Source organism: Nicotiana tomentosiformis, chromosome 4 (genome assembly GCF_000390325.3).
Source record: "Nicotiana tomentosiformis chromosome 4, ASM39032v3, whole genome shotgun sequence".
Classification (NCBI taxonomy): domain Eukaryota; kingdom Viridiplantae; phylum Streptophyta; class Magnoliopsida; order Solanales; family Solanaceae; genus Nicotiana; species Nicotiana tomentosiformis.
In genome coordinates, this window is record NC_090815.1 from 114248263 (window position 1) to 114320351 (window position 72089).

At 36.9% G+C, this 72089-nt stretch overlaps 2 protein-coding genes and 2 long non-coding RNA genes across 9 annotated transcripts; all 4 read left to right on the forward strand.

The window, feature by feature from the left end:
* The first annotated feature begins 6667 nt into the window (after positions 1 to 6667).
* On the forward strand, positions 6668 to 13948 carry LOC104114883 (uncharacterized). The gene is made up of 2 exons (XR_690487.4): positions 6668 to 7191; positions 13585 to 13948. It is a non-coding gene; the product is annotated as an uncharacterized lncRNA (long non-coding RNA).
* Positions 13949 to 27793: 13845 nt separating this feature from the next.
* On the forward strand, positions 27794 to 31540 carry LOC104114884 (uncharacterized). Of its 4 annotated transcripts, none has more exons than XR_690489.4 (5): positions 27794 to 27908; positions 28009 to 28322; positions 28488 to 28553; positions 29162 to 31007; positions 31323 to 31540. It is a non-coding gene; the product is annotated as an uncharacterized lncRNA (long non-coding RNA). The 4 variants fall into 4 exon arrangements; XR_690490.3 differs by lacking the exon at positions 27794 to 27908 and having other exon boundaries at positions 27915 to 28322; positions 29162 to 29835; positions 30814 to 31007; XR_690491.4 differs by lacking the exon at positions 27794 to 27908 and having other exon boundaries at positions 27915 to 28322; positions 29162 to 29256; positions 29776 to 31007.
* Positions 31541 to 48160: 16620 nt separating this feature from the next.
* Positions 48161 to 51932, forward strand: LOC104114885 (protein NPGR1). 2 transcript variants are annotated; one of them, XM_009625430.4, is made up of 6 exons: positions 48161 to 48316; positions 48672 to 48988; positions 49152 to 49410; positions 49620 to 50824; positions 51012 to 51159; positions 51260 to 51932. In XM_009625430.4, exons 2-6 carry the CDS (start codon positions 48788 to 48790, stop codon positions 51568 to 51570), a joined length of 2124 nt encoding a protein of 707 aa, XP_009623725.1. In that variant the 5' UTR covers positions 48161 to 48316; positions 48672 to 48787; the 3' UTR covers positions 51571 to 51932. The 2 variants fall into 2 exon arrangements, with proteins under 2 accessions (XP_009623725.1, XP_009623724.1); XM_009625429.4 differs by lacking the exon at positions 48161 to 48316 and having other exon boundaries at positions 48323 to 48988.
* Positions 51933 to 52693: 761 nt separating this feature from the next.
* Positions 52694 to 60460, forward strand: LOC104114886 (uncharacterized). 2 transcript variants are annotated; one of them, XR_001972978.3, is made up of 6 exons: positions 52694 to 53295; positions 54149 to 54290; positions 54974 to 55127; positions 55902 to 56093; positions 56274 to 56410; positions 60317 to 60460. XR_001972978.3 is itself a non-coding variant. In XM_009625431.4 (5 exons), exons 1-5 carry the CDS (start codon positions 52791 to 52793, stop codon positions 56277 to 56279), a joined length of 999 nt encoding a protein of 332 aa, XP_009623726.1. In that variant the 5' UTR covers positions 52694 to 52790; the 3' UTR covers positions 56280 to 56451. The 2 variants fall into 2 exon arrangements, 1 of the variants encoding a protein (XP_009623726.1); XM_009625431.4 differs by lacking the exon at positions 60317 to 60460 and having other exon boundaries at positions 56274 to 56451.
* The last annotated feature ends 11629 nt before the right edge of the window (positions 60461 to 72089 follow it).

Below are 72089 nucleotides of genomic sequence, written 5' to 3' on the forward strand. Positions count from 1 at the left end.
TGTCAGGTTCGCATTTGCGAAGAGATTGATCGCATTTGCAATGGGGTACCGGGGGAAGCTGGTTCGCAGTTGCAATCAAAGTGGTCGAATTTGCGGAATGTCCCACGTTCGCATTTGCGGACAAAGCGTCGCATTTGCAATGCCAACAGAGGTTTGAGGATTTTTTTTTTGCTAGAAATCTTTGCATTTGCGAACCCCAGGTCGCATTTGCGATATCTGCACCTGGACAAAAAGCTGAGAAAGCGGGACTTAACTCATTTCTCACATTTTCTCAACCCAAAACAATCTAGAGGCGATTTTTTCAAGAGATTTTCTTCCTAAATTCATTGGTAAGTTACTTTAATCTATTTCTTTTCAATTACACATTACATTCCAAGTATTTTCACCATTAAATCTAGGGTTTTTATGGTAAAAATTAGGAATTTAGGTAGAATTGAAATTTTTTATAAAATTGAGATTTAGACCTCAAATTGAGGTCGAATTTCGAAACTAATCACATAATCGGGCTTGGGGTGAATGGATAATTCGGGGTTTTGACCAAGAGGGCCCGAGGTTGACTTTTGTTGACTTTTTGGGAAAAGTATAATGATCTTAGTTTTATCTATTGTAATTGATTTCCCTAGCGTTGTTTGATGATATTAAGTCGATTTTGGTTAGATTAGATTGATTTGGAGCCAGATTTTAGAGGAAAGGCCCCTGTTTCTCTTTGATTTGATTGCGGAGCGAGGTAAGTATTGGGTCTAACTTTGATTTGAGAGGATTAAAAACCCTTGAACTATATGTTATGTGAATTATGTGTGTAACGGAGTATATACGAGGTGACAGGTGTATATAAGCCGTCAAAATAGTTGTTTCCATGCTTTCCCGTATTTTATGAATTATCTTATTTCATGTCTTAACTGTTACATGCTTTAATTGCTTTTTAGGTCATAACTTGTTACTTGTCATTAATTGTTCTTGTATTGAAATGTTCGTTCCTTCCATAACTCCATGATTAATTGCTACTTGCCTGAATTGTCTTACTTATACACTTTAACTATCATATATTTGGCTTGTCTTGTTGCTTTCGTATTAATTATAGTATTCCTTGATTTGGTAAGGGGTTTCTTTATTGCTTTGCTTTCATATTCTTAATCGTAGAGATTCTTGTGAATTGAGTTGTTGGATTGATTACATTTGTTGAATTTGTTTATGGATCGGGTTGCGCGCCGCAACGGTTGTGATATGGTGGAATAAGGGAGGATTTAATATTGATGTAGTGGGATCGGGTTGCGCGCTGCAACTGATTTTATATGCGATTCTTGATATTGATATGGTAAAATAAGGGAGGATTATATATTGTACGGTGGAATCGGGTTGCGCGCCGCAACAGATTGTGTGTGTTGTATTTATTATTGTTGTTGTGTTGATTTCCGGTGTTGTTACATGAAATTATGAGATAGGTTATTCATGGTTCTCTGATACAATGATTGGGTCCTTTTTCATAAGTTTACTACCTTATTCTTCATGTTTTCCTTTCCTATTATTATTATTATATTGCGTGCAGGTTATTACAAGTAACCCGCCTTAGCCTCGTCACTATTTCAAAGAGGTTAGGCTCGGCACTTACAGAGTACATGGGGTCGGTTGTACTCATACTACACTATGCACTTCTTATGCAGAATTTGGAGTCGGTCCCAGCGACGATCAGTAGATTGCTCGGATCCGGTACTTGACGGAGACTTGTGATGCAACTACACGGTGTTCGCAGCCCTGAAGTCCCCATTTACATTACTCTAGCTATTTATTTCATTTCAGATAGCTATGCTTTCATTCAGTCTATTATTTGTAGTACTCTAGTCGCTCGTGCACTTGTGATACCAGTTCTGGGAATTTATCTAGATATCGTCATTATTTTTGCTAATTCTTTATTTCAGCTTATTGGGCTTCATTTAATTTGAATTGTTAAAAATGGCTAATAACTCTATCTAACGTTGGCTTGCCTAACAAGTGAAATATTAGCCACAATTACGGTCCCGAGGGTGGGAATTCCGGGTCATGACAAGTTGGTATCAGAGCACTAGATTGCCTAGGTCTCACAAGTCACGAGAAACCTTAGTAGAGTCTGGAGAATCGGTACGGAGACGTCTATACTTATCTTCCAAAGGCTATAGAATTTAGGAAAAAATTCACTTCTTTCCTTCTCTATCGTGCAATTTTATTCTATCATTGATGATTGAACCATTTTATTCTTGTTCTCTTGCAGATGGCGAGAGCACGCACAACATCTGTAGCCGGACAGAAGCCGGATCCCCCAATGGCAGCTACTACCAGGGGAAGAGAGCGAGGCCGAGGTCAAGCTAGAGGCTGAGGCAGAGGCAGAGCTCAGCCTAGAGCTCGAGCAACATCACCCATAGTGGAGCCTCAAATTGATCATGAGGAGGAGGTTCCAACTCAAACCGTACCCGCCAGACCAGCTCAGATCCCGGAGGGGTTCATATCAACTCCAGTACTTCTGGACGTTCTAGTCCGCTTGGTGGGCCTTATGGGAAATGTGGCCCAGACTGATGCATTCCCGGTGGCACCGGCTATCACTCAGGATAGGGGAGGAGCACACACTCCCGCTACTCATACCCCTAATCAGGTGGCTCCCTTATATCAGACTCCAGTAGCCCCGTCAGTTGGGGTGGTTCAGCCGGTCGTCACGGCACAGGCCGGTAATAGACCCGCTATGTCTTCTGAGTAGGGGTGGGCGTTCTGTATTTTGGTTCGGTATTTAGGAATTACGGTTCGGTATTTCAATATTCGATTTATCAATTGTGTATAGCAAATACCGTACCAATGTAGTTCGATATTTCTTGTTTGGTTCGGTACGATTTCGGTACTGTTTCGATTTATCAATTTGCATAACAAATTTGCATGATAAAGGTCTATAAGATAATAAGAAATGCAACAACAATCATGCATTAAAGAGTGATGTACAGCTTTACTAGAGCATTTCTTGTAGCTGCCTTATTTGCATATAAGACTGAGGCAGCCAAGATTATTGAAAATTTTGAAAGAGAAGTATTTGGCCATTACATCCATTGAACAATAAAATATAAAATAGACCAAATTTTAATAGAGAAAATATATGAAACGAAAGGGTAAAAACAAAAAAGAGTTGGATGGAAAAGCACGATAATTTCTTAGGTAGGAACATATTCCCTATTGCTTAACTTTTTTTTTAATTTCAACTCTGGCTTATCTAGTTTTCCTTCTTTGAGAAACAAATGTTCTATTAATAGATTCCAGAGGCACTTTCATGCCATAGAATCAGTAAAGATGCAAGCAACAAAGTCTAATAGTGGAACGTAATTTCTGCACTTCTGTTGTGAGCTCAAAATTGTACACACAATGGTTATGAGCTTTGGCTAATGCCGATTTTCCATGACAAGTGTTGGAATCCTACAAAGTGCATGCCTTTTCAGAACTATGGCTTGTTCAACCAAATCAGATTATAATTCTCCTGACGATAACATGCAAATTAAGCTTAATAGCATATTACTCTAGCGCTAAGAAAACGGATGACACAGAAATAAAAGAAGTGGGGCATATAAATACTGGCACATCTCTCAAGATTAGGGCACCTGGCCGGTACCATTGCTTAATTAAAACTAGACTACACATTGTATTTGACATATGCTATATAACATTTAGTAAAAGAAATTGGTATTTCGGTTAAACTGAAATACCGAAATACCAATATCCTAATACCGAGGATCGTACCGAAGTATCGAACTTTTAAAAATTCTGTACCGAATTAATTTGGTACGGTACAATTTTTTAATTTTTCAGATTTTAAACCCACCCCTACTTCTGAGGCCTTCTTGAGGTTGGATAAGTTTACCAAGCTCTTTCCTGTTCATTTCAGCGGTGCATATTCTGAGGACCCATAGGATTACCTGGATCGTTGTCACGAGGCGTTGCGCAATATGGGTATTGTTGAGACCAATGGGGTCGACTTTGCAGTGTTTCAGCTGACTGGTTCTGCAAAGAGATGGTGGAGAGATTATGTATTGACTAGACCACCTGGTTCGCCTGCACCTACCTATGATCAGTTTTCATAGCTATTTCTAGAGAAGTTCATCCATGTCACTCTGAGAGGGGATTCCCACTTGCAGTTTGAGAGTCTTCAACATGGTAGTATGATTGTTACCCAGTATGAGACTCGATTTATGGACCCAGCTCGCCACGCCATTATCTTTCTCCCCACTAAAAGGGAGAGAGTGAGGAGATTTATTGATGGGCTCACTTTCACTATCATGCTACATATGGCCAATGAGACTGGAGATGATATTACTTTCCAGAGGGCCATAGATATTGCTAGACAGATCGAGATGGTTCGTGGTCAGAAGAGGGGGCCGGTGTCTGCTAAGAGTCATAGTCATTCCGGTAGTTTCAGTGGCGCCTCATCTGGAGGTAGGGGTACTTTTGGTAGAGGCCATCCTCCCAAGCCATTTCAGTCAGCGCTTCAAGTATCTCACAGTGCTTTAAGGAGTCGTGGTCTTTATGTATCTCATCTGGGGCAAACAGCCTACAGTGCACCATCAGCTCCAATTAGTGCGCCTCTGATCCAGATCTATGCCCGTGGTTATCCAGCCTGTTTGGGTTAGCTTCAGCAGCCACAGCACCAGGATGGGTGTTTTGAGTATGGAGGTACTAGTCACATCAGGAGGTTCTGTGTGAGATTGTTGAGCGGCATGCCACAACAGAGTTCTCGTGCCATGATCCCGGTACCAAATGCTCCACCGCCTACTCAGCCAGCTAAAGAAAGGGGGCAGGCAGCCAGAGGTGGAGGTCTGGCTATTATAGGTGGAGGTCAGGCCATTAGAGGTGGAGGTCAGCCAGCTAGAGACCATCCCAGAGACGTAGGTCATAGTGGTGGGGGCCAGCCTCAATTTTATGCTTTCCCGACTAGACCTAAGTCAGAGTCATTTGACGTCGTTATCACGGGTATTGTTCTAGTTTGCGATAGAGATGCTTCAGTTCTATTTAGTCTGGGCTCTACTTATTCCTACGTGTCATCCTATTTTGCTTCATATCTGGTTGTGCCTCATGATTCTTTGAGTACGTTTGTGTATGTGTTCACACCTGTGGGAGATTCTATTAATATAGATCATGTATATCGTTCGTGTGCGATTATTATTGTGAGTCTTGAGACTCGTGTAGATCTCCTACTTCTTGATATGGTAGACTTTAATATTATTTTGGGCATGGATTAGTTGTCACCGTATCATGTTATATTGTATTGTCATGCCAAGACAGTGACTTTAGCCTTGCCGAGGTTACCTCTATTAGAGTGGAGATGGACTCTTGGTCATTCTACCAGCATGGTTATTTCTTATGTCAAGGCTCAACGTATGGTCGAGAAGGGGTGTCTAACTTATTTGGCCTATATTCGGGATTCTAGTGCGGAGGTTCCTTCCATAGATTCAGTACCTGTTGTACGTGAGTTTCTAGAGGTGTTTTCTGTAGATCTGTCGGGGATGCCACCCGACAGAGATATTGACTTCTGTATTAATTTAGCTCCAGGCACTCAGTCCATTTCTATTCCACCATACCGTATGGCCCCGCCGGAGTTGAAGGAATTGAAGGAGCAGTTGTAAGATTTACTTGATAAAGAATTCATTAGACCTAGTGTCTCACCCTAGGGTAAGCCCGTATTGTTCGTGAAGAATAAAAATGGATCGATGAGGATATGTATAGACTATCAGCAGTTGAAAAAAGTCACTATCAAGACCAACTATTCGTTGCCGAGGATTGATGACTTACTTGATCAGCTTCAGGGTGCCAAGGTATTTTCGAAGATCGATTTGAGGTATGGATACCATCAGTTGAAGATTAGGCATTTGATGTCCCTAAGATGGCTTTTCGGACTCGGTATGGGCAATATGAGTTCCTAATGATGTCATTTGGGTTGACAAGTGCCCCAGCAGCATTTATGAGTTTGATGAACCCTGTATACAAGCCCTATTTGGATTCTTTATTGATCGTATTCATTGATGATATCTTGATCTACTCTTGAAATCGAGAGGAGCATGAGCAACATCTTCGGATTGTACTTAGGACTCTGAGAGATATATGCCAAGTTTTCAAAGTGTGAGTTTTAGTTGGACTCAATCGCCTTTTTGGGACATGTTGTATCTGCAGAGAGCATCAAAGTGGATCTAAGAAGATTGAGGTAGTTCAAAACTGGCCTAGACCTACTTCAGCTACAAAGATTCGGAGCTTCCTTGGTTTGGCGGTTTATTATCGCCAGTTCCCGGAGGAATTTTCATCCATAGAGTAAGCACCTAATTTTTTACCATACTTGTGATTTTTCAACACTTTTTAGTATGTAAATAATTTTAAGTTTAATCTACATATTTTAACCTTAACTTCATTTTTAGTAGGTTTAAGAAAATTAAAAATCACAAAAATTATATGTTCTTGATTTTAAAATATTTAGCTAGTATTTTTATTTTACACTCTTAAAAAAAATATATTAATTAAAACAAGTGTCAATAAGTCATTTCCATGTGGCAAGATTCTTCCTTATCTTTTGTAACAAACTCACATACTTTCTCTCAAAAAATGCACATGTCCATGTCACCAATTAATCCCTGTACCTAAACCTATATATTTTTCACTCACCCAACACACAAAAGGGAGATAGATCTGAAAATAGAGAGAAGGGGGAGGGGGAAAAACAGAGACAAAAAGAAAGAGAGATAGACGGAACAGACCCCTCTTCTACAGAGAACCCTAGCGCCGCCCCTATCTCACTCTCATTCTTTCACTCCCACACCCTCCTCTCATCACACACGCGAAAAGGCACTCAATATAGGCTAGAAACAAAACTTTCAAAAGCTCAGAATTCTTAAAGTGCTATTTGAAGTTTCGAAAAAAAGGAAATTAGCTAAAAAATACATAGAAAAGCTTCAACAAAGGATTGAGATCTGAAATTAAAAAAAAACAGTAATGAAAGGGAATTTCAAAATAATTCTATCTCCTACTGTTCACTCTGCATCTCCTGGGCTATCAACACCTCGAGAGTTGTTGTGGGTTTTTTGAGCTTTTCCGATCTTAGTCGTCGGTTCGAGTTCTTGTCGCAGTTCGACTTGCCGTTTCTGAAATTTTAAAGCTCCGGTGGAACTTCTAATATTATTGAAGAGAATTGTTCAATAAAAGGTTCGTTTCTTAGTTTTTTTTTATTTTTCTTTTTGGATATTGATTCATATAATGTTTCGCTGTATTTTTTTTTTCTTTCCGAATTTTCTTCTTTGTTATCTATTAATTTTGGTTGATGTTTGTCTTATGCGTATTGGTGTACTGCTTTCATTTGGTTAATTATAAAGGTTATAATGGTTACCGTTTCATCTTTCTTTATGTCGGCTATTTTCTTTCATTGATTTGGATTATGTGTGAGAATATCTCTACTTGCTTTTTTTTTAGTTCAGAATGTATAATGTTTTGAGTCTTCCAATTTTGATTAGAATTTTTATTGCTCATTTGTGAAAGATTTAATGGCAGTAGGTTGTGTTTTAGTTTGTGCTATAACAAATTGAGTTATGGGTTTTAGCTTAATTATTCATAGGTTGTTCGGAAAATATTTGAGAAAGCCATAGGATTTGTTTGAGAATTAATTTGGGCATGTGAGGTTTTAATTTGATGTAATAGACCTAATGGTTTATTTTTGTTTGGTCCAATTTAATAAGGGTAAAATTGTTGTTAACTTACTTATTAAGGATGTGTTGAACTCATATACCTTTCCACAATAATACTTTATCATAAATCACGATCTCAAAACAATCTCAAATGTAGTAATTAATCATGAACATCGTAGCTTGCTTTAGACGCAAATAATAAATCATCGTGACCATGGGTACGGTTCCCGTGGCATGGTCACGATACGTAAATCCCAATTCGAGTGTGCGTTTCACGTGAATCGATCAGAACTTCAAACAATAATAATAAAAGTAAACATGTTGTAAATCGCGGGTGCATTTCATGTGGTGCGGTTTGCAATGTGTATCAAAACGACAAGTGTACGACATCGTGACTTGTTCCAGAAATAAATTTCATAAATATTAAAAGCGATATAAAAGCGGTAATGCACAAAAGGTTTCAAATATGTATAAATCAGATAACTAGGCCAATTATTACTAGTTAAGCGACCGTGCTAAAACCACGGAACTCGGGAGTGCCTCACACCTTCTCCCGGGTTAACAGAATTCCTTACCCGGTCTTCTGTATTCGCAGACCATAAATAGAGTCAAACTTCCTCGATTTGGGATTTAAAATAAACCGGTGACTTGGGACACCATAAATTATTCCAAGTGGCGACTCTGATAAATAAATAATCCCATTTCGATTAATGTCACTTAATTTGGAAAAATTCCCTTATCCCATATCCTCTTCGGTAAAAAGGAGCTGTGACACATAGCAGTCCCATTGACTAGATTGACCCAAAAGGGGTGCTCCATTTAGGTGGTCGGATGAGTGTGAGTTGAGCTTTCAGAAGCTCAAGACTGCTTTGACTATAGCGCCAGTGTTGGTGTTGCCCACAGGTTTAGGATCCTACATTGTGTATTGTGACACATTGTGTATTGGGCTCGATGCAATATTGATGCAGGATGGCAGGTGATTCTATACATGTCACGGTAGTTCAAGTTTCATGAGAAGAATTATCTTGTTCATGACGTAGAGTTAGCATCCATTGTTCTTGCACTAAAGATTTGGAGGCACTATCTTTATCGCGTGTCGTGTGAGGTATTCACGGATCATTGGAGTCTACAGTATTTGTTCAAGCTAAAGGATCTCAACTTGAGGAAAAGGAGGTGGTTAGAGCTGTTGAAAGATTATGATATCACCATTTTGTATCATACCGGGAAGGTCAATGTGGTGGCCGATGCCTTGAGTAGAAAGGTTATGAGTATGGGTAACCTGACGTTTATTCCAGTTGGAGAGAGGCCGCTAGTATTAGATGTTCAGGCTTTGGCCAATCAATTCGTGAGGTTAGATATTTCAGAGCCCAGTTATGTTCTAGCTTGCACGGTCTCTCGGTCTTCTTTATATGAACACATCAGAGAGTGTCAGTATGATGACCCCCATTTGCTTGTTCTTAAGGACATGGTGTGGCACGGTACTGCAAAGCAGGTTAATATTAGATATGATGGGGTGTTGAAGATGCAGGGTCGGATTTGTGTGCCTAATGTGGATGGGCTTCATGAGTTGATTCTTGAGGAGGCCCATAGTTCCCGGTATTCCATTCATCTGCGTGCCGCAAGGATGTATCAAGACTTGCGGCAGCATTATTGGTAGAGGAGAATGAAGAAGTATATAGTTGCATATGTGGCTTGGTGTCTGAATTGTAAGCAAGTAAAGTACGAGCATCAGAGGCCTGATGGTTTGCTTCAGAGGCTAGAGATCCCCGAGTGGAAGTAGAAGCATTAGGGTTGTTCAAAATCAAACCATAACTGTTAACCGAATCGATGGTTTATTAGCTTATTGGTATCGGATTATCGGGATAATGGATGGCGAACGGATTGAGATTTTATAATTAACGGCTTAACAGTTTGGGGGCGGATTACTCAATTTTTTTATCGGATAAATCGTTAACCCGTTAAGAATTTTTATATTTACACTTTTACCTTTATTGAGTATTCAAAAAATTTGTTCCAGAGTAATAGATCCCACAGTATACTATGTACATGTTGGATATGAGAACAACATATACATTAAAACAGAGAAAGTGCAGCAAGATGCTATGATAAAAAAAATAGCCAATGAGAAGTGATAATTAAGGTTGCTGCTTCATTTGGGTGCAGTGATTGAGATAGTCTCATATCCAACATGTACATAATATACTATGGGATTTATTGTCATGTGCACATAAAATGCCTCGAATATACATTAGAAAAACATATGACCGAGTTGTGAAGCTAGAGCAGCAAGATTCTATGATAAAAAATTTATTTGGTTTAGCCAATAAACCGTCCGATAACCTTCCGATAATCGTTAATCTGATACCAATCCGCCCGTTATCTTATTGGATGGTTAGCGTATCACTATATTTATAATCCGATAAGCCGAACTGTTAAGCGTAATTATCTGCTCGATAAGAACCCCTAGGGAGCATATTACCATGGATTTTATTGTTGGGCTCCCACAGACTTAGAAGAAGTTTGACGCAGTATGGGTCATTGTGGATAAGTTGACCAAGTCGGCACATTTTATTCCAGTGGCAATTACCATTCTTCATAGCGGTTGGCTGAGATCTATAACCGCGAGATCGTACGTCTTCACGGTGTGCCCATGTCTATCATTTATGATTGAGGTACGCAGTTCACTTTGCATTTCTGGAGGGTCGTACATCGTGAGTTAGGAACACGGGTTAAGTTGAGTACAATATTTTACCCCCAGACGGATGGACAGTCTAAGCGCACCATTCAGATATTGGAAGATATGCTTCGCACTTCCTTTATGGATTTCGGGGGTTCTTGGGATCAGTTCTTGCCACTTGCGGAGTTTGCCTACAACAACATCTACAAGTTGAGTATTCATACGGATCCCTATGAGGCATTGTACTGGAGGCGGTGCCGTTCGCCAGTTGATTGGTTTGAGCCGGGAAAAGCTCAGTTGTTGGGTATCAATTTGGTTCAGTATGCCTTGGAAAAGGTCAAAATGATTCAGGATCGACTTCGCACAGCTCAGTCTAGGTAGAAGAGTTACACCGACCGTAGAGTTCGTGATGTTGCATTCATGGTTGGGAAGAGGGTATTTCTTCGGGTTTTCCCCATGAAGGGTGTGATGAGTTTCGAAAAGAAGGGCAAGTTGAGCCCTAGTTATATCTCACCTTTTGAGATTCTTGAGTGAGTGGGTGAGGTGGCCTACAAGCTTGCATTGCCACCAAGTTTATCAGTAGTCCATCCGGTATTCCATAAGTGCATGCTCTGAAAGTATCACGGTGATACGTCCCATATGTTAGATTTCAGTTCAGTCTAGTTGGACAAGGATTTGACTTATGGGGAGGAGCCGGTGGCTATTCTAGTCCGACAAGTCCGGAAGTTGAGGTCTAAGAGTTATCCTTCAGTTGAAGTATAGTGGAGAGGTCAGCCGATCGATACAACCACGTGGGAGTCCGAGTTTGACATGCGGAGTAGATATTCACAATTTTTCACCAATCCAGGTACCTTTCTATGTTCGTTTGAAGACGAACGTTTGTTTAGAGGTGGAGAATGTGATGACCCGATAGGTCATTTATAGTTTTTGCCTTCATTTCTATGCTCCGATACTTTGATTAGCTCCATTTTACGTATCTCGATTTGCGTGCGTAGTCTATGTCTTATTTCAGAAAATTTTTATGTGAAAATTTTAAAAAAATGCGAATTTTAACCTTTAAAATGATTTGAGTTGACTACGGTCAACATTTTGCATAAACGGACCCAGATCAGTATTTTGACGGTCCCGGTGGGTCTGCATCGTGATTTGGGACTTAGTCATATGCCCAAAATTTAATTCGGAAGTCCCTAACTTGTTTTGAATCATTTTACCGAAATCTAGCATTTTTGAAAGTTCAAGAATTTCAAGGTTTAACAGGTTCAGATTTTGATGTTAAAATTTGGAATAGTTCCGTATTGCTATTTGACACTCAAAATTTGGTGCAAAACGAAGTTGATTTGACGTGATTTGGAAGTCCGGTGGTAAATTTGCATGTTCTTGAGTTTCTTTGAAAATATCATTCATTTTGATGTTTGATCCATAACTCTAGGTGGTATTTTGTGTTTTGATCGTGCGAGCGAGTTCGTATGATGTTTTTGAACTTGTGTGCATGTTCAGTTTGGAGCTCGAGGGGCTTGGGTGAGTTTCGAACGCATAGCGGAGTGTTTGATAGAGTTAGGAGTCTGCCGGTGTTTTTTGCACATGCTTAAGTTCTCGCATTTGCGATAGTAGGATGAGCTATGTCAGGTTCGCATCTGCGAAAAAATTGTTATAATTTGCGATGGCGTTCTGGAGGAGCTGGTTTGCATTTGTGATCAAAGTGGTCGCACTTGCGGAATGTCCCACGTTCGTATTTGCGAACAAAGTATCATATTTCCAATGCCAACAGAGGTGTGGGGAGTTCTCTTTTGCGAGGACTTATTCGCATTTGCGGGGTTTGCATTTGTGAACCCCAGGTCGCATTTGCGATATCTGCGCCTCGACAAAAAGATGAGAAAACGGGACTTAGCTCATTTCTCACATTTTCTCAACCCTAAACACCCAAGAGGTAATTTTTCCAAGAGATGTTCTTCCTAAATTCATTGGTAAGTGACTTTAATCTATTCCTTTTCAATTACTCATTACATTCCAAATATTTTCAATATTAAATCTAGGGTTTTCATGGTAGAAATTAGGGATCTGGGTAGAATTGGGATTTTTGTAAAATTGAGATTTAGACCTCAAATTGAGGTCGGATTTCAAACCTAATCACATAATCACGCATGGGGGTGAATGGGTAATTGGGTTTTGGTCCGAATCTCGGGTTTTGCACGAAGCGAGCCCGGGGTTAACTTTTGTTGACTTTTTGGGAAAAGGGTAAAGATCTTTGCTTTATCTATTGTAAGTGATTTCTCTAGCGTTGTTTGATGATATTAAGTTGATTTTGGTTAGATTCGATTGGTTTGGAGGCGAATTTTAGAGGAAAGGCCCCGGTTTCGCTTTGATTTGATTGCAAAGCGAGGTAAGCATTGGGTCTAACTTTGATTTGAGGGAATTAGGAACCCTTGAACTATATGTTATGTGAATTGTGTGTGTAACAGTGTATATGCGAGGTGACAGGTATATATATGCCGTCAAAAAAGTTATTTCCATGCTTTCCTGTATTTTATGAATTTTCTTATTCTATGCCTTAACTGTTACATGCTTTAATTGCTTTCTATGCCATAACTTGTTACTTGTCATTAATTGTTCTTGTATTGAAATGTTCGTTCCTTCTATGACTCTATGATTAATTTCTACTTGCCTTAATTGTCTTACTTGTACACTTTAACTATCATATATTTGGCTGGTCTTGTTGCTTTCGTATTAATTGTAGTATTTCTTGATTTAGTACGGGGTTTCTTTACTACTTTGCTTTCATATTCTTTAATCGTAGAGATTCTTGTGAATTGAGTTGTTGAATTGATTACATTTGTTGAATTTGTTTATGGATCGGGTTGCACGCCGTAATGATTGTGATATGGTGGAATAAGGGAGGATTTTATATGTGATTTGATATTGTGAAATATGGGAGGATTATGATATTAATTATGATGATATTGTGGATAGGGTTGCGCGCCGCAACATATTTTATATGTGATTCTTGATATTGATATGGTACAATAAGGGAAGATTGCGTATTGTACGGTAGGATCGGATTGCGCGCCGCAACAGATTGTGTGTGTTGTATTCATTGTTGTTGTTGTGTTGATTTTTGGTGTTGTTACATGAAATTATGAGATCGGTTATTCTGGGTTCTCTGATACAAGGATTGCGCCCTTTTTCATAAGTTAATTATCTTATTCTTCCTGTTTTCCTTACCTTTTTATTATTATTATACAGCATGCAGGTTCTTGTAAGTGACCCTCCTTAGCCTCGTCACTACTTCGTCGAGGTTAGGCTCGGCACTTACAGAGTACATGGGGTCAGTTGTACTCATACTACACTCTGCACTTCTTGTGCAGATTTTAGAGTCGGTCACATCGGTGGTCAGCAGATTGCTTGGATATGGTGCTTGACGGAGACTTGAGGTACAACTGTACGGTGTTCGCAAGCCTGAAGTCCCCTTCTACATTATTCTAGCAATTTATTTCATTGCAGATAGTTATGCTTTTATTTAGACTGTTATTTGTAATACTCTAGTCACTCGTGCACTTATGACACCAGTTTTGATATTGTATCTCGATATCGCTGTTATTTTAGCTTATTCACTCTATTTCAATTTATTTCATCTTATTGGGTTTCATTTAATTTGAATTGTTAAAAATGGCTAATAACTCTTTCTAACATTGGCTTGCCTATAAAATGTTAGGCGCCATCATGGTCCCGTGAGAATTCGGGGTCGTGACACTTTTCCCCTATAAAAGCCTCAACTTTTTTCACTTCTTCCACTTTTCAATTCTAGAATTTACCATCGAACATTCTACCGGATTTTAACTTCTCCAGATCTTCATACATTGTTCATTGAGCCTTCATATCTTCAACTTCATCTTCATACGTCTTCTTTGAGCCTTCAACTCAGACCTTTATACCATATTTAAATCTTCATATTTTTTTCAAATCTATATTTTCCATATTACAATGGCAAAAACTTCTAAGTCAGTGCCTTAGCAGTGTTACACCTCATATTTTTGTACGTGAGAGTACATCATAAGTTAATTGATGTAAGCTCAGAAATGAGATCATCTTTGAAAGTACATAAAGTAAGTTAATCATGTTACCTTGGAGGTTACAAATCTTTAAGATCGTGGATAACAACTACCAAGAGGGTTGAAAGGCTTAGGAACTAAGCAAATTGAAAAAAATAAGTTTTGTCGAATGTCGACAAGTTGGGAATGTTATAACATGTACTTTTGGGGTGATAGTAGGGCTTTTAACATGATAATGATGTTATGTTATGAGTTATTTTATTCGTATAATAGTCGTATGTTGCATTTTGAAGTCAAAAGAGTTTTGGAACAAAAGTTGGCAAAGGTCATCACAAGTTACATTCATAATGTGTTGAATATTAGGTCAAATGTAGCAGCGATTTTCTCCTAATATACTTGGAATTATAGGATGATCCACATATAAAATTTAAGATCTACGAGTCCAGTTTCTAACGCATTAAACCGTTCATCGATATGATATCGGAGTGGAGAGATATTTACAGTTTCGCGAGACTGAGTAGACTGCATAGGTGACAATTAGGTGGGTCACTAAAGCTTTTTCAGCAATACCTTTCATATGTTATATGAGGTCTTTTTGGGACATATTATATACAAAATTTAAGTTCTTGTTATTTAGTTTCCAACGCTTTTAAATGTTCGTTCATACGACATACAGATAAAACAATATAAGCGTTGGAAGAAGGGTCAATGCTAGAGTGCCAAGTAGCACATTTTTGACTTTTCAAAAATAAAAGGATATTTATATCCCTTATGTCATATCTTTCTTAATTTTTCTAGATACCGCGACCAAATAAGACCCATAAATGTACCCTTAAGCTCTCTATAAGGGTTTCAAAGAAGATTAACAACCCGAGTACGAAATCAAGAAGCGATAATATTAGAACGATCCCTATGACGTATCGCTATATCACCTCTCTTTTACTTTGTAGTTTGAGTTTTGGAAGGTATTTAATAGTTAATAAAATTCCTACTTTATGTATTTAAGATATTAAATGTCAAATAAGGTTGATAAATTCATTTCCTAATAGTTATAACTCATGGAACGGTGATCGAAAGTCGTGAGTTCGAGTTATTCGACTTGTAATGGACTGTTTTATGGGTTGTTTCGTGTTATTTTTGGGTTGTCTATTTTTCTACTATTAATGTCGTTTTAGGGGATAAATGGTGTGGAGAAACACCGCATAATGGCAAAACAGTGAATTGGTCGTTCTTTGTAACATTTTCGGGGTGTTTGATACTACTATAGTTGTCGTTTTGGGAATGAAGTGATTGGGGTGTGTTGGGCTATTATAAGCTAAATATAACATGTATTTTGACTTGAATCCACTGTAGGAGGTAATTATATTGTGTTCTTGCATTTGCTTAAGGTTATCTTGATGTTGATTAAGTTAAATGGATGGGCTAGACATGAACTAGTGAATAAAGTAGCTAACTGAGGATAGTTGGAGTTGTGGATAGTTTTCTTTGTTATATATATATATGGTATAAGGCTGGAATAATTGATGAATGATTTCATTATCATGTTAATGATGTTGTTAAGTTAAATTAAGAAGTCTATAAGGGGTGATATGGGGTATACATGTTTCAATCGGAGCTTGCCACTCGTCGTGAAGTAGTTGTGACTTGTTGTTGTTATATGGTGTCTTTCTTATTGATAATTATATATTTCTGGATTGCTCTGGTCATTGTTGTTGGTATATAGTATTGGAGGAGGTTCTTGTTACATGGGAGATGCTGCCCAAATTCACATAAACGAGCAACTAGTTTAAGTTGCGGACTTAGCCTTTACTCAACACTGATTTTGAATCTCTTTATGCTATGGTAGATTGAGTTGAGTTGTTTGAAAATTTTCTTGGAAGGTATTAAGGACTCAATGGAGTTAAGTCATGTTAAGTCTATCCCTTCTTTCCTTTTGGTATGATCTATATGATGCAACCAAACGAGCAAGCACACAACTTTCACAAATGATTCTATTCTTAGAAGTAATAGGGGTGCCTATGTTCTTGATTCCCCATGTGTCCTATTATTCTATCGTCTCTTCATGGGTCTCAGAAAATACGTAAGTTGATAAAGTGTATTTCATGATATTAACCGAAGGCATATTGATCTCATGACATTCTGAGAGATCTTATTGACTTACTTCATTATGCATTGCATTCATTTATACATGTATATTGACCCATGACCAGATGGCATTATATACGCGTATAGTATATGTATATAGGGTATGGGGAAAGGTTATAACATTATATATGCACCACCACCTGATCAGTTGGTCTACGTTGATGATTTCGCCCACAGAGGCCGAGATGATATGATGAGATTCCCTTAGAGGCTTAATGATGTTATGTACGCATATACCTATGCATGATGTGATATTTATATGCATATGCATGACATTATAAATGTTTCATGATTCACAAAGCTATTCAGACTTACAGGTTGAGTTCGGTACTCCATGTTTCTTGCATGTCTTTTATATACTGCTTTCATGCCTTGCATACTCGGTACTTTATTTGTACTGACGTTCCTTTTGCCTGGGGATACTATGTTTCATGCTCGCAGGTCCCGATAGACAGGTTGAGAGTCCTCCTAGTAGGCTATAAGCTCAGCGGAAGGTGTTGGTGAACTCCACTTGCTCTGAAGTTGCTTATTTGGTCAGTATAATTTGGACATGTATTAATTAGTATGGCGAGACCCTGTCCCAGCCTTTATGATATTTATGTACTCTTAGAGGCTTGTAGACAGATTTCATGTTTATGGATTCTTGTATGGCCTTGTCGGCCTATGTTTTTGAGTATACAAATAATCATGTCGGCCTTATAGGCCCGTATGTCACATGTATAAGTTTCTATATCATGTTGGGTCGTACTATCTAGTATTCCCTTATGTTTTATTCTAGTTATCTCATGACATCACTTCTGGCCCATTTACCCATGTTGGTATGATAAGAAAAATACATTACGTTGGTGCTCGGTTAGGTAAAGCAATGGGGTCCCATCGCGGCCCATCGGATTGGGTCGTGACAAGCAGGCTGCCCCTTCATCTTCCCACCCGCTCGCAAATGCCAAGGTGGATGTTCCCGAGGTAGCTCAAGAGCCCCCCATGAAGAGCTTCATACACGGGTGTTGCTTTATCGGGAACGACTTCAAGGTCAAGAAGGCATCTAGCCAACAAGACCAAGGTGAGGGAGCATGGATATATATATGCTTCATCATAAAAGAAACCTTACCTGTAGTTCGAGCGGACTATAAATGGAAGGGTAAGGACGTGGTCATTCCCGGGCCCAATGATGATATTACTACTCACGTGAAGGGGTATTTGAGTGTTCACACTTACCCCTTCACGCTCGCCCTGGTGGACCCCATAGTCCTTGATTTATGCAAAAAGTACAAAGTATGCCTTGGGAAAATCCACCCTCGATCTTCTTACGCCATTTTGTGAATAACACCGAAGCTCCTCGGTTCACCCTCGATCACCTACTCCACCTGTACAGTCCCCAAATCATTCGAGGGGGGACTGATCAATCTCATTGGTCAAGGAAGAAAGGCTCCTTTCTCGAGCATCGCGAGGACCGAGACCGAGGCTGGCAGGGAAGGTTCTTTTGGTCATAAACCGAAGACCCGATTCCCCCTGAATTTCTACCATTCCCCGAAGAGTGGAACATATCCCGTAAGTATTGTCTTTCTTGGGTATTTCTTTCTTTTTACTCTTTCTCTCATTGCCTTTATTTGTGGTCATTCAGTTGTTGCCCAAGTTCCTGATGCGACCCCCCACCCCAAGGAGTGGATCGAGGGGATCTTTAAGTAGATGTTGTACTCCAAGCGCTCATGGCGCAAACTTTCAAAGGGAAAATGGGAGGATCGTTCTCATGGTGAGGTTATTCCCTGAATAGCTATCACTACGCTCTCAAATTAGATAGTGCTGACCTTTTCTCTTTTCTTATAGGTCTACCTAAGACCACCGAAATTAGGTCGTTGGATGAGGATGAGGATCCGTTCTTTCCTGATGAGCCCTCTATTTCGGGACAGCTCGGGGCTTTCGCGAAGGAAGAGAATAAGAGAAAGTGAAAGTCCTTGGGTTCCTTGGACCCCGAGGTAAAGAGGAAAAAGAAAGCGGCCACCTAGGCCCGGAAGCCCAAGAAGAGCACCAAGTCCAGGGTACCGAAACCTGACTCTTTCTACCGACTCATGGACGAGTCCGAAGAAGATGACCTCTTCGTCGCTCATGGGTTGACCCTTTATGAAAGGGAGTAGACGAAGATCGAGAAAGAGGACCATGAGGCATATCCCCCTCTAACTCGAGAACCTGAGGGGAAGATGGAGGTTGCGGCCTCCCAGGAAGCCGCTCTTGTTCCAAAGGAGGTGACCGGTGTCATTGACATTGTGGAGACGCCCTTTTATGCTGAGTCCATGCTCGAAGAGGCCCAAGCAGGCAAAGAAAATTCAAGTGAGGGAGCGTAGGGTCTAGATGATGTCCCCAACACGCTTTTCGACAGCATGGACATGGACGCACTGGAGGAATTTTTCGGGCTTGGTCACCTAGAGGTCCCGAAGAAGGACATGCTCTCGACAGCTGGCGGACCGAGTTCAAGCCCAAAACTAGTTAAGTAATTTCTTGCTCCAAGCGTGGACCCAGAGCGCAAGAGAATGGTCGTTCTCACAATCCCGAAGGATGTCCGGGTCTTGTCTTCTCTAGTGTGCTTAGCCAACTACCTCCAATGCCTGGTGACCGAGGAGTACCAGGCAAAGATGAATGAGGTGGGCATGTCAAGTCTCTTCAACGAGGTGCAGCAAGCGCTGAACCGAGTAAGGCGTTAACCTTTTTGTACCCCTTTATGAATCCCACTTACGTTTTTGGTGTCCCGTACTAATTTCATTATTTCAAAGGCTTCAGTGCTTCATTATGAAAGCTTCCTTCGGTACCGCTTAGAGATTAGCCAGCTCGAGTTCGAACTCAAAGAGCAGGTCCGGAAGAAGGACATGCACAGGGCTCTTAGTGAGCAACAAGACGAGGCTCTTAAAGACCTCCCGATTCTCCAGGTCGAGATGGAAAAAGCTCAAAATGAGGCCTCAACCCTGAAGCAGGAACACGATGACCTGGTTGAGAAGGTAAAGATTTTTGAAGCTAAAAACGAGCAGTTAGTCGTGGTGACTATTAACATGCCTTCGCAGGTCCAACATAGTATAGACCTGATCGACCAGTTGAGGCTGAGATGGACGAGGTCAAGGCCACGACCGAAGTGTGGAAGGGCAAGATGGACTTGCTGGCTTCAGAGAAGGAAGCTGCAAAGGCAGAGCTGGTATCAGTCGAGAACCAACTTCGGGTGGAAAAGGATAAAGCCGATAAGTGGTCTCGGCTAAATGATGATATCCGAGCACAGCTGAACTCGGCCGTCACGGAGTGAGATGCTCTCAGAAAAGAATATGCGGCATTAAGTTCCAAATTGAATACAACATCTGCTGATGCCGAGGATGTGGTGGCCCAGTACAACGCGATGTGGAGGCAACCGAGACCCGCTTAAAGACGAAGACTGAATACACAAAGCGGCTATCCCGGAGAGAGACCCTCAAAGAGATCCATGCCTGAGGTTTTGACCTATCGGACGAGATTGAAGAAGCTAGGAGGCTCGAGGCCAAGGTAAAGGAGCTCTACGAGCCTAAGGGTCTCGAAGGCTCTGAGGGTTCCGACGGCTCTGAGGATTGCGATTGTTCTGGCAATGAGTCTGGCCTCGGCGAAGGCCAGGCGTAGATGCCTTAGTATTTTTCCAATTTATCTTTCCGTATGTATTTTTTTTTTGTTTATTTTGAGGTCGTTCTATCGGGTCTTTGTAAATATATTTTGGAATATATATGAAAAAATTCCCTTTCTTTTCCAACGTCTTCTTGCAATTTCTATTTGTGTATTGTTTTTGATGCCTTAACATAAAATCAGATGTAGTTATGGGCATTCATTTTTTAGAGGTTCGAATGAAGCCCTACTTCGATGCAACTTTGTTTGCTTGTGGCTTCGAACCCTTGGTGAGCCGGAGGTTTTCAAGATGCTTAAGTGTTTTTAGACAATGTTTTTGTCGAGGGTCACCTTTTAGTAGGTTTTGAATTTTCATAAGGGCCTTACTTTTTGGTTACAGACTTCAGACGTCTCCGATCCATTTTTAGGGTGTTCGTAGCCTTTTATATTTGGGCATCGCCTAATAGGTTTGGTGCCTTCGAAATTCGGTAGCCTGGGTCATTTAAATTTTCATCGGGCCACAATCCCCGAGTAGGGGTAGCCCATGGTCTTGATAGTCCCTGAGTAGGGGTAGCCCGTAGCCTTTTAGGATCCGGGATCAAAGAAGCAAAAATGCGTAGTAACAAAGTGTAAGGGAAGTGGAAATTTCTTTCATTTCCTAGTATGCAAGGTACACGATCGAAAGCGCATAAAAACTTGTGCCTTGGCTAGAGTGGACTATGTGGTCACGGTTGATATGACCGTTTGTCCCTTACAATGAATCCTAACCACCAAGCCTTAGCTTTTAGCACATAAATAAATTTTCATTTTCCCTTGCTAAAGACCCTAATCCGAGGATAATTGCCCCGAGTATTCGAGGTCGAACTCGTGACGGCTCAGATACTTTTGGTCTGAAGAAAATAATCATTGACTATGGTCTGAAACCAGTCTTCAAATCTAAGTTAACACATTTTATATTGCCTCATTAAAAATATTGTCAAAAAACTACTTCGAGACAAAACCGACTCAAGGGAAAAAGAGTGTAACACGCCCTTTCAGACTTAATAGCCACATCTATCCATGCTCGATTACCTGCATACGTTAGCATGATTTATAACATGATTAAAAAGTAATTGAGTTCGTACCTTAGCAGTAGTACCGCTTTAAGTGTGTCACGTTCCTGTTGTTCGGTAGTTCTATGTCATTTCCTACTTTGAGTTTATACGAATCTTTGTCGGTTATTCTGACAACTCGATATGGTCCTTCTCAGTTTGGTCCCATCTTCCTTTCGTTCGGGTTCCTGGTGTAATATTACTTTCCTCAACACCAAGTCCCTGACTTAAAAGTAATGGAGGCTGGTTCTTTGGTTGTAATACCTTTCTATTCGTTATTTCTAGGCGGCCAACCGGACCAGGGTGTCCTCCTGCCTTTCATCCAATAGTTCCAGGCTCATTATCATGGCCTCTCCGTTTGGCTCTTCGGTCGCATACTGGAACCTGAGGCTCGGCTCTCCTACCTCGACTGGTATTAAGGCTTCGGCTCTGTAGACCAAGGAAAACGGGGTAACCCCGATGCTAGATTTGGAAGTTGTACGGTATTCCCACAGGACTTCGAGCAAGATCTCCTTCCATTTCCCTTTCACACCGGTCAACCTCTTTTTCAAGTTTTAAAGTATGGTCTTGTTTGTTGATTCTACCTACTCGTTCTCACTAGGGTGATAAGGCGTTGATAGTATCTTCTTGATCTTGTGATCTTCGAAAACTTTATTCACCTTGATGCCGACGAATTGCTTTGCATTGTCGCAAACGATCTCGGCCGATATCCCAAATCGACATATTATGTGGTCCCATATGAAGTCAATGACTTCTTTCTCCCGGAACTTTTCAAATGCTTGAGCCTCGACCCATTTGAAAAAATAATCGGTCATAACTAGTATGAATTGAACTTTACCGGGTGCCCATGGCAGGGGACCGACGATGTCCATTCCCCACTTCATAAATGGCCACGGGGACAAAACCGAGTGGAGCATTTCTCCCGGTTAATGGATCATAGGGGCGTGCCTCTGTCAATCACCATAGTTCCATACGAAGTCCTTCGCATCTTTTTCCATTTTGGTCCAGTAATAGCCGGCCTTAATTAGTATTCTAATCAAAGATTCTGCCCCCGAATTCTTCCCACAAGTGCCTTCATGAACTTCTCTCATGGCGTAGTCGGTCTCTCCCGGTCCCAAGCATCGGGCTAGCAGGCTGTTGAAGGTTCTCCTGAACAATGCTCCTTTGACCAAGCTAAATCTGGCAGCCTTGGTATGCAAGGCTCTCGACTCTTTGGGATCCGAAGGCAATTTTACGGTCTTCAAGTAGTTTATGTATTTGTTCATATAATGCTAAGGTAAACTTGTTGAGTTTACTTCAGCGTGGCCTTCTTCTATCACTGACTTCATTAGTTGCATTATTGTCCCAAACCAAACTTGTCAGCATCGACCGACGATCCCAAGTTAGCTAGTGCATCGGCTTCATTGTTCTGATCTCGAGGTATGTGTTGTAGGGTCCATTCCCTCAATTGATGCAGGGTTACCTGCAATTTGTCCAAGTTCCTTCGCATTCGTTCTTCATTTACTTGGAACGTCTCCTTAACTTGAATTACCACAAGGAGGAAGTCGCACTTACCTTCAATCACCTCGGCCCCAAGGCTTTTATCCAATTCTAGACCTGCAATCATGGCCTCATACTCGGCCTCATTGTTAGTTAATTTCACCATTTTAATAGATTTCCTAATTACGTTTCTCATAGGAAGTTTCAATACGATACCGAGCCCGGACCCTTTTGCCTTCGAGGCACCGTCCGTGAAAAGGGCTCAAATTCCTAAAGTGATCCCCGAGTTTAACAGTAATTCCCTTTCGACTTCGGGTATTAAGGCCGACGTAATCTGTAAAAATCTGAGATTTTACGGTAGTTCAGAGTCGATACTTGATATCATACCCTTTAATTTCCACTGCCCATTTGGCCAACCGGTCCGAGATCTTGGGCTTGTGCATGATATTCCTTAGTGGGTAAGAGGTAACGACACATATGGGGTAGCATTGAAAGTATGGCTTTAGCTTCCTGGAGACGCTTAGCAAAGTGAGCGCCAACTTTTCCAGGTGAGGATACCTTGATTTGACGTCGCCTAGAGTTATACTGACATAGTAAATAGGGAATTGTGTACCTTCTTCCTCTAGAACTAAGACTCCACTTACCGCCACCTCGGAAACCGCCAAGTAGAGGTACATTTGTTCGTTTACCTTCGGAGTGTGAAATAGGGGCGAACTTAATAAGTACCGTTTGAGTTCTTCCAGAGCTTGTTGGCATTCTGGGGTCCAGGAAAAGTTATTCTTCTTCTTTAACTGTGAGAAGAATTGATGGCTTTGTCTGAGGACCTCGAGTTGAACCAGCCTAGGGAAGCTATACACCTGGTCAGACTTTGAACGGACTTGACGTTGTCCACCATTGTGATGTCCTCTATGGATTTGATTTTGTCAGGGTTGATCTCGATCCCTCGATTGGATACCATGAACCCGAGTAATTTTCTCGATCCGACCCGAATGCGCACTTCTCTGAATTCAGCTGCATATTGTATTTATTCAGTATGTCGAAGGTCTCCTAAAAATGTTTGAAATGGTCCTCTGCTCGCAGGAATTTGACTAACATATCGTCAATATAAACTTCCATTGATTTTCCTATTTGTTCTTCAAACATCCGATTTACTAGGCATTGATAGGTGGAACTAACGTTCTTTAACCCAAACAGAATTACATTATAGTAGTAGGTGCTAAATTTAGTGATGAAAGAAGTCTTTTCCTAATCGCCCGGGTCCATACGAATTTGGTTATACCCAGAATAAGCATTGAGAAAGCTTAGTATCCCATGCCCAACCGTTGTATCGATCATCCGATCGATGTTATGCATAGGGAAAGAATCCTTAGGGCATGCCTTGTTTAGATCTTTGTAATCTACACACATTCTTAGCTTATTCCCTTTATTAGGCACTACCACTATGTTAGCTAACCAGTCCGGGTATTTAACTTCCCGGATGGACCCTATTTTAAGGAGTTTGGATACCTCGTCCTTGATGAATATGTGCTTGACCTCGGACTATGGCCTCCTCTTCTGCTTAACCAGATGGAACTTTGTGTCCAAACTCAGCTTATGGGTGGTTATCTTCGGTGAGATCCCTGTCATATCAAGATAGGACCAAGTGAAACAATTTATGTTAACTTTAAGAAAATCAATGAGTTTTTTCCTGAGCTCAGGGGTTAACCTCGTGCTTAGGTATGTCTTTCGATCCGGTTGATGTTCGATTAATATGACTTGCTCTAACTCTTCAGCTGTCGATTTGGTGGCGTCAGTGTTATCAGGAGCTATGAACGATCTCGGAACTCCGTAATCATCCTTCTCATTTCCTTCTCGTTCCTATGATTCGGCCGAGACCGACATCAGTGATTGCTATTTAGTTTTTTCCTTTCTGTTCAGCTCTGTGTTCTTTGATGTCGAAACCGCGGGCACCTGGATTACCTTATCAAATGCGAGCATCTTCTTTGCGATCGGCTGCTCTTCGTAGACCGTCTTAACTCCTCTCGGTGTAGGTAATTTCAACACTTGGTGCAAGGTCAAAGGTACCACCCTCAACTTGTGAACCTACGGCCTTCCGAATAGAGCGTTATACCTCATATCCCCTTCGATCACGTAGAACTTTGTCTCTTGGATCGTCCCGGCGGTGTTCACCGGCAGGGTTATCTCCCCTTTAGTGGTTTCCCATGCCATGTTAAATACGTTCAACACCCAGAGCCGGCACTATTTGGTCATGTAACCCCAACTGCTCTATGACCCTTGATCTGATGATGTTGGCGAGCTACCTGGATCAATCAGCACACCTTTAACTCGATATTTAGTGAGAAGCACGGATATTACCAGTGCATCATTATGAGATTGTATGATGCCCTCGTCATCCTCGTCGTTGAACAAAATGGTTCCCTCGAGGATATAATCTCGGGTTCGTTTTCCCTTGTGATAGATACTTTAGTGTCCTTTATCATTGGCCTTTGGGGTTCATCAACCCCTCCGATGATCATGTTGATGACGTGCTGAGGCTCCTCTTGTTCGACCTGTTTGTTGGCATCCCTGTTCCTGAAGTGGTTTTTGGCTTGATCACTCAAAAATTCTCGGAGGTGCCTGTTTTTGAATAACCGGGCAACTTCTTCTCTCAATTATCGACAATCCTCAGTCCTGTGACTATGAGTGTCGTGATACTTACACATCAAGTTAGGATCTCTTTGGGTAGGGTCGGACTAAAATAGTCGGGGCTACTTGGTCTCTTTGATGCGCTCGATGGCTGACACGATGTTGGGAGCATCAACGTTGAAGTTATACTCTGATAACCTTGATGCTTTCCTACCCCCGAGCGGCTTGTCAAAACCATTTTTACTTATCAAACCTCAGCTACTGGGTCCTCGATCGCTTCTCTTCTCGTTCCTTATGGGGTGATACCCGGACCCATTTCCCCTCCGGTCCCCATTGTATGGTTGTTATCGATATCGGACCGGTCTTAACTCATGATCAACGGCTCTCTTAGATCTGTCATCGGCCCTGATGTGGTGCACATACCCAGAAGGAGCTCCGAGTTGGTCATCCTCAACCCTGATCTTTGACTGGTACCTGTTGTGGACATCGGCCCAGGTCACCGCCAGGTACTCTACCAAATTTTGTTTTAGCTGTTGAGAGGCCAAGGAACTTCGGGGGTTAAGCTCTTGAGTGAATGCCTGGATGGCCCAATCATCTGCAACCGGAGGCATATTCATATGTTCTATCTAGAAACTTGACACGAACTCCCTAAGCATCTCATTGTCTCTTTATTTAACCTTGAAAATGTCTGACTTTATGGTCTTGACTTTCATGGCCCCGACATGGGCCTTTACGAAAGCATCTGCTAGCATAACAAAAGAATCAATGGAATTCGGGGGTAAGTTGTGATACCATATTATTGCTCATTTGGAAAAAGTCTCCCTAAACTTCTTTAGTAACACCGACTCGATTTCATCGTCTTCCAAGTCGTTCCCCTTGATTGAGCACGTATAGAAGGTCACATGATCATTTGGATGTGTGGTTCCGTTATACTTAGGGATATCAGGCATACGAAATATCTTCGGGATCGACTTGGTGCAGCACTCGGAGGAAAAGGCTTCTAGATAAATTTCTTAGAATCCGGTCCTTTCAATATCGGGGGTATTGTTCCCGGGATTTGATCAACCCTGAAATTGTATGTTTTCACCTTTTTGTCATTAGCCTCAATTTTCTTCTCACCTGACTCCACCCCTTTCGTTAATGCTTCAAGCATTTTCATTATCTCGGGGTTGACCCCGGGCTCAGTTTCACCCGATCTCTCGATGATTTATTCGTTTCTTTGGGTGCTTTCCCGGGATTGTTCGGGCTCGACCCTACTGGGGGCGTGGCCTTGATTCTGTAGCTGCACTATTGTCGCCTGTTGAGCCTGCAATATTTTGAAGATTAGTCGTAGGCTTACCCCATCACCTTCGCCTTCTGGCGCTTCTCGAGCTATTGGTCGGGGTCCCCCGCGAACACTATTTTCGGGATCGGTTGGCAAATTAACGTCAATGGCCACCTGCGAGTTAGCATCGACGGGATCGGCCACTAAGACAACGTTGGGATCAGCAGGAGGCACCTCGTTGCTAGGCACCAAATTAATATTTTCGCCATGATGGCCAGACTCAGCGTCAACGTTCAAGTGAGCAGACTGAGAGTTCGATATTTTTGGGCTAACCTGAAATTAAATCTTTAAAGAACAAATCACCACTATTATCCTTAGCCCCACGGTGGGCGTCAAACTGTTTACCCTTAAATCGGGTAACAATTAATTTGTATGCGGTTTTAAGGATATGGTGATTGATTCAACACAAATAATTAGGAATGCTAGATAAATGAGTCAAAGACAAATTGAATGATCAAACCAGTCGTAATGTTATATTTTAGCCCGAACCTAGGTTGAACAGCAGTTTTGCCCTCAGTCGGACCCTTGGTTCGAACCCAATTGTGAATAAAGATCAAATAGTTAAGTAAGAATTTTTGCAATAGCTAGAAAGCAGAAAATAAATTTGTATTGCCTTGATTTGCGTGTTACAATGTGTCTCTCAAAAGAAAAAACTACCCTTTATATAGTAAGAGAGTTTCATCTCTAGTACAAGTCTAAAAAATGTTAAAATCTTCATTTATCGTTAATTACTGATCCGTAACCGACATCGAGCGAAATCCGCGCATGATATTCAGTCAGGTACGAATATCACGGCCCTTTTATCCGTCGTGCGTAACCGTTTATCGTGTTTTCTGAGGTTTTAGAACTCGTTCTGGGGACGGAGAGCGTTGCTTTATCATGCTCGGTGATGAACACATCATTCTTCTTTCATGGGTTTCGATACGAAAGGTTCCCGACCTCGATTTCAGTCTCAAGCATCCATGCCCTTCTTCCGTTTTCTTCACCGAAAAATCAGGGTACGCTTTATTCCCGATTTTACCCGTATACGGTGGTATCATTGTTACTACTATATGTAAATGTCCAAGGAGGACGAACTCGGCTGAACAATTGTACAAAAAACAATTTGTATTGTACTATAAATTTGGCCCAATCTCATTGGTATAGCTTTTGCCCACTTTTCTTGCTGACACGTATTGAATTGTTCTTCTTTTTGGAATGACACGTACTTATCTTTTCGGGTCATTTGCTTCCGTTCCTACTTCAATTGTTAGTTCTCCTTCTTCGATTTTTCTATGTCAATTGCATCTTCATCTCTCTTGCTATCTGTCTCATGTATCTCTCTCTTACTATTCTGGTTTTGTTTTAGAATTTTTCAATTTTGGCTCGAGTTTTGCTCTGGCGATGTTGTATTTCCGACTAACAGATAAGTGTTCATTCTTTAAGGATTTTCCGTCTTCTCCTCCAATTCCATAGACGATATTTATTGGTTGAGTCACTGCTAACTTTGGAATCTCTGATGGCTATTCTAGAATTATTTGCGCATTAAAGTTTATTCATAATTGAGTTTGCTCATGCATTTTCTGCTTTGAATATTATGTGTCAAATTTCTTGATTTTCTCCAGATTTCCTAAAAGGACGTTCTTAGAGAGGTTTTGAAGATCCGGGGGGGACTGTAATTGGGTATTACTTTTTCCCTTCTCTTTCATCCTTCGGGGCCCGATTGAAAAACAACTGAAATTACCAACTCTACTGCAGAATTTATTGCGTTTGCTCTTTTTTAAAATAAAAACAAAAATATTTTGAACATGCATGTACTCATTCATTATTTTTGTGTCAATTTCATAGCTCTCAGTAGAGATTAAGAAGTATTCGACGAGAATAGAGAAATACTCTGTGAACAAAATCCCAAAGGTCAGTAATGCATTTATGTCATGTCAATTATTACTTACGATCTATATTGAAGTTGGTCAATTATGACTTACTTTAGCTACTCAGTTTGGTCTAATTTTAAGTGCAACTGGTAAAAAAAGATGTAGATGGGCTTGTAGTAGGGGCAATAAGGTTGATGGAAGCCGAGGTGAGTAAGATAAAGAGTACATCACTTGATGCCATTAGTAAATTCCTGAAATTTTATGTTCACCGGGAGAGAGAATGTGTAACAAGTTTCAATTTAAAGAAACTTCTTTTTGATTATTTTATCTGCGCATTTGTGTGATAAACATGTAAGCATATGTCTGAAATTATAGTTCGAAGACTTGCCAACTGAAGCACTTCTGCTTTGATGATAACTGAACTAAGCTCTGGCCGCTTGTTTTAAGCTAATTATGATTTCACTGCTAAATTGTTGTAAATTAGGTTCATGCTAATAAAAGGGAAGAAAATAAACTTATCATTTTTGCGTCTAATATTTCTTAAATCTTTCCTTATGTTAGTAACTATATAGACATCTCAGTTCACATTGATTTGGACTATAATTTACAGCTTTAAAGCTTCATATTTGATGTTCATGTTGCTTACAGATGTACCTTTGGACCCAACACTCAGCAAATAGGAAAACGACATTGTGGCAAGTTATTCATATTTTACTTATTATAGAACAAAAGAGGAATAAAAGGTTTGCTTATTTTTTTCATCTTCACATGATCAATGACTTAATTCATCCAGTCTATTACCTGGAGTTTATCATTGACGTTTTCAATATTGCCATAGGTACTTACAATCAATTGTAGTTGGAGCTTCTATTACCGGACTACTTATATGATAAAATAATTCACTAGCACATTAAAAATCTGGCCCAAAGAAAAGAGAAGGAAAATGGCACTTCGCTAAGAGAATGTAATGAAGCTAAAATTATCTCTCTTTTCATGTTTCTAATTTGTGTCTATTTAATGTCTGCTAGGTCAGATTTTGTTGTTGAATCTCCTTTTATTTCACTTAATTGCTCCAATAGACCTAAGGCAGCCCATTTATATTCGATAAGTTTTGCTGGAATGCTTGATGAAGTGAATTGGATGAATCCAAGAAATTGAATTGCATTATGAGACCCTTTTGTTCCTTAGTAAATCATAATTTTCTTTCATTTATTTCTTTTTCTATTTATTTGTTTTATGAGCGTCCTCATTGGTACATATAGCCACTTATAACTGCTTCGGAAGAACCTGTGGGCAACCTGCTTAATGAATCTGCTCAAAAGGTAAACATTTTATTGAAATATGTTTTTATATCCCTATGATCTTTCTCTGGTATATTATCGGATATATGGTAAGCATTATTGTGGTTCTCCTCCTCTGATACAAGTGTCTGATGCAAATGTGCTTTGATCAATTGCTATAGACTATAATAAGGGTGAAAAGTGAATTAACTTTTAATTCAACAATCCTTCCTCATTGATAGTTTGAAGTAATTGTATAATCATGTGAAATGGCTAGGTGTTGATATTCGACAGATGGATTTATAGTACTAACACTTCATGATGAATGGCTAAGTGAATCTTGCAATTCTGTAGCTAGATTTTTGATAAGCTTGGTGTGACTAAAAGAGAGGATCAAGTTCTTTTAGAATAGATATTGGTTAGTAATAATCAAAATGTTCCTTCAAGGACATCCGATAAATTAACAATAAAAAAGAATATATTTTGGTTTTTCCAAAAAATCTGACCATTGTGACTTGATTAGTGTTCCTTTAGACGAATAATCCAAAATATTTTTTCATTTTAGATGAATTTTCACTTTTAATAGCTTATGTACCTGTGAGCCAGTTTCGCATGTGATTTGGATGCATTACTTCATATTGTAGGTATTCTTGATGAAAAAGAGAAAAAGAACAGTTAGGAAAGAATAATTAACCCAAAGTAGAATTAGACTGATTTAAAATTCTATCAATACGAAATACAGCATTCAGATTCTTTTGGGAGGAGTAAGTGCTTTTTGTGGTTTCAAGGGTATTCGTGGCTGATGTCCCACTACGAGTTTTGATTTTTGGAAACTGAATATTGCCATGTTTGACTTGGAGATATTCTTTTCGGATTAAAAGTTTGTCTTGAAGATAGGGTTATGATGCTCATTAACCTAACTCCGTTCCTAGGCTTAAAATCCTGTTGAGAAGATATACATAAATTTAATTTAGATTATATAATCTAAGGTTTAATGTCTATGTTTGACTTATTTATTAGCATATAGCAAAAAAGCCTAACTTTGTTGGGATGGAGAAGGAACAAGCACAATGAGAACTTTTAGCTTTCCTTGAGGCTGTTCAACCCAGTTTGATGGTTTTGTTTGAGAAGAGGAGAATGTTATTCAAGATTAAGTTTATGCAGTTGAGGGCCGGGGATGGTGATTCTGTCATACTATCATTGTTCTTTCTATTGTAAGTTATTAGTTTCTACCTGATGATATTCTTGCTATATTCCAATTTTTAGCTTCAAATATTCCTGAACAAAATTTTTATGGCACTTAGCATGAAGTTGCAAGCTACACTGTAAACTGGTATTTCACATAGGCAAAACATTACATGTATGTTGCGACTGTAAAAAGCATTTGTGATTCGACTCAACATGGACATAAAATAGACTTTCAACAAGCATATAAATACTTAAAAGTGTTGAACTTGAAACATGCTTAGCCTGTCATTAATTATTTAAAGAATACTAACATTTTATGTCCTCTTTTAAATGTTTTGCAGGAAAATGGACAGAGGGCTCGACTAACTGTCTTGAGTGCCAGATTAGAGTCATTGATGCATATGGTTTTGTGTTGTCCAAGTTAAATTGGACATAGCATGGTGTAATACTTTGGGTGCTTCATCTCTTTACCGCACATTCCCTCAAGAAAATCTCATGTTTCTAACGTTCCTTTGTTACTTTTCAACGTTCTTGTATGGGTTTGTCATATTTGGATTTACATGGTTTCTTCACTTTTTATTAAGTAAAAATAAAATGTATCAATATATTTCATATTTCATGGACCAATATGCCGGGCTAGTAAATTTAGTTTCGGTTTTATTGACGACCAAAGTAGTAAAAAATAAGGAAAACCCACAACTAAACTTGAGCCACTGAATTAGAAAGGGTATTATTAGATTTTCCTACAGAGATTTGACAATATAATTACTAAGAACCTTTCTAATTGGCAAAATTCAATGGACATAACCTACTTTGACAAATATCTATAACATGAGGTTAATTTATGTGGCATTTTTTGATTTATCATTCTATGTTCGGTTTTCGAACATAAGACTTTGACTAATTCAGATTCACATCGTATAACCCTCGTCAAAGAGAAAAAGTCTCGCTAAAAAGAAAATCGTTCTCTAGACTACTATAAAGTTTTTTTTTCATTTTCAAGTTTAGAACCTCATATCCTTGGTTAAAGATGATTTTTTTGTTTTATCCATCTCACTATATTTTTTGATATTCTCTAATTTTCTGGCATTTGCTTTTATTGAACTTGAGGTAACTAGGTGTAAACTTCAATGGAATCCTGTTCCATTATTTTAAGAAAACGCCACTCTAGTAAATGATTCAAATAGTTTTAAGTACAACAACAACAACCCAGTATAATTTCACTAGTGGGGTCTGGGGAGTGTAGTGTATACGCAGACCTTACCCTTATCCTGGAGTTGAGAGGTTGTTTCCGATAGACCCTCGACTTCCTCCCTCTAAGAACTACCCACCTTACTCTTGGGGTGACTCGAACTCACAACCTCTTTGTCGAGGGTGAAGTGTGTTCACGCAACCTCTTTTGTCCAAATAGTTTTAAGTAGCTAGCACAAATAGAGCTTAGGATTCGAAATGTAATAGGAGTAGACAATAAGCCAAAATTGTACACAGATTCTGAAAGGTTCGGTCAGTGGCTCAGCCACTATCCTCGAGACTCGAGCAATCTGTTTAAGCGAAGGCCAGTGAGATTTGAATATAAAAGGCAACAAAAAAGTAAGAATTAGCATTAGTCATTATCTTAACTTAGATGAATATTCATTTACGGTCTAAATATACCTATGTACTAAGAATACTCATTATCATACTATTGGATTGTCGATACCCTTACAGTCATATTTTGAGTTCAAATATACTTCTCATTCAAACGGAGGGACACATGTTATCGTCTTGTTGGCCAATTCTAAATATCTCTTAATCAATTAAAAAGACTCATTACACATATCCGAAAAGCAATTTTCTAAAGCAATTTTTATTTTTGTAAAAACTGAAAAAAACTGAAATTTTTTTTTACTAAAAACTGAAAAAAACGAAAATATTTTTTTTTCAGTTTTTACAAAAAAGTGATTTAAAAAAACTGAAATTTTTTTTTTCTAAAACAATGTTTTTGCAAAAAGTGAAAAAAAAACTGAAAAGCAGTTTTCTAAAGAAATTAAAAATGGAAAAAACTGAAATATTTTTATCTAAAAACTGGAAAAAAAAATATTTGTTTTTTCAGTTTTACAAAAACATTGCTTTAGAAAATTGCTTTTCAGTTTTTTTTTTAGTTTTTACAAAAAAAATTACTTTAGAAATTATTTTTCAGTTTTTTTTAAAGCAATATTTTTCTAAAAACTGGAAAAGAAATATTTTTGATTTTTTCAGTTTTTAGTAAAAAAAAACATTCAGTTTTTTTCGATTTTTACAAAAACATTGCTTTAGAAAATTATTTTTCAGTTTTTTTTCCAGTTTTTACAAAAATATTATTTTAAAAAATATTTTTCAGTTTTTTTAAAGCAGTTTTTTTGTAAAAACTGAAAAAAAAAATATTTCATTTTTTTTTCAATTTTTGGTAAAAAAACCCAGTTTTTTCCAGATTTTACATAAACAATTGCTTTAGAAAATTATTTTTCGGGTATGGGTAATGAATCTTTTTAATTAATTATGAGATATTTAGAATTGGTCAACAGGACGATGACACGTGTCAATCCGTTTAAATGAGGGGTATATTTGAACCCAAAGTATGACTGCAGGGGTATAGATAACTCAATAGTATAACGAAGGGTATTCTTAGACCATTTTCAAAAATATATGGGTATATTTGGCCCTTTCCCGTTTACTTGTACCAATGTTATGCCATTTATTCCTTCGTGCCTACCTTTTCTTTATTACTTCCAGCCAACTAATAGGCCGTTGGACTAATAATTTATTTGGTCAAACTTCTAAAATTAGCTTATTTTAATAAGTATTTTTTTAAAATATTTTTTTTTAAAATATTTTTGGTGAGAATCAATTTGTGTTTGGTCAAACTTTTAGAAAGAAAAAAATATTTTTGAGTAGAACTAGAAATTATTTTTGAGAAGCCGAATAAATTACTTTTTGAAACACTAAAAGCTTGATCAAACACTAATTGATAAGCAAAATTATTTTTCAAATTAATTAGCCAAATACAAATCACTTCTTATCAAATGAAAAACACTTTTTAAGTATTTTTCAAATTAAGTTAATTTTAGAAACTTGGTCAAATACTATACGTCCTAAAGTGCCACCCTTCCTCGTGGAAAATTTAAAAAAAATTAACCTTTTTCACAATTTATGCTTTGTATTTGGCAAATTATGGAAAATTTTCTGCTTCTTGCATTAATCCGTGTAACATTTAAAGAAGAAGGTGACACGTCTTCTTCACTAAATGAAAAGTCCGACTTGGATAAGAAAACTTAAGGAGCCAGATAAGCGTCTATAGGCGTAGTTTTGACAATGTATTCGTATATCCCGACACAATAGATTCAAAAATTAGAGTTTTCTATAGTCCTTTACTAATATTTTTCCGCCTTGTTGTTTTTTATTTTTATTTTCATATTCATGTCCATGCACAGCATTGTCATTCCTCACATGCAACCTAAAACTTATATTAACACCTATTCACATGATCACATCTGCCATGCAGGAATCCAATATAGCGCAGCAAAGCAAATTGGAGCAGATTATTTAACTAAGGGTAATTATCTATGAATGTCACTGTTCTTTCTTTTATATTACAAAAGTAACTTATGTTTTGCTATTTTATCCACAAGGTCACTCACTATACTTTTTAATATTTTTAAAGCCAAATATTTTAAAAATAATAAGGCACCCATTAAAAAAACGAAAAATGGTCAAATATGCCCCTGAACTATTAAAAATATAGCAATTATGCCCTCCGTTTGTATTTGGGTACATAATTGCCCTTGCCGTTAATAAAATGGTTCACTTTTGCCCCTCCCCACTAACAGACTTCACATCAAGGACAATTTTGTACCCAAATACAAACAGATGGCATAATTGCTCTATTTTCAATAGTTCAGGGGCATATTTAACCATTTTTCGTATAAAATAATATTTTTTTGCTGAGTTAAAAAGGTCCAAATATACCCCTAAATTATTAAAAATAGAGCAATTATGCCATCCGTTTGTATTTGGGTACAATAGAAGGGCACAATTTTGTACCCAAATACCCACATCAAAGAAATGTAAAAGTGGAATAAGTGATAGTAACTTATGGATGTATTGATATGCGGTTGCAAATTAAAATAGGAAGACGAAACGGAAAAAAAAAATCACCATTAATTACTTGGTATTCTAATAATAAGATTTTGCATTAAGAATTGATATTACAATATAAAAGGTTATTGTATTACGGATACATTAATGATGAACAATGGCATTGTATCCTTTGAGCAGATCCGGATTCGAGTCCCTCTAATGGGGTATTGTTTGGTTATCTTACATGTTAGGACTTAAGAGTTCAAAGAATATAAAATCAAATCACACGAATTTGATCCAGTAAGAAAATAATAAGTGAAGCTGGCCGGAGGGATTTTCCCGTGAGATTTCTCGTAATCATAGTAATTACTACGTAAAAGATATGGAACGACATTCCTTTCCTTTTTTTTTTTACAGAGAAGATTTTTTCTCCAACATGGATTTTCAACTCAGCAAAAAAGTATTATTTTATACGAAAAGGGGTCAAATATGCCCTTGAACTATTAAAAATAGAGCAATTATGCCATCCGTTTGTATTTGAGTATAAAATTGTCCTTGATGTGGAGTTTGTTAGTGGGGAGAGGCAAAAGTGAACCACTTTATTAACGGCAATGGCAATTTTGTACCCAAATGCAAACGAAGGGCATAATTGCTCTATTTTCAATAGTTCAGGGCATATTTGGACCTTTTTCGTTAAAAATATTTTCTTGACCCGCTCTGAAACCTGACCCGTTATCATTTAAACCTTTTCTTTTTTAAAGTTTCATTTACTATGAGCAAAACGGCAGCGTATAAAAAGTCATTGTGAGCAAAAGTTGATCCGCGTTTAATCAGCTAAAAAAGTTTATTAGCTGGTGAAGTTGAGGCAATTTAATGTAAGCAAAGGAAGTCAATTGGACATTGCAAAAATAATTTTTTGATATGCTAAATAAAAAGAGCATTGCTAAGATAAATTAAATATTACTACTAACCTAATAAGTTCAATATAAATAAAAAGGCAACTCGGTACACTAAGCACTCACTATGCGGAGGTTCGGGGAAAGGCCGGACCACAAGGGTCTATTATACACAGTCTTACCCTGCATTTCTGTAAGAGGCATTAAACTAACAAATAACTGCCTCTGAAAATTAAAACTTGCAATCTAATAGCATCGATAAAAATACGAGTATAATGTGTGTCATTCTCTCTCTAGCCTAGGGCTCTCGACGAACGTTAAGCTAACATACGCCGATGGTGGTAGCCATGGCTAGAGGGCGAGGATGACCGAAGAAACAAGCAATTGTAACAATGGGAAGCTCAGTAAGTGCCAGGGTAATAGCTGAAACCTTAGAAAATGGAAGTGAACAAAGAATTGTAACACCACTAGAGACTCAATTCCCGTCTCTTTCACCGTTGGTGTCGGCATTAAATTAACCACTGGGATTAAGAAATTGAACCTCTGTGGAGATCCAAAGACGCAATTGACTGGAAATGAAAGAGCACAAGGAAGCGCAAGTGCTAATGTTCCAAAGACCAAAGACTCAACACGGGGGAATTCTGAAGCGACAATGAAGCAACAAGTTCAAGAACCTACTTGGACTGGGCTATTTAATCGTAATCATGCTGCAACTAATGGTATGTCTCTAGATTATATTCTCCCAGAATTGGTTGAAGGATCTATAATTGTAAACCTCGATAAAGAAGAAATAAAAAAGGAGATTGATAAATGAAAGTCGGCACTAATAGTATTTGTGATAGGAGATACATCTGGGTATAATTATATGAAAAAGTGTGTGCAGCAAAACTGGAACACTATTGCGGAACCTGAAATCTATTACTATAAGGAGGGATACTATGTTGTTAAATTTCTGAGCATAGAAGATTTGAATGAAATTCTGTTTGCGGGCCCTTATAGTATTAACACCTCTGATCTTAAAGCAATGGACTCCAGATTTTGACTTCAATGTAGAGCTCCTCACAGAATTACCTTTATGGGTTAAGTTCCAAATCTGCCCATCAGATGTTGGAAGAGGGTCTCATTGAGTAGGATAGCCAGTGCCATTAGTGTCCCTAAATATGCATATGAATGCACAATAAAGCAGACCAAAATATCGTTTGCTCGAATGCTCATAGAAGTTAATGTCCCTAAGCCCTTGCCATCTACAATAACAGTGATGGATCCTTCAGGAAAAACTTTTCATCAGGCAATGATTATTGAATGGAAACCTGAATACTATGAAGAATACTCAATGATAGGGCATAACTGTGTTACACAAAGGTTGGATAAATTGAAGAAAGGGGAACCAAAGCAAGCTGGTCCAACAAAAAGGAGGAAGGGACCTCAAAAACTGGTTCCAACTTGGGTGCCAAAGGTAGATAATTATATGCCAGCTACCTCTACTGGTGATCAGGAGGGGACTAGCTATGTAGCTGTCACCAAACAGGTTCAGCAGCCAGCAAAGACAATGGTAAATAAAGAGATAGATCCACAAGCCTAGGAGAAACAGTATTAAAAGGCAAGGCAACTAAGGAAATGGTAGACTTATGAATCAAATAGTGGAAGTTGCTATACCAGTGAGCAATGATCTTGAAATATTACAACACGATGATGTTGTGGTGGCAACCCTACTCCCTTCTGATTTAGGAGGTGGCTTCATATGCCATCATTAATGTCCTGGTTAGCATGGAATATGAGAGGAGTTGAATAAAAGGTATAAACAAAAGTAAATAGCTACATATCTTAAAGAGAATAAAGTAAAGTTAGTAGGATTAAGGGAAACAAGAGTAAAGGAACATAAAACATCAAGCATTAGCAACAAAATAGCTCCTGGATGGGGGTTTGAAGCTAACTATGCACATGCAGTTAATGGGAGAATATGGATTCTTTTGGATAGCAATATATACCATATTAAGATTATACAGTAAGAAGCACAACTTTTACATTGTAGTGTGGTTAGCAGGAATCAAGCTATTGATTGTGATGTGATATCTGGGGAGATTTCAATTCTATATTATGTCCATAGGATAGACTACATGGTGAAGCAGTAACTAGTACGGAAATAAGGGACCTTGCTGAATATATTCAAAACCTGATGTTAAATAAGCTACCATGGAAGGGTGATTATTACACCTGGACAAATAGATAATAAGGTGCTGACAACATTTGGAGTAGAATTGACAGAGAATGGAGAATGCAGACTGGATGATGCAGTTTGGACATCTCACTACTGAGTACAAACTACCACATATCTCAGATCATAGCCTTATGTTGATAGCTACTAATCTGAGGGAACCAAGGATCAAACCACCATTAAGTCCTTCAATGTTTGGTATAACACATGAGAACTTTCTTAAGCTAGTGGAGGAATATTGGACACAGAGCTTGCACCTGGATAAAATGAGAAACATCTGGCTGAAATAAAAAGACCTTAGGGGCAAATTAAAAATTCTAAATGAAACTGAATTCAAGGGTGTTGTAATGAGAATTAAATAAGCGAGATAAGATCTTCAAGAGATCCAGACCAAGATGAGTATACAATAAACAGATGCACTTACCTCAGAAGAAAAGAATATAATCTGCCAACTTGAAAAATGGTCCATGATCCTCAGAAGGAAATTTATGTAGGGTTATGCTATATAGGAGATGACAAAGCACCATGGGTGGATAAATATAATACAGTATTCTATAAAATAAAAAAAGCATATCCAATCATCAAGAATGAAGTCATAGAAACAGTAAAGGAGTTTTTCACAACAAGTACCTTGTTCAAAGGCATCAAGTGTACAACAGTTACTTTGATTCTAAAGGTAGCCAACAACCCTGCTACAATCAAAGAGTATAGGCACATTACCTGTTGTACTGTTCTCTATAAATTCATAGCTAAAATCTGAGTAGGAAGAATACATAAGGTTATTGCTAGCATCAGCATAGAAACACAACCTGGATTCATTTCTGGGAGAAAGGTTGCACACATTGTGATCTTGGCACATGAACTGGTAAAGGCATACACAAAGAAATATATCTCAACTAGATGCATGATCAAGGTAGATATTCAGAAAGCCTATGACACAAGATTGAAGGTTCCTGAATCAGATACTGGAAGAGTTGCATTTCCCCCCAAAATTTGTTAGATGGGTGATGGAATGTGTGTCAACTCTCAACTATTCTATAGTAATCAATGGATAACCAACCAAACCATTTGATGCTTCAAGAGGGCTCAGACAAGGGGACCCAATATCATCATTTCTATTTGCTATAGTCATGGAGTACTTAAGCATAAATCTTAGTGAATTGAGGGATAAGAAATTATTTATATATCATCTTAAGTGCTCAATAATAAATATCACTCACTTGAGTTTTGCAGATGACTTGCTAATATTTGTCAAAGGAGATATAACCTATGTAGGTCTACTGCACATAAAGTTTGGCAACTTCACAACTACCTCAGGTTTGCAAGCTAATCTGTCAATAAGTGCTATATATTTTGGTGGAGTCTCAGATCCTTTCAAATATGATATCTAGCAGTTATTGGGTTATGGGCAAGAGGAATTACCTTTTAGGTACTTAGGAATCCCATTGGCTACAAGAAAACTGAAGTTAGTTGAATGGCAACCCTTAATCGCCAAGATCACTGTAAGGGTGCCTTCATGGGTAGCAAAGAAGTTGTCATATGTTGGTCGAGTCCAATTGGTAAAATTGGTTCTATTTGGAGTTTAATCTTACTGGGCTCAGTTGTTTATAATACCTGCTAAGGTGATGAAGGACATAGAAGTTTACTGCAGAAGCTATATTTGGTCTGGAGCAAATGAAATTACTAGAAAGTCATTGGTATCCTGGAGTAAAATATGTGTGCCAAAATCAGCTGGAAGTCTAAACCTCACAAATTTGAAGATCTGGAACAAAGCAGACATAGCTAAAACTTGTTGGGAATTACATAGTAAAAAAGATACTCTATGGATCAAATGGATACATGGGTACAATATAAAGGGGAAGCAATTAGTGAATATGTCTATACCCAAGCAAACAAGCTGGATGGTAAGGAAAATATTCAAGGCAAGAGAGGAATTGAGTAATGTGGAACATGACTCATCAAGTAACAGGAGCATGATTAGGAGCATCTACCTAAAAATGATTGGGGATTTACCAAAGGTTACCTAGAAGAATCTAATGTGTATGAATGCATCAAGGCCAAAAGCAGTTTTAATAAAATGGCTCCAATTTCAAGATAGATTACTCACAGCAACAAAGTTGAAAAGCTGGGGAATGCAGATAGATACAAGGTGTCAAATGTGCAAACTAACAGACGAGAGTAGAGATCACTTATTTGTTGAATGTGAAGTTCGCATACAAGTGTGGGGCAAATGTCACACCCCAATCTCGGGGAGCGCGACCGACGCTCAACCGAGTGAACCCGGTCGAGCAAGCCTATTAAACCTTTCCTACCCGACTCATTCGTAATCCAAAAAGGGAATGCATCACCATTTGTTAAACATGGGAGAGATCAGTTATATAAATATATAAATGTTGCTAGTTCATTTTTTCTTATATACTTTATGACACATTTAAGTTTCCAAAAGCCCATACGGTATACAATCTAGTGGAAAAGAGTTTCAAAGTACAACCTGATCCAACGACCACCCCGAAATTCATACATGACCCACATAAACGTCTACGAAGCTTCTAAAGATACAAAAGACCCACATGACAATGCCGGCAATAAGGCCCCAGCTATACCTCAAAATGTGAAAACTTATACAAAAGAAGAACTACATGACTCCTAGGAGAAATGGGGCTCACCAAGACTGTTGTGAGGAGAGAAAGAGAGCACCACTATCTGCGATCATCGATATCTGCGATGGAACCACCTACATCCATTCAAAGATTTAGCGCCTCCGGCAAAAGGAACGTTAGTACTGTCGAATAGTACTAGTATGCAAGGGCAAACACCAATCTTAGTAGAATGAACAGTGAAACAAGGAGAAGGCGTCACAAGAATCAAAAGTGCTTCACAAAAATACAAAGAAACAACAAGTAAGGATCACATAATTTCTGAGTCAATCTTTCCATCTTTTTAGATTAATAATCTTTAGTGCCAAGTGCCACAACTCACAATGCCACCGTATTTTTACACGGAGTCTGGTCTCGGCCCAAACGGCTAAGCTGTTTCAAGTGAGATATATTCATATCCACAATGTAAATCAATAATTCTAACACAAATGCCACCATGTGTACAGCATGGCGTCCGATCTCGGCTCGATCGGCTAAGCCATCCCACTTGAGACATAACCTATTTCAATTGTTCACTCAATTCACATTTCTTTTCCATCTTTCATTACATGGTACAAACAACCTCATTTATTAAATAGTTCCCGGTACTTTGGCACATTTTACAATTCAAGTCTTTTTTTTTTATTCGTTCAAATAACATCATCATTCATGTCGATAAGTACCATCACATAAGGCATTGCACACATAAGGGAAAGAGCTTGGAAAAATCATAATTACGTTCTCAAATAGCATGATGACATGGTAAACATCTAGAACAATTAGAGAGCATGAATCTTTCAACCCAACACATTAAGGCAAACAATTCTAGTATGATCAAGTCGGAACTTACACCAATTATTCAGACACCAAGAGTTCGATTCTAAGAAGAAGAGAGTTAGCCATACATACCTCAATCGAGCTTCTTTGACTTTACAATTATCCGGAACTCTTAGCATCCCCAATCTATTTTTAGCAATATAACAAGTTGAACCAAAATTAGGAAGACATTCATGGTTTTAGTCCACTTGAACATTTTATCAAATACCAAGTGTATATTAAGGTTTTAAGATTCTTTTCATGGGAGGTTTCATCCTTCATAACCCATTCATCTCCATTCTTAGCCTACATTCTCTCTACATCCTTTTTATCTTACATGCATGCAATGTAATCACCCCCATCCAAAGCTTTAAGTGATGATTGAAGATCAATTTGATGAAAATTAGGCCTTCCCTCTAGAACTCTCTCTCTCTCTCTCTCACACACACACACACACTCACTCACTCTAGAAAATATCAGAAAATGGGCTCAAACTGGTCTAAAGGGTTGTTTTAACGGAATGGGGGTCAGATTTTAAATTAAGAAAATAGGTGCCCTGACAGAGGTCTGCGGTCGCATATACGACCGCATAATGGTTATGCGGTCCGCAAAGTGACCGCAGAAATGGCCCTTAGGGGCTTGAATTGACTAACTGTATATGCAACCAGTATGCTGTCCGCATACCTGTTCTACGGTCGCATAATGCACCACAGAACTCCCCTTCGCAAAAGTTCAAGATAGATATGCTATCAGTATGCGGCCCGCAAAGCGATTATGCGATCACATAATTGGGCCGAATAACTGGCCTCAAAATTGGCCAATTTTCTACTTCACTCTGCGGCCATTATGCGGTCCGCAGAGTGGTTATGCGGCCGCATAATGGGCCGCAGAAATGCGTTCTTCTGTAAAACATTTTCCTCTCAGTCCGTAGGGTAACGTTCAATCCAAAAATTCCGAACCGTAGCTCGCATTTCTACTATAATAATGCAGGAATCTATCTTGGCACCACAAAACCTCGAGTTTTTTATTTAAATTTTTTTACGGGTCCTTACAGTAAACTAATGGCATGAATACAAATTGCTTGGCCAACAATGATTTTATGGGATCAAATGCAAAACTGGATAGAGCAAAGTACAAGAGAAAAGATTAAACAAGCAAGAATTATGAAGAGTTGATATATACATAGTTCATATATGCAATATCGATTGAATGAAATAATAGAATCTTTTTGCAGAAAGAGGATACAAGTGATGCTATAGCTAGAGAGATAGCCACTTGTCATGTTCGTGTTGATGCATTAGGATGCCTTTACAGAACTTTAGATTCCCTAGCTAAGGTGTATCAGCTGAGTTATAAAGTCTAACTGAATTTATAAATACTTTACTTGGTAATTAATGAAAGTTGATAGTTACCCACACAAAAAAAAAATACGAGTAAAAGACTAAAGATACTCTGACTATATGAGATAGAAAAATCTTCTCCAAAAGTTTGATCTTCCTCAAATTACTAGAGAACAAAAACATATAATTTTTACCATCGAACTACCATATGCTGCCAACACACAACAACACCACTTAACAAAAAATATTGCTCATAAAGAAGACGGTAAATAATAAGTTAAGGTACTAGACTACGAGTTTTAACAAAAGAAGACACTATTTAATGAGACTTAAAAAAGTCAAAATGGTTTTTTTCTTTTTAATAGGTGCCTTATTATTTCTTAAAAATTTGGATTCTAAAAAAGAATTGACAAGTATAATGAGTAGCCTTGTGAGTACGATGGCAAAAAACTAAATAACTTTTGTGATACAAAACAAAGAAAAATAACTTTCATAGACAATTGACTTTAGTTGACTGACCTTTTGAATAATTAGCTTAAGCCAATTGACCATACAACCCTTCTATAAGAAAAAATAAAAAGAGAAAGAATATATTAATAACCATGACAAGTAAATGCACATTGAACGTGATTGAAGTTTCATATTAATAGTTAAAACTCCAGTCCAGATGCATGTATAAAGAACACGTAAAACATTAAAATATCAACAAATGTAAATTCGAACTCATAATTTCAAAAGTCTAATATGTTTGTGTTAAATCTTTTAAAAGTCGAATCATCAAATTTAAATCCTAAATACGATATTACCATTATGTTTTTAATCTTAACAAAGAGACAATATTAAAGAACTTCTGTAGGCCATTAAGGCATATCTCTAGGTAGATATATGATATATCTCATGAAAACGAGAGTAGCCAATTAATCACCGGAAAAAAATTAATCTTTTCTGATTGAAGGGTATCTTATTTTAGATGGGTTTAACGTACTAACTCGTAATACTTTATGTTTTTGTCCCACTACAAGACAAGAGGGGTATGAAATTATACGTTACTATTACGGGTGTACATATGCCGAATTGCTTAGAGTTTTTCAATTACCAAATTAAATTAATTATTTCAGATTTTTAAATTTATAAACCAAACCAAACCAACAAAAGTCGGGTTATTCAATCTCGATTTTTCTCAGGATTTTTCGAGTTTTTTCCGACAAAATCTTCAAAGCATAAAATATATAATTTGTGCTCTAATATTTCTAGGGTCCTAGTAGGATAAAACTATATAAGATGTTACCCAATAAAATAATACAAAATAATGTGAGATGAGTCATGATTATACTAAAATACTCAACAAATCGCATAAAATAAATATTGCTAATTAATAAGTCATAATAAAAATAAACATAATCTAAAAGTACTAAGTCATGCTAAAATAAGTACGACTAATAAGTACTAAGTATTAATTACACGACTAAATAATATTAATAGTAAGTTATGCGTTTTCACTATCTAAATTAATGCAAAACTAAAAAAATAAATATCAAATACTATTGTCATTCTTAGTATTGAATTGTTTTTTTTTTTTTGTTAGCATTAGTATTGATTTAATTTTGCTTTGGGCTTTATTTGAGTTACTAACTTTTATGGACTATAAAACGTATTTGATCATTCAAAAGTTCTAAGTCCAAGCTTGAAATAATACATTAAAAAAGAGAACTATGAAAAAGTTTAAACAATATTTATAAATTATATTAAAAATATTCTTTTTATGTCTAAAATATTTTTAAAACTTGTATAGTAATGTTGGGTTGGGTTGATTTCAGTTTAACTTTTTTTTAGTTAAAACCAAACCAATTATGATCGATTTTTTTTTCTAGCACCAAACCATAGTCAATTTTTTTTCTCTCGATTTGACTCGAATTATCTGTTTGGTACGATTTCTCGTTTTTCTTTTTACACCCCTACTTACTATATACAACTTCGAAAAAGTAGAAAGTGTGCCCGATAATAGAAGACCCATTAATTGGGCATTCATTTTGGTCACATGAAAATTTAGAAGTAATTTGATAGGTGGTCAGGAAGGGAGTTAATTATGTATTTAAAATTAGCATAGTTAATACAATGTTTGGTAGTTTTTTAGTGTTTTTTGTAAAATTCAGCACACCAAACGGGGAGCGATTCAAGTACATGTGTGACCTAAAGTCAAAATTTAATGCGATGCCAAAGTTTTAGAAGAAATTTATAATATATATTTTTAGCTGAAGTCTATTCTTCTAGATTTTTAAGATGGAAAGTTATTTTTATTTTTTAATAATTAATTTTCTCTAATAATTCATTTTCAATTGATAATATAGTAAACCTATTTAATCTTTCTTAAGACATTATTGATCTTAGTAAGATTAAGTCAATTTTAATTTTGAAAAACTTATTTCTCTGAGGCAACTATTCATTTTTAATTTTATAGGAACTATTATCATTATTCTGTAAGCAATATAAACATTTGAAAAAAAATTAAGTTTTTTTATTTGATTGAATATGTCGATTAGAGTATTATCTTCTACTTGTACTATTTCCCTTAACAATTTTAATTCAGAAAAATAAGTCTAAACCATCAATATCAGAGTGACTATTATGTTTTAGGGAACATTCAAGGTTATACAATATTTGTTAAATTCTTGTCATCTAATAATCTCAAATGTTTACCACTAATTAATAAGAAACCAAAACTATTTCCATATACTTCAAACTGTTCAAATCTATCTTGAGTAAAAATGAAAAGGCTTGATCTACTATGTACACGAATTAATCAATTCTAAAAGATTCTTCAAGAGACGTGTGAATTAATTACCAACTTTTTCATCAATTGTTTTCCTTTTATACGAAATTCGGGTACTATATTATTTCAAATGCAAGTCAAATAGTTATTTTATTTATATATCTAAAAAAAGTTTTTTCTTTTATATGAAAAACTGTACTTTTGTACTAAAAGTACTACATTTTTTTCCTTCAATAACCTATAAACCTATTATTTCTGAAAAACGGAGCCTCCCAAATTTTTGAGGGTGCACAAGCCTTACTTGTGATAATATTAGAGCAGGCCTTGACATCAAGTAGGATATTTAGTTATTATTTTATAATTCCATATAAATAAAATAGGTATAAGTTATGAGTTAATTTATGTATTATTTTATATAGGATAGAAGATGAAATAACGAAAATCGGAACAACTAAACCCTGCATAATTGATTTTTGTATTGCTTATTCATGCATACTTAAACTTCTGTATTACTAATACCTTTATAACTCTAACGCAATCAGACGTCCCCATAGTGTTTACTATTATATGCAAAATATGCATATTGTTTACTAATCATGGTCAAATAATGTGTATTTAATTATTATTATTATTATTATTATTATTATTATTATTATTATTATTATTATTATTATTATTATTTTAATTTGATGCAAATATGGAGCGGGGTAAAAGTATTTACGGCTTGGCGGTATCTTGATCCACCAAAACTGGACCATGAGGTCTTTGTCGCTCTAGATTATAACCGAATCACTCTACTTCATTGCCATTTTCAAACGTATAAGAGCCCGTTTGGACATAACAATTTTCTCACTTGTTTCGATTTTTTTTTACTTTTTTTTTCGAAATTATTGTTTGGCAATAAAATTTTTAATTTTTTGAAGTTTTTCGAAAATTTGAAAAATTTCAAAAAATTATTTTTCAAAATTTTCACTCAGATCACTCAAACATTCAAAAACAACCCAAAATTATATTCATGTCCAAACATCATTTTCACTTGATTTTTTTTTTCTAATTTTACAATTCTTATGTCCAAACGCCCACTAAAACTTCACATAATATATTCAGAAATAGTAATACATTTGACAAAACACCCCCTTCCCATTTAAAAAAAAAAAGAAATAGAAAAACAAAATGGAACACGGAAACAGAGAATCTACAAACAGCTAGGAAAAAATGACTATTTGAAATAAATTGTCTCTTGACACAGGGTTATGTGGTTAATTTTGCTCTAAGAGGTCAGAGGTTCGAACATCAACTAACACATCTTTTTTTTGCAAATATTTGAGAGAATCTATGTGCTTAAAAATTGTGATGAAATAAAATTTAATTCATGATTTATTTTAACTTAGGACTCAACAAAACTAATAGACTAAAGCTATTTCTTGTCTAGAAATATGATAATTAAAGTTATTATTCCCGTTTTTCTATAAATGTCGACATTTTATAAAAATTCATGGGTATACCCTTTATATCGATCCACCAAACTATATCATGAGGTCTTTGCTCCCCGTATTATAATCAGTGCACCCAACTTCATTGCCATTTTCAAACTATAAGGACCCGTTTGGCCATAAATTTTGCCAAAATAAATTTGAGTTTTATTTGACAAACATATAAAGGTCATAGATTTTGTCAACATTTTGGCAAAATCTCAAATCCCAACCTTTTTGGCCAAAATATTACTATTAGCTGGTTTGGGCCAAAATATTACTATTATATTTTTTAAAAATTGCCCCAAACTTTTGTATTTTATAAAAGAGCCCACAATTTATTATTTTGTAACAATGTTGATTCGTCTTTTCGGTCATATGATAGTGTATCATGTAGTTCATTATAAAAATGATAATTTTGTATCAAATTCATTTATGTTCAGGACTATGATTTGCGATAATATAATGAATGTTATTGATAATGATACTGTTGGATATTTGTGATAGTTTTTAAAACTTGTGGGTATAAGTCATGTTTTATGTTTTTTCAAAATAAATTTGAGAAATATGTTTTGAAAACTGATATCCAAATATATTTTCATCTTCAAACCAAATTTCACAAAAATCAGATTTTTCAGAAGAAATTTAGTAATCTATGACCATAAACTAGCTAAGACTATACATAATTTATTCAGAAGCAATACATCTGTCAAAAACAAACAAAAAAGAAATAGAAAATAAATATGGAACATTGAAACAGAGAATCTACAAACAGCTACGATTCTGCAACCACTTTTGCCCCCCTACCCATTCTTTTTACCTGTCTAAAAATTATCTGTACTCCCACCATGTTAGCTTCCAGACAAATTATTAAAATATGAATACTACAGTAAACTAAAGAACAAAAAAAAATTCAAATATGGACCATTCTACTTAGATCTTTAAACCCCATATCATAATCTATAGCTTTCATTATGTGAACCTCATAACAGTAATTCTGAAGCTGTAAACAGTGACTGCTCTTTAAAAGTTGCTTTCATGACTATTTCTACTACTATAAACAATGCATGTAAAACAAAGTTTTCTATTTTTATGGTAAGCTCAATGCTTTATTCTCTTGTTTGTCTAGCCCTTTTCACTACTCTGCGTTGTGTTATCTTCTTTTTTATCAAAGTTTATTGTCATTTTGTTGTTTGTCTTCTTTAATTTCTGTTCCTAATCATTCCTTCTGTTTCATTGGGTTTTAAGGAGTTTCCTTAGGATGCTTTTTCCTGAGCTTTCCTTTTTGTAAATTTGTAATCTTTTGGAAGTTTCAGATTAGCTTTCCCTTTTCTGATAAGAATCTTTTTGCCACATATATTCTTGATCTGATCCAATATTGCATTTACCCTTTCCTTTCAAATTTGACTTTTTTCTTGAATGCTTTTTCTTGATATTTGGCATTTTTCAGCTCAGAAGGTGAAAGAGTACTAATAAAGATTTAATCTTTTTCAAAAAGTGGACCTAAAGTAAGATTCTTGGAGAGAAAAGTGTGAAAATTTTGAAATTTGCTGCTTTTTGGAGAAGATGTTGTGTGCTTGTTCAGGAGAGCAATTCAAATTTGATGAGCCACCACCACAGTCTCCAGAGTCATTGGCCACTAGGGATTTCTCAGCCAGTGGCCTTTCTTCAAGAACTGGAACAGTAGATTGGGATTCAAAACTTGAAGATGCTCAAGTTGATGAAGTTGAATCAACTTTAAAAGAGGCACTTTCCTTGAATTATGAGGTAATAGCCCTACACAAATCATCTACTTTTATTGACATATTAGCCCTCTTTAAAACTGATTTTGCATTGGAATGAAAGCATAGATGAATCATATAGCCGACCCTGTCTAGTTTGGAATTGAGGGATAGATTATTGATTTTGCTCATTTGTTGTTGGCCTGCAGGAAGCAAGAGCATTGCTGGGGAGGCTAGAATACCAAAGAGGGAATTTTGATGCTGCTCTTCATGTGTTTCAGGGAATAGATATTAGAACCCTGTCCTCGAGAATGTCTAAGGCCATTGCTGAGAGAACGAGGCCTTTAAAACCGCGCTCCAAATGTGATATTGTGCCTGCTGGTGTGATGTCACTGCATTCAGTGAGTCTACTTCTTGAAGCAATTTTACTGAAAGCTAAATCTTTAGAGGAGCTCAGCCGAATCAAAGGTAAAGCCATTTCTTCTTATGCTATTTGGTTGTACTATCGCTTTAGCAACAAAGTTTTATTAGATGAAAATATTTTGTCATATCTTAGTTCTACAGGCCATTATCGCTTTTGCACTACCTGGTGTTTGATAAACGCTATGTTAATTGGTTGAAATAGGGTGTTGTCTGCATTTTAGTGCTGATGTATTTGTATGGTTTTAACTCCTTAGATGCTGCTAAGGAGTGCAAAATGATATTGGATGTTGTCGATTCAGCATTGCCGAATGGAATACCAGAGGGGATTTCGGAAGACTGTAAGTTGCTGGAGATGTTTCATAAAGCGCTTGAGTTACTTCCAAAGTTATGGATACAAGCAGGGTATTTGGATGAAGCTGTGCTTGCATATCGAAGGGCTCTAGTCAAGCCATGGAATTTGGATTCCCAAAGATTGGCCTGTATACAAAAGGACTTAGCTGCCACTTTACTCTTTGGAGGGGTTGAAGTTGAGGTTCCTGCTCAATTTCAAGTGTGTGGTTCGACCGCCCCAAAAAATAACTTGGAGGAAGCAATTCTCTTGTTGTTTGTACTCATGAGCAAAATGCTAAATGGTCAAATAGAATGGGATTCTGAAATTATGAACCATTTGACTTTCGCGCTGACAATTTCTGGCCACTCTGAGTCTCTTGCAGATCATATTGAGCAGGTTTTACCAGGAATCTATACCCGAGCTGAGAGATGGTATCTTCTTGCGCTTTGTTACAGTGCTGCAGGTCAGAATGATACAGCGTTGAATCTTGTCAAGAAAATTTCTGGATGTTCAGAAGCCAACCAAGAACCTCATATTCCGTCTCTCTTGTTGGGAGCAAAGCTGTGTTCTCAGGATCTGCAGCAAGCCCATGAGGGGATAAATTTTGCTCGTGCAGTAATTAATTTGGCGAAAAATCAAAACGAACATTTCCTAGTTCAGGCTCATAAACTTCTTGGGGTCTGCTATGGAAATGCTGCAAGAGTATCCATTTCAGATTTTGAAAGAAATTTCTGCCAAAGAGAAGCATTAGCAGCCTTAAACTCTACTTTTGCAACTTGCAAGGAGGATCCAGAAATTTTATTTAGTCTTGGATTGGAAAACGCCATCCAAAGAAATTTGACTCCCGCTTTTAATAATGTAATGCGGTACTCAGAAATGGTGGCTGGAAGCACGACCAGAGCTTGGAAATTGTTGGCTTTAGTTGTTTCTGCAGAACAAAGATTCAAAGATGCGGAAGCCATAGTTGATCTTGCTTTCGATGAGACTGGAAAGGTTGACCAGATGGAATATCTCAGACTAAAAGCTGTCCTGCAAATAGCTCAACAACAGCCCAAGCAAGCCATAGAGACGTACAGGATTCTGTTGGCTTTGATTCAAGCACAAAAGGAGTCCACGACAGATGATGAGGTACAGGATGTTACTAACTTCTTCCTCAAATATTTGAGTGTTCAATCACCTGTACCAGCAGAGGAAAAAATTTCCATTTGAATAGGTTTATTCTGACAATCTGATGTATAAAATCCACAGAATCTGATTCATAAAGCAATATTTGGAAGGAGACTAGAGATCATAATTATCTTTGTTTGGTTTGCAGGTAACAGCTCAAAGAAGATTGGAAGTTGAAGCATGGCTTGATTTATCAAGTTTATACACAGATCTAGAGTCATGGCGTGATGCCGAAATATGTATAAACAAAGCCAAAGCAATTCAATTTTACTGCCCTCGGAATTGGCATGCAACAGGTCTAACATTAACTCGTGCAAAAAAAAATGAAGTTTAGATGTATTGCCTTGTTGCTTTCTTATCAGTAATAACTAAACATTATTCCTTGAATACCTATAGGTGCACTATTTCAAGCCAAAGCAAGAGATAAGGAAGCACTTGTTGCACTCTCAGTGTCTCTGTCGATAGAACCAGATTATATCCCCAGTATCGTTTCTACCGCTCAAGTGCTTATGAAGATGGGTAACGACACAGTCCCTATTGCGAGAAGCTTTTTAATGAATGCTCTGCGATTAGAACCCACAAATCATGATGCGTGGTTTAACCTTGGAATGCTAGCAAAGATGGAAGGCTCACTACAGCAAGCGGCAGATTTTTTCCAAGCTGCACATGAGTTGAAGATTTCTGCTCCAGTTCAAAGTTTTGTCTGATAAAGAGTACTAATTTAAGACAGAAAACAAAAACTTGACTACAGCCTCCATCCAGTATCAGTAACGCAATCCAGACAAATAGCGAAAGCAAAGAGTGAAACAATCCAAGAGAGCTCTATCATTTAGTTCTATAGAGTTCTGATAATGAATGGAATAGTATCTAACGATGTTAATATCGCCCACAGATTAATGGACAGGCCTTGGTACCTTGATCTCCAATTCTGCATAGTTGTACTATCACATGCCGTATTCTGCTTCAGTGTATATAACAATTTGGAGTACATTTTTTTGCCGGTTTTTGGACCTATTATGAACACAACTGGATTCAAATGATATCTGGATCTCACAGTTCTTTTGCTTCAGTTCACACCCAAAGCACTAAACATTGACAGTGCAAGTACTTCTTGGCAAATGAAGAGAAAAAGATATATCTCTCTTATTCTGTGTTTTTCCACCCTTCTATTTGTATTTTCAGGACAAATCTTTCTTCAACCTTCACTTGAATAAATAAAATAGAACAAATCTTAACCCCATAGAATAGTTTATCTTACTGCAAATATTAGAGAAAACACTCGAATGTACAGGATGAACAACTATATCCCAACGTTCACTAAATATTTCATACTAGTAAAATTGGTCTTGCTAATTTTTGTAACGACCGAGAAATTTTTGGGATCATGTACAATTCAAAACTTGGTGGATAATAAGCTTGTTAATGTTAATTTATATTTTAATTTTACTGTATGTATACTTTGCGTGAATACAGAATACTTTACGCATCCCGCCTTTGTACGTATACTTTACCACTATCATATAAAGTCATTGACTTCTCTAATTATCTTCTTAGCTTGATAACTAGTTCATGAACTCCTAATATCATCAACACCCAACTACTCCCATTCCTTAATGTCTCCGAGTTAGTATTTGATCTAAAATGTTAAATAAACAAAAGACCTACTTCTTAATAATTTGATAGTTTTTATTGCACTTGAACATAATATTTGACCCTTAAAAGATTTTTGTTAACATTTTTTATTCCTTCATTCGTTAAATTAGAGCAAATCTAAATTTTGACTCTACACCGGCCATAACGTCATTGTATCAATTTATGACTTTGACCTTAGCGTCGTCATTAATTAAAAGTACAAAAGGCACAGCAGCAAGTCCAACTCAAAATATCTCAAGTCTCAGCTGAGCTGACCGTAAGCTGACCGGAGACAATGAGCAATAAACCGTTGAACACTCTCCGGCCAACCGAAACCCTAGAACTGGAAAGCGGACTCTCTTTAGTCCCACGCATTAAGCTTCTCTTAACAATCTACCGCGCCGACAAGTCTGTTTCTCCGATCGACGAATGGAAGTTCAAGCGATCACTGATCGATTACATAAAATCCTCATTCTCCATCACTGTTCCTGAAGAAGACCTTGAAATCAGGAAATTTAAAGACCTCAACAAGCGCAAGCGTGAGGAACCAGTGGCTCGTGGCCGCCTTTTTGTTCATGACTTAGGGTTTCTGTTGAGGGTGATTGGTGAAACTGAGGATGTTGTGGAGAGAGCTGATAAAAAGTTTCTGGAATGGAGGAGAGGGTTTGTGGAAAAGTTGGATGGAATTGAGTTGAGTTTGGAAGGTACTAAGTTTAAACTGGATGTAGCTGTGCCGGTGTCTGATGATTTTGGAGGAATGCGGAAGGAGTGGGAAGAGATTATTGCTTTTGGTGCTCGTGGTTAGTAAATATTTTATCTTTTTTAGTATTTTGGATATAATGCAGCTGAATTACTAATGTCGGTACACTTACTTTATGTTTAGTGTTGTTTAGAGATTCGTATGTTAAAAGAAAATGTAGAAACCCTTTGAAAGAATCCAATGGAGCGGATCGAATTGTGAAGATTCATATAGCTGACCAAATTGTTTGGGGCTGAAGCACATTAGTAGTTTTTGTTATGGTGCAGCTGAATGCAGCTATAACATTCTGTGTGCTGTCAGTTCTATTATCATTATCACCGCACCCCGCACCCCCGTTTTATTTGTTCAATTTTTTGGAGAAGAGTTGTTTATTGATGTATGCTTCCTTGTTCTAGTAGCCGGAGAAGAAAAAGCAAGAATAGTGAAGAAACTTGGTTCTATTCATTTTAAATAAGAAGAATAATAGTCTGTTTTCACTGATCTGTATGACTTTTCTACAATGTAGAAAGTCCATCTGCCTGAAAAGTGATCAATGAAATGTGATAGTTAGGAAAATCTGGATTTTAAATTTGAAATGAGGAGCTAAGAAGAATACATGCTAAAGCAAAAGACATTTAAGTTATGTGGTGTAAATGGCAGACCATATGTTTCTGAAGCTGTACATAGAGGGTAAGAAGCTGAAACTGCTAACAACATGAGCTCCCTCAGCCTAATACTTTCAAAGCTTCTGGACGGGTTTTTATTTTGACCAAGCTCAGAATACTTGGTGGTCCTCACTAAAATTGTTGGTGTAATCATGCCTGCGTGATATGACGCGGCAATGTAGATGGTCCATGTTTTGTTACCAGGTTGGTTCCTTGAAATGATTGTGTCTCCGATTTTCTTCTTTACAGGATATCAGAGGAGTGGAAGGATGCAGCCAGATACAATCGTGTTGAAAGGTATGCCATCACGATGGTTCGCAGAGACGAGGGTCTCATCCAAGCCCTCAATGCTGGTTACTCACACAATATTTTCTGCACTTGGAAAGATAAGGTGCGTGTTGTTCCTTGTTTCTTATTATTTATTTGACTGTTTACCAAAGAAAAATTGTTATCTATTTGACTACTTGTTTGACATTTTGAAATGTTGGTTATCACTCTTATTGGAAGTCATCGCTTGTCACTTACAACGAGCAATATGAAGCAAGGGTTTATCACTTCATGGGTGAAGGCTGTGCATTTTAGAGAAGCGTGTGCTTCACTTCTCTTTTCGCTTTAAGCCTCATGTACCTTGTCGCTCTTTTACACTTTTTACTTTTAAAAACATTGTTGGTTATGAAGTTGATTGCTGTCTATTTGGTCATTAGTACTTGCAGCTGCTTCCTGTATATTCGCGCACTTAACTTGTCAAGTGCTTTTTTTACCATTTCTTAGAAGAGTTCTAACCAGCAATATAGATGCCTACCAAAAGTTTTGGAAAGTTTTTTATTCATTGATAGTGTTACCTATCTCTACTCCCTTTTTTCCTTTCTCTTGAGAGGGTATAATGTATATTATGCCCTTATTTATCTTCAGTTGCACTTATCCACGAAAATATGGGAAAGGAAAGAAACTGGCTGGTCTTTCATCGTTGCTTTCCAGATTTTAGCTCTTAAGCTTATCACGTATTTGTACAAATATTTTCTTGGGTAACGCTATCTTCCTTTATTTTGCTTATCTCATCTTTTTCTTGGATAGGAATCTTCATGTTGCTGAGGATAATAGTATAGGTGACGATGCAGATGAAGGAGACATTGTTTCTGGTCTTCATTGTAAGATTGTAGTGCGGTTTGAGAAGCACAATGACTTCTGTGGCGCCTTGAAGGTTTTGTGTGGTCGCTCATTGCAAAAGGTATATTTGTTGGAACATCAGTCTACTGTTTTTACTTTTTCCTATAGTGAGCACCCCTTGGCACTCTGACGGGAAGCAGCTGCTCTGCCAAAATTGAAAGAAATGAATTGCTTTTACATATCTGAAAAGAAGAAAAATTTGAGGTGTGTCTACATCGTAATTGATGCTCTTTTGAAACATATTGGAGAAATGTACTTTATAGATTTAGTCTTTCATCTTCTTTAGCACACAAAGACGTTTATGAATGAAATATCTGACATGTGCTCGGATATATGTATAAGCAATTAGGCATTACTCAACTATTGTTTTAGTAAGTTTTCATCAAAAAGCATAACGCTTTAATAAGTCTCCCTTTGTCTTATTTTATGTGACGCACTTTTCTTTTTAGTCTTTCCCAAAAATAATGACACATTTTCGTACTTAGGGACAATCTGACTTTAAACATCTCATTTTACCCTTAATGACATGATTTTACAGCCACAAAGTGTCTATGGCATGTTTTAGATCACAACTTTGAAGAGTCTTGCTTTCTTTCTTAAACTCCAGGCTCAATCAAACATCTTTATATAAAAAAATGGGACATAGGAGTACTTTTGCTTGTGCTTATGCATTCATATTAGTTGTTAACAATCCTTGATGGTGTTGTTGCTCAACCGCCAAAGTAGATCTTATGTACTCCAATTGTAATGACACATTCTGCTGATTCTTCAAAGAAATTGATTTTCATTTGATGCTATTGTTTTTTGGTTAATCACGTGATTGATAATTGTGCAGCAAGGATCACGACTCAGGGCTGATTATGACGTGACTTGGGATAAGGTTGGATTCTTCCAAGATGCTAGACATCAAATAGAAGAAAGAAAGAGAATGCCAGCAAGAGGAGTGGAAGAAAGAGATGAAGTTCATAGACATCACTCGCGAGTCTCTCAATTTAGTTCTGAGGAAGGACGGCGAAAGAGATTCAAGGTCTAAAGGACACACTTTTAGATACATATCCTTCAATTCCTATTTGTTACTATAACAACTGTTATTTATTTCTTCTCTACCTCTTGCTCTTTCAAACGTGACAGAGTTGAAAAAGTAATTAAAGTGGCACATCAATTTAGGTAGGAGATTAAATTGAATAAATCTCTTGTTGAATTGCAGGAATAGGGGCAGGACCTTTATGTTCACTTTTGGAGAATTCCCCTGATCTAAGCAGAGACCTGAAGATGATATGTAGTTTTTAAAGGGTCGAGGCATGATAAATTATCTGATTCTATTATGTGGCTCCATTTTAACAGGTAAATGTTCCTTCTACAGAGTCCAAGCTGTACCTTCTTCTGAATTTAAACACTGTGGTCAACTTAGAGGGTGTTTGGCTAAGCTTATAAGCTGGTCAAACTGGTGTATAAGCATCTTATGGTTTATCTACGCATTTGGTAAACATCGAAAATGCTTATAAGCCAAGTGCTTATAAGCTAAAATCAGCCATAAGTACCAACTTATGGCTTTTTAGCTTATAAGCACTTTTAGTTTGACCAACACTTTTGCTAGTTTATCCTTAAAATTCAGAACTTTTAGTCATTTTAACAAAAGCATAGTTTATCAGCACTTTTTTATCAAACACATCAACTGCTTATTATCAATTTCAGTACTTGTATCCAAACACGTAAATGCTTATTTTAAAAATCAATTTCAACACTTAAAAAAGCTTTTCAGCACTTCAAGCTTATCAGCTATTTACAATCGGCTAATCCAAACGGGCTATTAATTTGTTCTTCGAAAAAGCTCTCAAGCAATTGGCAACCCACATGCCCGTCCCTGTTGCTTTGCTATGAACAAGTCAATGCGTTATAATTCTACAGACTTCTGTTATACTGCCACCTTAAAAAGGAAAAAAAGAAAAGAGCAGGAGAAATGAATGAACATATATAATAAGGGAAAAACTTTTGCTCAATGAAAGTGGATACACTAAACTAATTTATCGGACGCTGTTGAATATTGAAATAGAAGGTAGGAGTTGCTAATGTATGGAAGCCGGTGAAGAAACAATCACACACTAAAAATAGAGACTAATTCCATTGTGTCAATCTAAGAGACAGGGACGTTACGTGCTAGAGCAGAAAGATCTAGAAAGGAATAACAAACTGAGTCTGTAGTCTTGCCAACTCTAGAAAGCTCAAGATCCAACTCCATTTGGCAGTGGTCTTACCATTGTGATTCTGTGAAAAGAATTAAGAATATGTTCGCTCTTGGAGTTGCATATATCATAATACTTTCTAATAGCCTATTTGGCCAAACTTCTAAAAATCAGCTTATTTTAAGGAGTGTTTTTTTTCAAAAGTGATTTGTTCGTAAGTACTTTTGGGGAGAAGCAGTTTGTGTTTGGTTAATTAATTTGAATAGCACTGAGCAGCAAATTAGTGTTTGGCCAAACTTTTGAGAAGTGCTTCTAAGTGTATTTTTCTCAAAAATACTTTTGGGAAGAAGCTACTTTTTTCTGCTTTTCCAAAACTGCTTCTGTTTCTAATCAAAAATATTTTTTTTCTTTCTAAAAGCTTGGCCGAACACGTCAACTTTGAAATAAAAGCTCTTTTTTTGAAGGGTTTGGAGAAGCTTGGCCAAACAAGCTATAAGTGAGGTTGAGCAGAAGTTAATGGAGTAACATAACATATTAATTGGGTTTATAGGCTCTATGGGCATAGGAGGCATTTTAACCTTATCTTCACTGCTCAATTGCAACACTTTAATCCAGTGGCCGACTATGCTTATTGAACAACATTATTAGAGGATAGGTTCAGCTAATTTCTTTAATGTTTGCTCAACAAGAAGTCGCCAAGTTTATAGCCACTTAGCCAGCCATATGTCTTCTTTATACGTGCTGGTGAGAGACTCGAGTAATTTTTGTTAGTACACACTGTTTTGGAAACTCCAGTTCACACCACTTGTTTAGCTGACCTTTCCACCAAGGATCCATGTTAGAAGGAATTTGTTCTGGTTTAGATCCATTTTTTCTAGAGTTCTGTAGTAAAAGAAATGAGTCAATTCCCTAGATGGTCATCCATGTTATAGAAATTACTCAAGAAAATCACTTTTATATTTATTTTAGGACAATAAAATTACTCATGTTTGCCTATATATCTCAAAAGGTCACTACTCACTCACTAGAATCATTTACCATGTCATTTACAATACCTATTTGTACAAGAATAACCTATTCTCTAACCTACAACAATTTGATCAAAGATCCAAAATATATGTTAAATGACTGTTTTTCAAGGATCACTTTTCAAAAGCTTATTATGATAATGGTCATTAAGGCAATATAAGATTTTGTAGTAATTAGGAGAGGTAATTACCGTAGCGGGAGGTTTTGACAGTTGGGGCAAACCATTAATCGAAGTCCTGTGATACACAATTTGAAGCTTGACCTCTAATAGACAAAGAGCTGCTGAAACTTTCAAATTTTTAGCCCGACGAAATAAAATCAAGTTAAAAAGAATAAAAACTAGTTTGGCTGGGGTTAGAATGACAATATGTTGATAAGATTCTAATTTTTATTTTATTTTAAAATGAATACCAAATATCATTAAAAAATTGCCTCAAAGCACTAGCAAGAAATAGCACTGTCAATCACCAGAACCAACGAAAATATTATCACAAAAGACTTTTGTGACGACCTTAAAATCTGTGAAACTAGTACTCTGATTGAAAATTATTTATGACTATCCTTAAAAATTGTCACAATTAAAGAATAAAATTGCCACAAGAGTAGTAGAGATCACCACTAAAAAAAGGATACACATGAGTGATTTTATTATCCTAAAAAAAAAGTCCAAAATAGGTTATTCTTGTATAAATATGTATTTTAAATGACATGGTAAACGATTCTAGATTCTAGTGGGAGAGTGTGAGTAGTGACCTTTTGAGATTATAGGCAAACATGAATGATTTTATTGTCCTAATAAAAATTAAAGTGACTTTTTTGAGTAATTTCCATAACATAGATGACCATTTAGGGAATTGAGTCTAAAAGAAATATATAGAATTAAAGTAGTAAGTTCACAAAATAACTTTTAAAAATTAACTTCTATCAAGTTTTACTAAAATTAGCAATCTGTTTAGTAAAAAATGGAATCAATGTGGTAGATTTTGAATTTCTTTTTTCTGATTGGATTGCTAATTTAAAAGTTGTAGAGTAAAACTTGATAGAAGTTAGTTCTAAAAAATTAATTTGTAAACTTGCTCCAGTTCTATATATTTGGGAGTACTAGGCTTTGTGCTTCACAAACTTAGTGTCACTGAAAGGGTCCTGAAAATGGCTGCTCTTCAGTTAAGCGACTTGACTTGAAAGCCCAAGGTCCAATGTTACGCAGCTTGAAGTCTAGTCTTGACCCGATTCCTTCGGCAAACTTATGTTTCTGTCATTTATTGAACTTCTGCCTGCTGTTGCTGCTCTTGTTATCTTTCTGCATTGTGTAAAATGAGAAGGTCAATTTAGTGCTGGCCCTTTACAGAGCATCTTTATTTGCTTCTTCTTCTGGTTTAATTCGGTATGGTACTTACTGTTCCCTAAAGGCTAAGATAAGAACACATCGCTCTTTATGTTGTTTTGGCAACGGCTTTGCATATCATTTTCACTTTAGAATGTTGTTGACAACAATATTTACCAAGTGTTTACAAGTCTAGCTGATTGATTAGTTAGATAGTTTATAAAAATTGGCTAAGTTGATTGGGCGATTCTCACTTGCTTTCAATATACGTCTGGTATTAACATGTTCAAAGCTGCTAGTGAAATGCAATGTTTATCACAATCATACTATATCTCAGAACTGCTTGTATCCGGCTAATAAATACGTACACTTTATCATCATAGACTGCCAAACTCATTTGGCCCTTTTTCTTTTTTGGGGTTGGGAGGTTAGTGGGGTTTAATCTAAAGAATAAAGTTGAGGCTTAATGACGCATTGATGTTGCCTGCAATTGCGACTGTCCAAAATTTCTGGTGTAGCCCCTCCCCAACCTAACACCTCTAACCAACATTTCTGATTGGAAATTCCTAGCTCCTTTAATATAATTGTTGTGATCCATTTTGTTTATGACCAACCCCTAATTGGCTACCCAGTTACCTATTGTTTACACCGGCTATGCTTTAAAAAACAATTAAAAGCCCATCTACATTATTTAATTTGTTTTGTTTTTTGCAGGATCCTTGTGTGCTTTGGTTTAGCAAACCGATCTTTCCACATTGCAAAACTACGATCAATAGAAGTACTGAATTCTCTAAAGCATGCTTAGTTGGAGAATGGAAACGAAGTATATTTCATAATCATTTAGTCCTTTTCACTTCATTAACATATCTCCTTTGTTTTCACTTCATAAATATATCTCCTTTATATAATTAAAAGAAACGTGAAGTGATCTTCGAACCGAAGTTTAGGCCGCCAAGCTAATAAAACTGCAAAATGTGGACAACAATTAAACACCAAAAAAGGGTAAAAATAGCACGGGCTAGCCAGTTTTCGAATTGATAATTGAAAAATAGCCAGCGTTTGCAAGTCATTGAAAAATAACCACTATTTTGTTGCAACACGGAAAGTTCCAGCATAATATACTGGAGATTGATGTACCTGTGTATGAACTTCCAGCATATTATGTTGGAACTCCAGCACACGGAAAATTCCAGCATAATATACTGGAGATTGGAGCACCTGTGTATGAACTTCCAGCATATTATGCTGGACCAGTATATTATGTTGGAACTCCAGTATATTATGATGGAGTTCCAGTATATTTATATTGGAACTCCAGTATATTTTATACTGGAGTTCCAGTATACTCCAGTATATTATGCTGGAAGTTCACATGAAAAATTCGAACTCTAGTATATTATGCTGGAATATTTTCTGGATTTTGAACAGTATTTTCGTTCAGATTTATCTTCATATGAAAAATGACTAAATTTCGATTATTTTTGAAACTGTGACTATTTTTCAATTATCACTTGTAAATCTGACTATTTTTGAATTTATTAACGATTATCAACGATTCAACAGTAATGCGGATTTATTAGTGAAATTGAAAATCAAGTCTGGTGGCCGCTTACATCAAAAGCTGAGATATTCCATATATACCAAATAGCAATCATCTGTTGTTGAAATTCAGAAAGTTTGTGACGATCACAGAAATTAAAATACTAATTACATTTGGATAAATGTCATTTAGAAAGGTGTGCGCACTTCATGGGTCAAGGTCTGATAATCTAGCCAATCAAAAAGGTCTTCGATTTAATATTACATTATCCATTAGTTCTATTATTTTTTCACTAGAAAGTGATATTAGGATGTAATTTTCATACTCATGGTACTACAATAATTATTCTAACGAAAAGGGTACAGAATGTTCTTTTTCGCACTTATATCTCTATGAAGCCTGGACTTTCTTCTCTATAGGCTTGAATAATAAATCAGATGATCTTTAACTGGAGGTTTGGGATTCAATTCCAAAGAATGGAGAGATTTCTGATTGGAGGTTTCCCTATTACTGTGTTCTCCGCGGCCCGAACCCGAAATAGTTGGGCCAGCGTATGCATACCTAAAGGTTAAAGAGAAAAAAATCTATAAGGTTTTCAAAGAAAACTATGATGTAGACAGAAATAAGAACGACGTTATGTGGATAATTATCTTTGAATCTCTGAATAAAAACAAAGTCAAGGTGGAAGCAGGTAAGTGACATCGTTTTTTTGAAATTTATTAATTACTAGTGGTTACCACAGCTAATAATGATGTGATTTTTGTCAATACTGCCCAATCTTAGTTTGATATGTTCCTCAAATATACACCCAATCTTATTTCCATTCAGCATTTCGCATAATTTAAATGAAGTAATTCAAAGCAGTCTACGATTATCGAATTCAAGATAATCCACAAAGAAAATAGAGTTCTTTATCGTTTTTTATTTAAAGGGAATCAGAACGTTCAAAAATTCTCTAAGGGAAGAGGAATTATTTCCTTTTTTCTAATTGTCAAAACCATCTTGAAGACGGCAGTTAGGCCTTTCTTACCATTTTATTTACCTCCATAGTTGAAATAAAAACGCAATTACTAGAAGGGTAAATTGATCTTAGTTTCAGCTATTGTACAAATTTAGTTATTTACTCTTTTGAGCCTTGCCAAGCTCCTAGATTCTTCAATATAAGAACGTTTCTTTCCGTTCTTACCAAACGTGATAAAAAAGGAATATTTAAAATTTAAAACAAAATAGAAAAGGAAGATCATTTAAATCAAGCCAAAAGCCTCACAATCATTATGTCGATATTTCATTCAATTTGAGCCGTAGTAAAAAAATCCCTTCCCAAAATCTTAGGACTAAATCTAAAATAAATCCTATTTTTGTGTCAATTTTTTTATAAAATAATTGACAAATTTTCAAACGCCGGCTGATTGTACATTCAAGAGATAAACAATAAGCTGTTAAGATATTTAATCTTTAATTCGTTAATACGGTTGATTAAGCTCAACAACAGTACAATTCAAATCAAATGAACCAGCATAACTTGGTAACAAGCATAGTCCTAATTAAAATGAATTAAAGTTGACATTTAAGTCTAACCACATCCTTTCCGAGATAATGATGCATTGATGTTGTGTGGCAATTGCGACTCTCCAAAATTTCAAGTTTAGTCGTCGCCAACTTAATACCTCTAACCAACCTGTTGTGATCGAAAATTTCTAGCACCTTTAATATATTTGTTCTGATCCATTTGGTTTATGTAGTCAGCCTATCTATTAAATTAATGACCTAAAACTAAATTTTAATAAGAGTAAAATTTATACACAGATATCAAATTTTATTTTTATTTTTTTGTACTTGTTGTTTATACATAAAGTCTTTAACTTCACATTGTAATATTATCATTTGTATTAGCCATGTGTTTTTAATGTATTACTTTTCTTATTTTTAAAAACTTTATTTATTAATATGAAAATTCGATTAGTTTAATTCAAAGTTCTAAATATTAATTCTACTACTAGAGTGTTACAGCCTTATTCAATACAAACTTCACTATTCTCTAAACAAAAATAAGATTATAAATTCTACTATTATAAAATTTTGAAGCCTCAAAATATTGGAGGTCTAAAGCAAACGCTTTAGTAGCTTCCCCTTGAGCCGCCCCTACTCAAATCAACCCCTAATTGGCTACCCGGTTATTTGTTTACACCGGCTATGCTTTAAAAAGAAATAGCATGTTAGAAACCCTATAAACGTTATTTAAATTGTTTTTAGTAGGATCCTTGTGTGTTTTGGTTTAGCAAAATAATCTTTCTGTTGAGGTTTTGTTTTTAAGATGAAATATTCTTAAAATGAGGGTGAATGGGAAATGGAGGAAAAATAAAATTTTGAGTAAAATTTTAAGTTTCCCTCTTGACAATGAGACATTGTCCCATATTGGAAGAGGAAGACATTTTTGGTGGGTATATATATAATTGCTCTTCTTGTAGCTCTTAAAGAGTTAAGAAGAAAGCAAGCCTCGCGCCGTCGTCGTCGTCGCTCGCTCGGCTACGGCTTCGGCTTCGGCTTCGGCTTCGGCTTCGGCTTCGGCTTCGGCTTCGGATTCGGATTTATTTATTTATTTATTTATTTGTTAATAGTAAATATTAACGTAAGATTATCCGTATTTGTAACGGATATTTTTCAATCCGTGTATTGACCATTTGGCAGCCGCCTAATGCTCTTCCCACCATGAAGTGCTTGCTCCACAAACATGAAGTGCTTGCTCCACCATGGAGGGTGGACGTTTGGTCTTCTTCAACATTTTGCTGCTATATATATGTGCAGCAGATGTTGAAGAAAGACACTCAACACACAACATACAATTCGCTCAACAAATTGGCTATACATTGCACTCCTTCCTCTCAGCATTTCCATACGATTTTCTGAGTATATACTCCTTCGTTCTGCATTGTTTTTAACTTCAAACAAAGCAACTGTAAGTGTGATTTGCTACCGAACTTTGTGTTCGCTGAAACACTGGGGTTTGAAGTACCGCTACACCAGTGTGTTATTCGTTCTATCCTGGGAGGAAATAATCCATTACCTTGGGTACTAGGAGGGGATTAAATTCCTTAAGGAAACACTGTGAATTCAGTGGGCTCGAATTTATTATTGTTCATAACGTTAACTTATATTTTGCAGAATTATTATTTACAAATACAACAATATTGGCGGGAATAACAATCTTAAGAAATTTAATATTAATTTCTGTATTTGTGTTATTCTTATTATTCTGCAAACTAAAACCTTTGTGGTTTGTGTACTCCCGTTTTGGAGAGTTAAGCCTTCGTGACGTTTTGTTGGATATTAAAATCTACGTGATTTTTACTCCAGTTTGAAAACGTGTATTAAACGTTTGTTTGTGTCATTCTTTTACAGAAAAAATGATGACTGAAAGCGAAAACCAAGCTGTTCCGATGGTAACTGCCAACGCATCGACAAGCCGAACACCGGCGTTGGCACCGGCAGAAAAACCCGGAAAATTTTCCGGGATTGATTTCAAGCGCTGGCAGCAGAAGATGTTCTTCTACTTAACTACGTTATGTCTACAGAAGTTCATCAAGGAAGATGTTCCTGATCTGCCAGATAAAACTCTAGATAATGAACGCTTTCTCGTGATTGAAGCGTGGGAGCATTCTGATTTTTTATGCAAGAATTATATTCTTAGCGGGCTGGATGATAATCTGTATAATGTATACAGTAGCATGGAGACCTCAAAAGAATTGTGGAATGCGCTTGAAAAGAAATATAAAACTGAAGATGCCGGGATGAAGAAATTCGTTGCCGCAAAATTTTTGGACTACAAAATGGTAGATAGCAAATCTGTTATTATCCAAGTCCAGGAATTGCAAGTGATTATTCATGATCTACTTGCTGAAGGTCTTGTCATCAACGAAGCATTTCAAGTAGCAGCAATGATTAAGAAGTTGCCTCCATTGTGGAAGGACTTCAAAAATTATTTGAAACACAAACGAAAGGAAATGTCCCTTGAAGATCTCATTGTTCGGTTGAGAATCGAAGAGGACAATAAAGCTGCTGAACGGAGAGGCCGTGGAAATTCAACAATAATGGGAGCAAATATTGTTGAAGCTAACAAAAAGAGGAAGAAGGCTTCTGGTCCGAAATACAACCCAAGCAAGAAGCGGTTAAGTGGAAACTGCTACAACTGTGGAAAAACTGGACACAAGTCTACGGAGTGTCGTGCTCCGAAGAAAGACAAGAAAAGAGGTCAAGCAAACATGGTAGTAAACCATGATGATGTTGATAACTTGTGTGCCATGCTTTCTGAATGTAACTTGGTGGGAAATCCTAAACTGTGGTGGTTTGATTCAGGAGCCACTCGCCATGTTTGTGCAGTTAGAGAGGCTTTTGCTACCTATGCTCTTGCTGAATCCGGAGAGACAGTTTATATGGGAAATGCTTCAACAACAAAAGTTGAAGGATATGGAAAGATATTTTTGAAAATGACTTCTGGCAAGGTCATGACTTTGAACAATGTCCTTCATGTTCCCGAAATGAGAAAGAATTTAGTCTCTACTGGACTTCTTGTTAAGCACGGTTTTAAGTGCGTTTTTGTGTCAAACAAGGTTGTAATTAGTAAGAATGAAATATTTGTAGGAAAAGGTTACCTCACCGAGGGCCTTTTCAACCTAAATGTAATGGTTGTGGAAAATAATAATAATATTTCAGCTTCTTCTTACTTACTTGAGTCAAATGATTTATGGCATGTACGTTTGGGTCATATCAATTATAAAACCTTACGGAAAATGATTAACTTGGAAGTACTGCCCAAGTTTGAATGCGAAAAATCAAAATGTCAAACATGTGTGGAATCTAAGTATGTTAAACATCCTTATAAGTCAGTTGAAAGGAATTCAAATCCTTTAGACTTAATTCACACAGATATTTGTGACATGAAGTCAATACCATCTCGCGGTGGAAAGAAGTATTTCATAACTTTTATTGACGATGGTACTCGATATTGCTATGTTTACTTACTGAATAGTAAAGATGAAGCAATAGACGCATTCAGGCAATACAAAAATGAAGTTGAAACGCAACTTAACAAGAAAGTAAAAATGATAAGAAGTGATAGGGGTGGTGAATATGAATCTCCTTTTGAAGAAATATGTTTAGAATATGGAATTATTCATCAAACAACAGCCCCTTACACGCTCCAATCTAATGGGATTGCGGAAAGAAAGAATCGTACATTAAAGGAGATAATGAATGCGTTGTTGATAAGTTCTGGTTTGCCACAGAACTTGTGGGGGGAAACCATTCTTACGGCTAATCGAATATTAAATCGAGTATCCCATAACAAAACACAATCCATTCCATATGAAAAATGGAAAGGAAGGAAGCCCAACTTGAATTACTTTAAAGTGTGGGGGTGTTTGGCAAAAGTGCAAGTTCCTAAACCCAAAAGGGTAAAGATAGGACCGAAAACCGTTGATTGTGTTTTTATAGGATATGCGACAAATAGTAAAGCATATCGATTTCTGGTTCATAAATCAGAAAATCCCGACATTCATAATAATACGGTTATAGAATCAGATAATGCTGAGTTCTTTAAAAATATATATCTGTATAAAAAGGAATGTGAGTCGTTTGATGAAGGATCTAAACGACCTCGGGAAGAAACAAAAGAAAGTACATGTAATCAGGAGAATCCAAGACGTAGTAAACGTCAAAGAACGTCTACTTCATTTGGACCAGATTTTGTGACTTTCTTATTGGAGAATAAGCCTCAAACATTTAAAGAAGCTATGACTTCTTCGGAATCATTGTTTTGGAAAGAGACAGTCAATAGTGAAATAGAATCCATATTGAACAACCATACATGGGAATTGGTTGATCTTCCTCCTGGAAATAAACCTTTGGGTTCTAAATGGATTTTTAAGAGAAAAATCAAAGATGATGGCACTATTGATAAATTCAAGGCAAGGCTCGTAGTCAAAGGGTATAGACAACGAGAAGGTCTAGACTACTTTGATACATACTCTCCAGTTACAAGAATTACGTCCATACGAATGTTGGTAGCATTAGCTGCAGTGTATGGTCTTGAAATTCATCAAATGGATGTTAAGACTGCCTTCTTGAATGGAGAGTTGGAGGAAGAAATTTACATGGAACAACCTGAAGGGTTTGTGGTTCCAGGTAAAGAAAAGAAGGTATGTAGACTTGTTAAGTCTCTTTACGGACTAAAACAAGCACCCAAACAATGGCATGCGAAATTTGACCAAACAATGTTGTCAAATGGTTTTAAGATAAATGAATGTGATAAATGTGTGTACATTAAAAATGTTCCAAATCACATAGTCATTGTTTGCCTATATGTGGATGATATGCTGATAATGAGTAATGACATTGCCAACATAAATGCTACTAAGCGTATGCTCAATAGCAAGTTTGATATGAAAGACTTGGGAGTTGCTGATTTAATTCTGGGAATTAAGATCCATAAGACTCCTCAAGGTCTGGCATTGTCACAATCTCATTATATTAAGACAGTACTTGAAAAATTCAAGCACTTGGGCTTTAAAGTTGCAAAGACTCCAATTGACGTGAATCTTGCATTAGCAAAGAACAAAGGCCAAAGCATATCACAATTGGATTATGCTCGTGTGTTGGGATGCTTAATGTATATCATGAATTGTACACGACCAGATATAGCTTGTGCTATAAGTAAACTGAGTCGATATACGAGCAATCCAGGCCAATCTCATTGGATGGCAATGAAACGAGTTTTGGGATATTTAGAACATACCCAGAACTTTGAATTGCACTACAGTAATTTCCCTGCGGTGATTGAGGGATACTGTGATGCAAATTGGATCACCGGGTCAACTGATTCTAAGTCTACGAGTGGATATGTATTCACTATTGGTGGAGGAGCGGTATCTTGGAAGTCGTCCAAACAAACATGTATTGCCCGCTCTACAATGGAGGCTGAATTCATAGCCTTAGATAAAGCCGGTGAAGAAGTTGAATGGCTCCGGAATTTCTTGGAAGACATTCCATTTTGGCCCAAACCGTTGGCACCAATATGCATACATTGTGATAGTCAAGCGGCAATTGGAAGGGCTGAGAGCGTCATGTATAACGGTAAATCTCGTCATATACGACGAAGACATAAAACCGTTAGGCAATTACTCTCTAGAGGAATTATCACGATTGACTATGTAAAGTCAAGTGATAATGTGTCGGATCCACTTACAAAAGGCCTAACTAGAGAGGTAGTTGAGAAATCATCAAGGGGAATGGGGCTATGGCCGAGAACAAGTCATTGTGGCGGTAACTCTACCTAGAAGACTGGAGATCCCAAGATCTAGGTTCAAGGAGATCAAACAAAGTCATTAATGACGGTTCAACATTGTCAAATAAAATTTTAGTCCGTTCTCGTGATGAGACAATGTTCAGTACCAAGGATAAAGTATTAAGACTTTTTAATGATTTCTAAATTTGATACGGGGTATATCAAATAGTGTATCTACAGGATGACATGTTTAGGAATCACCTATGTAAGTGTGAAGTGTTAGCCGCTTCAAGGAGAACTTTGTAAGGCCAGTTCTCTACGCACTTATAAAACCAGGCGGTGTTCATGGCTGAAACGAACACAACAATGAGAACCAAAGACGGTTAAGGGTTGATTATGTGACTTATGGTTGTCTAGGTATACACCAAAGATCGACGGTTCAAAGATATCAAATCTACCTATTGACCGAGTATATCCGACATAAGTTTACTACAGAAAGTTCAAAGGGAAACCTACTTATCCAGATGCGATTAATCTTTACTTGTAAATCACACAGTTTTTCCATGCATACTTCCGTGATATAGCTATTCCCCATTCATGTGGGGGATTGTTGAGGTTTTGTTTTTAAGATGAAATATTCTTAAAATGAGGGTGAATGGGAAATGGAGGGAAAATGAAATTTTGAGTAAAATTTTAAGTTTTCCCCTCTTGACAATGAGACATTGTCCCATATTGGAAGAGGAAGACATTTTTGGTGGGTATATATATAATTGCTCTTCTTGTAGCTCTTAAAGAGTTAAGAAGAAAGCAAGCCTCGCGCCGTCGCTCGCTCGGCTCGGCTTCGGCTACGGCTACGGCTTCGGCTACGGCTTCGGCTTCGGCTTCGGCTTCGGTTTCGGCTTCGGCTTCGACTTTGGATTTGGATTTGGATTTGGTCAAATGATCGATTGATTGATTAATTTTTTGGACCAAATTTATTTGTTAATAGTAAATATTAACGTAAGATTATCCGCATTTGTAACGGATATTTTCCAATCCGTGTATTGACCATTTGGCAGCCGCCTAATGCTCTTCCCACCATGAAGTGCTTGCTCCACAAACATGAAGTGCTTGCTCCACAAACATGTAATGCTTGCTCCACCATGGAGGGTGGACGTTTGGTCTTCTTCAACATTTTGCTGCTATATATATGTGCAGCAGATGTTGAAGAAAGACACTCAACACACAACATACAATTCGCTCAACAAATTGGCTATACATTGCACTCCTTTCTCTCAGCATTTCCATACGATTTTCTGAGTATATACTCCTTCGTTCTGCATTGTTTTTAACTTCAAACAAAGCAACTGTAAGTGTGATTTGCTACCGAACTTTGTGTTCGCTGAAACACTGGGGTTTGAAGTACCGCTACACCAGTGTGTTATTCGTTCTATCCTGGGAGGAAATAATCCATTACCTTGGGTACTAGGAGGGATTAAATTCCTTAAGGAAACACTATGAATTCAGTGGGCTCGAATTTATTATTGTTCATAACGTTAACTTATATTTTGCAGAATTATTATTTACAAATACAACAATATTGGCGGGAATAACACTTTCCACATTGCAAAACTATCGATCAATAGAACCTGAATTCTTGAGACAATGCTTAGTTCCTCCACGAAGCAAAATATGTCATTATTCTCAGAATGTAAACATAACAAAGTATACTTCATAATCATTTAGTCCTTTTCACTTTATTAATATATCTCCTTTGTTTTCTTTCTAACTCATCAACCAATCGACTTTGATTGAAACACTAATAGTAAGTGCTCCACAAAGACGTGCGAGGAAGAAATGCAACTGTATAAATATTTTTGGTACTTGTAGACATCGGAAATTTGTTAAATTAGTGCATAAAAAATTTGGACTAGGGCCTCTATAAGATGAGCCCATTATGGTTACTTAGTGACGACTTCCAAACCCTAATTCATGTCTATAAATAAGACTACATATGTCCTTCAAAGACAATCTCAGCAATTCCATAAACTCTCGGAATATGCACAAATAGATCAAATATATGATCTCCGAAATTTTATAAAACTCTTGGAATATTCATTAAGAGATCAAAGACATGTCAAATATAACTTTCTTAAAGTTCTAGCAACATTCAAGATCCAAATGTAGGGTGTGTTTGGTACGAAGAAAAATATTTTCCATGGAAAATATTTTACTAGAAAATATTTTCTTGAAAAATGAGTAGTTTTATCACTTATTTTTCCTTGTTTGGTTGGTGAGTGAAGAAAGTACTCGTTTTATTTAAATGAAAGAAAATATTTTTTCTACATCATGAAAAGAAAGTACTCATTTTGTTGAAAAAAAAATACGTTTTCTATTTCAGGAAAAGAAAATACTTAGTTTTAAAATATAAAAGAAAATACTTTTTCTACTTCAGGAAAAGAAAATACTTAGTTTTATGATATAAAAGAAAATACCTTTACTACATCATGAAAAGAAAGTACTCATTTTTTTGAAATGAAAGAAAATATTTTTTTTACATCATAAAAAAATGTATTCGTTTTGTTGAAATGAAAGAGGTGGGTGGGTGTGGTGGGGTAAAGGGTTGGGAGATGGGTAGGGGTGATGGCTTGGGGGTGGTGGTGGTGGTGGTGGGGGTAGAGGGTTGGGAGATGGGTAGAGGTGGTGGCTTGGGGGTGGGGGTGGGTTGGTGGAGATTGGTGGGATGAGGAATATGTCGGAGAAGATTGAAAAAGAGTTTTGGAAAGTGTTTTCCTTTATTTTGATAGGAAAAATATTTTCCTCCAATTTGAGAAAAATGAATTGATAAGGAAAATATTTTTCAAAACTTTTAAACCAACCAAACATGAATATTTTCCGGAAAAATATTTTCCTTCATACCAAACACACTCGTAGTGCTGCTACATGCTTCTCGATCATCAAAAATATCAAGGAGAAGCATATCATCTTACGTTCGAGAAATACGTCGCTAAGGCTCTCGAATTATGGATAACAAATTGAAGGGAAGAATCAAGGGATAAACAGAATTATAACCTGCAATGTTTATTAAATTTTTTTTTTTCTTTATAGTTGTTTGTGATTGATATTTTATTTTTCTGCAAGAATTTATTGCAAACAGTACTATATAAAGAAAAGAATCTGCCAAAATTTAAATATTTTTGGCACTATGTAAAGAAAAGAAACGTGATGTGAACTTCGAACCAAAATTTAGGCTGCCAAGCTAATGAAAACCTTAAGAAGTGGAAGCACCAAAAAATGGTATCCAGAAAGGATTATAAACAGTAATTACGGATTTATTAGTGAACATGAAAATCAAGTATGGTAGCCGCTTACATCAAAAGCTAAGATATTTCGTATATACCAAATACCAATCATCTGTTGTTGAAATTCAGTAAGTGTGTGACGATCAAAGAAATTAAAATACTATATACATCGGAAGAATGAATCATATGATAGATTTTGGCCAATCAGATACAGGGGCGGCCCAACCCTAAAGCAAGTGAAACACTTGCTTTAGGCCCCAAAAATTTAAATGCCCCAAAATTATTAGTATTCTTTATATATAGTAGTATATTATTTATATAATTATCTTTTATTATTGATAAATTTATTTCTTTATTGTCATATTAATTTTTAATAATTCGATTTCT

Bases quoted from the DNA above. Each gene is read 5' to 3' on its own strand.
- LOC104114886 (XM_009625431.4), top strand. From the start codon at position 52,791: ATGAGCAATAAACCGTTGAACACTCTCCGGCCAACCGAAACCCTAGAA. The intron at 53,296-54,148 runs GTTAGTAAATAT...TCTTCTTTACAG, and splicing joins TATTGCTTTTGGTGCTCGTG to GATATCAGAGGAGTGGAAGG. The intron at 55,128-55,901 runs GTATATTTGTTG...ATAATTGTGCAG, and splicing joins GTGGTCGCTCATTGCAAAAG to CAAGGATCACGACTCAGGGC.
- LOC104114885 (XM_009625430.4), top strand. From the start codon at position 48,788: ATGTTGTGTGCTTGTTCAGGAGAGCAATTCAAATTTGATGAGCCACCA. The intron at 50,825-51,011 runs GTACAGGATGTT...TTTGGTTTGCAG, and splicing joins AGTCCACGACAGATGATGAG to GTAACAGCTCAAAGAAGATT. The intron at 51,160-51,259 runs GTCTAACATTAA...GAATACCTATAG, and splicing joins TCGGAATTGGCATGCAACAG to GTGCACTATTTCAAGCCAAA.